This window comes from Uloborus diversus, chromosome 6 (assembly GCF_026930045.1).
Source record: "Uloborus diversus isolate 005 chromosome 6, Udiv.v.3.1, whole genome shotgun sequence".
Lineage (NCBI taxonomy): Eukaryota > Metazoa > Arthropoda > Arachnida > Araneae > Uloboridae > Uloborus > Uloborus diversus.
Window position 1 is genome coordinate 182,598 of NC_072736.1, and position 72,089 is coordinate 254,686.

The 72,089-nt window shown below is 34.5% G+C and overlaps 1 protein-coding gene across 1 annotated transcript; it reads right to left on the minus strand.

Annotated features, from left to right (window-relative positions):
- Positions 1–18,333: 18,333 nt before the first annotated feature.
- Positions 18,334–35,187, minus strand: LOC129225205 (neuronal acetylcholine receptor subunit alpha-7-like; the record flags this gene model as incomplete). Its single annotated transcript, XM_054859772.1, has 6 exons — positions 35,118–35,187; positions 34,251–34,423; positions 29,622–29,666; positions 23,342–23,445; positions 20,746–20,985; positions 18,334–18,632 (listed from the first exon to the last, which is right to left on the minus strand). Coding segments are annotated over exons 1-6 (931 nt in total), but the record flags the coding sequence as incomplete, so codon positions are not given.
- Positions 35,188–72,089: the final 36,902 nt, after the last annotated feature.

Here is a 72,089-nt window from a genome sequence, read left to right on the forward strand (position 1 = left end):
GGCGCTTTTTACACTTCCTCATGAAACAGAGAAGAATCACCAGATTTTCTTGAAAAAGGCCTTATGCGTATGAAAAAGTTCAATCAGTGGCTTTGAAATATACTTTTACTACGTGATATCCTACTTTTGTTATTTAAAATCGCTTTACTAAAAAATCATGTTTTTTTTTTTTAATATAGATATGACACGTTGTTGAAAGGAGTAAACGACTAGTGGTAATTTTTAAAACTAAACTTTTGGTGAGTAATAAAAATATGCAAAAAATGTTCATCAATGTCTGAAGATGACATTGTGCGATTTTTTTTTTCTTTTCTTTTTTAAACTAGTGGTCCTACATTTTCCTCTCTCGCAGGTATACAAGTACAAATGCGAAGTAACTGGTTTTAACTAGTTATACTTATCATGTGGAAAGTTAATGAAAACTAACTTTCAAGTTTTTAACTTATTTACTTTATTTGCTTTGAAAATGAATAAACCCCAATACAGCGTCCTGAGGTTTACAGTACGATTTCACTGCCAAAATGCTTTATTTAGTACCGTGCTAACACTGCTACACTTTCTCCATTCCAGTCCTACAAAATTTTGTTTAATTTGCAGAATCCAACAAAAGTGGTTTTAAATTAGTTTTGTTTTAAGGAACAGCGAAAAGACAGAATGTTTTATGTCTACGTAAAAGCAAAATATACTAAACTGTCCGAAAAGTTTTTTAAAAATACCTAAATAAATATTTTAAGAAGAATAATCCGTCACCTAGAGGGAAAATATCTGCGAGAAACAAGGCAAATAAACTTTGCTTTAAAAAGAAACTTTTCAGCTATTCCATTCGTTAGATTTTAATCCTATTTTCGCTCATATCACTTTAATAAATTATTTATTATTTGAAAACACGTACACACGGTACAACGGCTGCTCATAAAAGTGTAAATTTTAAATGACGTGAAGACTAAAATATAAAAACTATAACAAGAAGTAGTTGGAAGTATTTTTAGGCAATTTGCATGAAGTAGTTTTCTGTAACGATGGTGTAAGAGAAGAAAAAAGGATTTGCATATACTGTATTTAAAGAATAAAGGTTTTTTTTTAAAGGTAAATACAAATAAACTTCAAACATTTTTCAATTCAATGAATCAAATGAGTCATTTCTGTAGGTTTTTTCTTACAATGAATCGATCTTTATCGGTTGTCACTTTTTGAGAAAACTGCAAGTTCTATTAAGTCAGGAGATGAAAAAATAATTAATTGTAGCATTTCAGATAAAAAAAAATTACTGTTCCATTTGAAAGAATATTTTTAGGTGAATAAATTAAATGTTCATTTAATAGTTTGCGCCAATGTAAAATACAGCGAATTAATTCATTAGAATAAGCATTTTTTTTTTTTTTTTTTGTAATCAATATTTTGGGGTAAGTTATAGTGTTTCAACTTTTCACGTGTGGACAGTCAAAATTCATTTAAAGTATTAGAATACTGATAAAGTGATTTGGCTTAGTTTTGCATTGTGATAAACCCGTAATTAGTGTAAGTAAGTATTTTAACGTTTTTTTCTGTTTATTTGATTATTCCTCTTTAGATTTGTACTTAGCATTGAGCTAAATACCAATTACACTGAAAAATCTTCTCCGCAAGTATTACTAACTGATTCCGTAAATTTAACTTTGTTAGATTCCAAAAGTAAACATTCATTTTGTCAGTTCTAAATAAGTTACTAGCTAAGATAATTAATGAAAATTACTTGTTTATATCGTCCATTAAATATAAATGTACTTTCAAAATGAGTTTCTATTTGAGTGGCGATTTTCACAACTGCGAATAACGCACGTGAGCATTTTTTTTTCATTAATGTAAAACTTAAATAGTTATTATTTTCCTTTTATGAACAAAGCATAATTATACTCTATGAAGTATTTAAGTCAAGTTAACGAAGTGGAACTTTCAAAAGAAAATTTTAGATCAGCCTTGTTTTTAATAAACATTTTCGTCTAATTACTATTGCGAATTATAAAAAGAATTTGTATTTGTTGCTTTTTTTTTAAAAAAAAAATCTTCAAATACGAGTAAACCGTTTCAGGAAATTTCAGCGGCAGTTGAACTAAAAATAATCTATACATACAAGGATTTTGAATTAATTTACAATTGCTTTCAATATGCAGACAGAGTTAATCTATACTAATACTTTAAAGAGAGAGAGGGCAGATATTTTTGTATGTTTATATGTTCGAGGTAATCTCTGGAACCATTGCCACTATTTGAAAATTCTTTCACTACATGAAAGGTGCGTTCTTACCGAGTGACATCTATATATATAAAAATGGATGTATGTTTGAGGGTGTGTGTGTTTGTGTGTGTTTATGTTCCTTATACAAATCTGCAGTTTTAGTCGGATTTCTTCCGAATTGGGCATAGAGTTAAATTGTTGCTCAGGAATTCATATAGGCTGGTTTTTGTAATTGAAAAAAGATCCAAATAGGTTCAAGTTTATATACTTTTATTCATAAAATTGCTCTTTTCGACACGAACGAATTATCGTATAGTTATGAATTCGGTCTGAATGGAAAGCCTGTAAAAAATAACCGAAATGAAGTTCCTTCAAAGTTTAACTGCAATCGTTAAATTTGTGAACCTTGGTTCAAAGCAAATGAAAATGGTTAGCAACATATAACCACCAGGAGATATTTTAAATGCAATCAACACAAAAAATATCCTCAACAATGGCCGTTGATGTCGATTAGCGGCAAGCGTAGAGCATGTTTGGCAAGAAAGCCGAACGAAAAAGAAATGTTGCTTTTCAGTTGTTCTTAAATAGCACCCCGCGAAGAAACAGGGATGCATTGAAATCGCCGTCGGTTCTTCTTCAATTTTCTTGCGCATTTCGCTAATAAGTTTTCAAGTAATAATACCGTAACAATAACCGAAATTTTGATCTATATTTTCTACATAAACAGCACAGAAAATACCAAAATGAGATAGGTATTAAAAATGCATTCATTATCGAAGTACAATCTTCAACAGTTTTAGTATTAGAGTACTAAACTTATATTAAAACATCATCCTTGCAACGGAAATTTAATTTAATATTGTATTATCCCTAAACAAATCAATGTGTATATGTTAGTTATTCTATTCCATGATTCACCAAATTTGGTTCACCTAAGTTTAACAGAAATCGCTCCAGGTTATCAAAGATTAGGGGTAAAAATACTAATATGGCTAATGAATTGCAAAATAATCATTTTTGTGCATAGTAGCGTAGATTGATTTAATCTTTCAAGGGGGAGGGGGATAGTCATGGGGTTCATTACATGTACATAAACTACCATAGTAGGATTGCTAATATATGGTAAAATAAAAGGCTGTGCACCTTTGGACTCGCAAAACCACACGGAAATTTAATACGGAGGAATTCATATAGTTTTGGAAGAGTAAAATTTTAAAGTTTGGGAAAATTCAAAGAAATATTGATTTAAATTCAATCTTTTAAAATGCATAAAATGTCTCCATTTTTATGTAAACAAATTTCTTAATCATTTAAAATTTTATATTACTTTAACGCTTGAAGCAATAGTACACCTGATGGATCATCTTCGCTGACTAGCAATAATTTTAAACCAGTTAGCGGGTATGAGGTAACTTTTGACACGAAGAGATTGCTACTGAAAAGGGCATGATGAAATATTACGCCACATTATAAAGTTTTTTCTTTTTAGTCTTCATCGTGAAATTAGTTGAGCAAAGCTTCATTCCCAGTTACAAGACTCTCAGTTCGATAACTTTTATTGTAAACAATCGAAAAATATTGGAAGTTTGTAACTATACCACTAAGTAATACAACTGTCATTGAAAAAATACTGTAGGATAAAAATGGGTATGTATCAGTGTAATAGAAGCAACTCTGTTCACCGTGGAGGGATAAGGTGAAACAATTTGTATCTCTCTCACGTATAACCACTAATCGCAATACATCATTCTTTAAACTTAAAAGAAATTAAAATCTCCAGTGAGACGTAAGTTCTGTATCACCATCAATTAGTCAGAAGGGAGGCGATAAGGTACTTTAAATGCATGTGAAATTTACCTATTTCCCATATACATAGCTTTATGTTGCACGCTTAAGGTTGGGTTCACTCAAAAATGTATTTCATTTTGCTGCTGGAAGGGGGACTAAGAATAGTATTTAGGAGCAAGATTGGAGTTAAATTTACGAATTAGAAAATTTTGAATGATTTAACTTTTTAGTATTTAGATTACGTTTCTAAACGTGGAAATACATTTCCTTCGTTTTGAAGCTGCGGATGAAGGGAACAGAATGTGCAACAAGCTTTTGTAAAACATAAACAAAGAATTTGTCTATTAAACAGTTGTAAGAAGAAACAAGAAGGTTTTACTTTCTTTCTTTTAATTTCATGGCCTGCAAATATTTTTTTAAAAAATGACGCGGATAGTGACCAAAATCTGCAAGTCTAATTCTTTCTCTATGAGGCAGTTCAATTGTCGGGTTTTATATAGTTTGTTTCGTAAGTTCGCGTCCACCTACTTCCATTTTTAATGCTTTATGTAACTTAAAATAATAACTGTATCTATAACTATGGCAACTGTTTTATTCAGTGAAACCATTCCTACCCCTCATGACGACAGTGCCTCTGTAAATTAAAATTTTGATATTCTCAAAGGAATGCTCTAGAGCAGCAAACTTAATTAAGTGATCTTACTACCTGCATCAGTTTGATTTACCATGTACAACATTTACGGCAAGTGTGAGGTTGTAAAACTTTGAAATAAAATTTTGATCCAGACACATTTCAAATCGTTGCAAGACACCAATATTAATGTCTAACTGCCATTTTTACCTACGAAAATATAAATTTGACATAAATATAACAAAATAAAATGTGACTGACGTACGTCTTTTTATTCAACTTACACTTATCTAATTTTACTACATGGCATGCTACTAAATCGCCATGGAAAGGGCAAACAGACGCATTTTGAGAAGTTGTTTATACTAAGTGAACGTTTTCTACAGAATGTGCTTGCATGCCTGAACACTTACAAAAACTTATAAAATGAGTTTACCTAACACGTGAAACCTTGAAAGTAAAAACACCGCCAGAAAATCCGTAAAACGGAATGTTAACGGCTATTAATAACAATGACTGAATTCCTTATTTTCTATACAGTGGACTATATGTTTAGCTTTTGGGCCATTGAGGATGATTTTCATATCTGAAAATATTGTAACGGTGTCATATTTTGCATATATTTGTAACTGACAAAAGTCATTGAATTTTACTCATGACTCTTTCTAGGAAGACATTCCATGATTTTTTTTCCCAGAATAAAATGTATGTGAAGAGTACTATAGCATGCTTTAATGTCTTGAGGTATACAAAACCTTCAAAGGCAGCACAATGGTTTTCGTATTCGAAGCATCACTTAAAAGGTTGTCCCACAAGATGTGCAAGACAATCATTTGTCTTTGTATTAAGACATGGGATGTACCGCCCGTCTCATTCAACCGCAGACAACATGCCAGTGGACACGACACAACCAAAGAATATCGTTGACAGAACCCCGACAACATGCCTCATGCTTTTTCTTGGTACTTGATGCTATTTTTTCTGAAAATGCTCGACTTTCTGTGCTATTTCCAGTATTTTAAAGGTTTGAGCCTGGAGTGGTGTGAATGCAGTTTTTTACTGTCATTTAGATAGAATTCATCCATTTAATTATCTAAAAGATATGTTGCATTGAGAAGCACCCGGGCAACGCCAGGTAGTAAGCTAGAAGGCTATAAATTATGCACAAATGTATTTATACTAATTTTTTTAACCAATTGTTTGTCCTCGCAACTACTTTATGTTCGCTACTGCTTTACTGTTATACACGTAAAAACAACCACGGATTGTCTCGCATTGGTTAAGAAAAAGTAGAGTTAGTATCTCTTTAAACGAAAAAAAAAACACAATGTCAGCATAAGAACCGCTAAAACCTTTACATGTGTTTGAGGCTGCAGAGGATACGGTGTATAGCATTCTATTAGCGTTGGACGTTGTAACCCATTTACTGTCGAAAAATGCTTATACTTCTAAATTTATTCAAATGAATAATAACTGAGTTTCTTTTCAGATAAATTTGTGCTTGAATTCAAATAGAGCAGACACATTGTAATAAGCCGTATTTCTAAAAGTTGTAATTTTGCATGCATTTCGGGCTATTCTTTAATATTTTTATTCATACTAAAATCGAAATGAGAAACATCTGCTAATGAACTCACTTAAGTACATTTAGTTACAAAATTATCATCTCAAAGAGTTTTTTCACAATATTACCGTACATTCAAAGTTATGAGTTTAAACAATAACGAACAAAGAACATTCGATAGGAAAGAATTTGACAAAGAAGAGGAAAAAATAAAGAAAAAATATTTGGAGAAGTTTTCTTCATGATGACCGCATTTAAGCATTTAAACTCGATATAGCTAAACAATATATAGGTCACAAACATCCTATCTGAAATAAATTGCACCCTATCAGAAAATAATTTTATTGCGTAACTTTCATTTTCCTAACCTATGCAATGGTGTTCAACACCAATTAAAATCACTACGGAAAAGTATGATTTAGATTTAGAGTATTGTTCTTACATCACTTGCAGCAGATCAGTTGGGTCATATTCTTTGCATCCTTATGGTCCTTGCATATTTCCTTTTCCAATTTATGTGATTACAACTCTTAATGAAAAGTTCTTATGGATGTTGTATTAAGATTATATTGCTCAGTGGAAATTATGAGTTGGTCTCTTTTGATCAGGAAATGAGGTAAATCAATTTGTTTCAAACCTCATAAAAACGAAACAAAAAATATTGCTATTAAATTTTTAATTAAAAGTCCCTGCATATATTTTTTTAAAGATAGATCGCTCTTAAACCCAAATAATGTTGGGACGTGCCATTAGTACGAAATAAAAGAAATGTGTATAGTTAGTAAATAATACATGCATGTAATAATCTTTTTTTATTAATAGTCCGAACAAATACTTTCTATTAAATTTCATTAAAATATGACAGTAAAACAATTAATACTGATAATAGCATACAGAAAACACTCAAAACTTTCAATTTTTTGGCTTATGTTTTTAAATTGCATTACGTAATAATGCTTCACATGATATAAAGTTTGTCCAGCGCTTTAGCTCCATGCAGGATAATCTTCGAAATGCATTTTGCAATGAAGCTGAAGACACGAAGCAATTTAATCTTAAAAAAGCATTTTGCAATGAAGTTGAAGACACGAGGCAATTTACCCAAACATCACGTTGACATTTCTTAAACCCTATCACTTTACAAACCATTTTTGAAATTTCCTACAGTCTTTCTTTTTTTTTCACTTTAAAGAAGTTTTTCGTTATATCCATATATATTTATATACCTGTTTATAAAATGAACATATATAACTGTATTTAAAGGCTGTGTGTGTTCCTGTTACAAATCCAGTTTGGGTCGGATCTTTGCCAAATTTGGCATAGAGGTTTTTCAATGCTTAGAAATTCATATAGGAGTCATTCCTATAATAGGGGGATAATATATGGGAGTCTTTCGTCTCCTGAGGTGCGGTTTTGCCAGAAGATCCGTGAAACGGAATGTTTACGCCTATTATAAAAATGCCTGAATTTTTGGAATTAAAAAAAAATTCAGATAGGTCTAAATTTAAATTTGAGTTTGAAAATTTCTCTTTTCTACACGTTGATAGGACATTTTGCTCTATTTTTCTCCCTTTTGAATCCTGATTGCTGAACATGAGTCACGTGAAACAATTTTTATTTTTGAATTAGACCGCACAGCGTCGGTCAACGCAGCTTGTATGTAGAAAAAAAAAGTGACAAACGTATTGAAAAGGTTTTTCCTCCTTTTTTTTTTTTTTGCCAAGTCATAGCTCTACTAAGATACCCGGTACATTGAAATGGCATTAGAACGAGTGCCGATACAACGAATTATCCGTTTAACGAAACAAATATTTAGTTTAATGTTAATTTGCATTACATTAATTGAATTCCATTACAACGAAATTCTAGTTTTAACGGAAAAAAGACCAGCTGTTGAAGTTTTTTGTATCGGGATTTTACTGCATTTATTCTGCTAACAAACTGCTAAATTTTTGACTTATACGGCAAATGAACGTTTTGCCTTTTGTGGCGATATAGAGATGAATATACTCGAACTATTAGGACATTAAATAACAAGAAAAATTTTTGTATAATAGGTGCAACCTGAACAAAAACGTCTCGTAAGCACAATTTCGAAGCAAAATGAAGCAGTGAGAAGCAAAAGGATGTAAATGACAAAATTAAAAATTTAGAGATAACCAGTACAAATGGTAGGTGAACCTCTCCTCTGTCTTGGGGGGCAATATATATTACTATTAACCCTGGTACACCCTTGTGCAAATTAATTGAAACAAACTCGAAAAATCGATAAAACTAAGAAGAAATGGTATTTTATTTAAATTTATATAAAATCAGAAGTTTTGAGTGCATTATATGATGTCTAGGCCTTTTTACTAACATTTGGACACGATTCGGCGTGGAATCCACCATTTTTTTTTACAATAACTTATAGTGTTTTGGTCCTTGTTCCAAACATGAATTAGAGCAGTTTTTGGCTTCTCCATAGATGAACAGTTCGTATGCAGTCGACGATTCTTGCGTATATCCCAAAGATTTTCAATTGGCTTATAATCAGGAAAGCTCCCAGACCATTCCAATATCTCAATTTGGCTCTCAGACATGAATTTCTTGGCCACTTTGGAATAATGGAAGCGATCTAAATCCTGCTGGAAAATTCCCGTTCTATTTGAGTATTGTTTTTTCAACTCTGGTAAAGCCTTTTTTTTCCAGAATGTTAATATATTGCTCAGAACGTATAATACCCTAAACAGGCTGCAAAGATCCTACCCCATCGTAACCGAAACAACCTCAAAACTTATTCTTTTGAGGGTGTTTTATCAATTGGTTCATGTTCTTTCTTCTGGAGATCTCTGCACTTGTTTTGTTCTTTGGCTTAGGGCAGTGAAAGTGCTTTCGTCACTAAATGGTACTTTCCTTCAATATTCAGCATCCCTATCCTTATATTTTATATTTCTTATACTCCCTCAAGTTGCGCTTTTCTTCATTCGTTGGGTCAGAAGCTGTTTCTTCATCGGCCGATAGATTACAAAAAGACGCCTCCGAACAGTAGATGGGCTAATATTTATTAAATTTTCTTTCGAATCTCTATTAAATTTCGCGCTAGTCTTTCGAGGCTCTTTTTTACTATGAATTAGTAGAAAAGAGTTATTTCTGGGTGTTGCTTCCGATTTTTGGCCACATTTCCCTCTCCACTTTGGAAATATGGATCCTGTTTCTCTATTTTGTTTTATAATTCGGCTCACAGTTGCAATACTAACGCCAACCACCTTTTAAATCTCTCTAATGGCGTTTGAAAAGAGTAACACCCTCGGTACGCTTTCGCGGTGTCACATCCATCGCAGACGATAGTGAAGTCTCAACTGACGTGATCATAACTGCAGCTTTCATCTTCAGAAATTTCTGCACATGCGCTTTCAAAACTCCCCTGATTGGTGTAAATTGATGTCAGGTAAAGGATTTATTCATCCCATAAATATTTTTATAAATTTTAGTTTGGTGAAAAATACTTCGATTAATTTTAAAACAAATGGAAAAAATATTTCGTTTCAATTAATTTGCACAAGGGGTGATGCTACATAGCATGGTTTAAAAAAAAGTTTCAATGAAAGTCTACCTAGGACCTTATCTTTAAACGCGTTTTAATCAAAACTTGAAAATGTCCTCTTACATACCTTTGCTCCTCACTAGCCTCAAATATGATGACTCCTTCAGCGAACTCTAGCGGTGAATTGAAAAACAACCCGCTAGATAACAGATAAAGTGAGGGGGATACACATATAAACATACATAAATCTTGGACATACACAGAAAAAAATGTATTATGTTAAACACATTCAAATCCATATATGAAGACACCTCAATAGCTTCTGTTTGACAAGAAAAGTGTCATTCTACATGTGGTAATGATGTTAATGGAGAGACAGTGCTAGCTGATACATTAATGATTACAATGAGACAATTTTTGCTACAACTAAATACCCATTCTACACCCATAACACTATTTTGCACATCTCTGTTATTACTTTCCAACAAACAATTTTTCGTAGGAGAGCCATAACTTTCTCAATACCTTATCAAACTTTATAACAAAAGGGTTATTTCAAAGATTTTTTTCTACTTTGAGCGAGAAGTAAAGAAACAACTAACATTTCGGCTGTTTTTACTTAAAAGGCGATTTCCTTCGGGGGGGGGGGGGGGTGAGGGGGTGATCATTATTATTATGCACTGCTTTCACGTATAGATTCCCAGAATGGAGATCCATTAGTTCAGATGGTTAGAGCATCATGCTAATATTGCGAAAATCGTAGGTTCAAATCCAAGGCCAAAACTGCTGTTTTAGGACTTAGTTTTCTCAGCTAAATTCTGCTGCTGTTTCATTAAATATGTCAGTTCTGTTTAGCTATAAGTTACCGCCCCTAAGCCAGACTAAGGCAAAACTACATGCAATATGACAGACTTACGGTTATCACATCCAGAGACTGCAGTTTCGTTCTTATTATAACTCATCAGCCTGGATTAGTGAATAACCGAGCTGGAGGGAGATGTCAACAAAGTGGTAGATCAAGTAAATTTATCTCACCAGACTGATGAGTTCAAATAAGAACGAAACTGCAGTTTCTTTATTTGATTATTGCATATAGCCCGGTCGTTGTTGAAATCGGTAGATAAATATTTTTTTGGTAAACCACAGGGTACATCATTTACATGATATTTTTACAATAGGGATATGAATTTTGCGCACAAGCGCTTCGCACGGGTCAACTAGTCTTACTTATTTCTAACAAGAGATTTGCTTTTGATTTTTTTCATGCAACGTTTTACATAACAAACTGACATTTAAAAAAATCGAGCTATCCTATATTTACAGAATGCAAGCGTCCTGAAAAATGCTTTCGGCTGTCTGGAAATAGCAACATGATTAATGACGTAACCGATGCATCATTTTTGATTTACTGGTGCTAGATTTCTTTAAATGTTCGAACGTCCTAGAGAAGAAAACGACTTCCGGAGCATAATTTTTCTCACTTCAATGCAGCTCTTTCTGAAACCTGAACACTGCATGAAAACTTGACCCTTTTTTGCTTGAGATTGTTTATGAACGCATTTAATTTATCCGGTTAAAAGGTTTTTTTAAGGTAGGTGAACACCCTAATTTTCAAAAAAAATTGACTTTGAGATTTTTAAAAATTTGGAGAGCCTCAGTGTTCTTCTTTCTAAATCCGCATTTTTTTTTAATCGATGAACTATTGAGAAAACTCAAAGAAATTTACTAAATTCAAATGCACTGCTTAGAATTGATTTTTTTTCCTTTCTTAATTTTCTCACAATCATGTTTTTAAAGATTTTATTGACGCCAACAGCTCTAGCGAAAAAAGTATTAACTCTAAAGATTTAAAACTTTGCAAACATAGTAGTTGAATATATTAGGGTTGACCGGGGCACGTTTACGCGGATTTTTTTCAATTAATTTTCTAAATTTTATGCTTTAATTTTGAAAATTTTTGACATTGCGGTTTGATAAAGCAGTTTATGGAGTCAAAATTGGTATATTCAGTTGTTGCTCAGTTTGTATTTTAGCCGTTAAAAAAAAATATTTTTGAGTCCAAGTCGGTTGCGTAAACGTGCCCCGGATACGAGGCATGTTTACGCATACTTATTTTGACACCTAACGTGGTTCTGTTAGTGTTTTGAACATAATGTTTTACCATAGTTAAAATAAAGCAAATTTATTACAGACTGAATAGTGTATAAAGTAAAAGCTGAACGGGTATGAAGATAGCACTACAATGCTGTAAGGTATAAGGTACGAATTTGTCACTCAATTAAAAATTAAATGGTGATTTTCATAACTAAACAGCCTTAAAATACTAAAAAGTTTTGATACACTTGGGAACAAAAAAAAAGCATCAAGGCACGTTTAGAAGTATGACACAGTAAGAACGTGCATAAAGGGTGCTCCGACATCAACGCGTGAACTTGCTCCGTCGCCAAGTTTGGATTTATTTTTAATGTGTGAAAAAATTTTATAACATTTCAGTTCATACAAATATAGTTTTCAAAAAAGGATAAAATTCTGCTGATATTTATATATTTGTTCTTTCATAACTAAGTATTATTTATTCACAATAAGCTTTAATATGTTCAACTAAAAATTTACTCTTCTCGGTAGAAAACAGATTATTCTTTCTGCATGCTAACCGAAGCTCGACTGATACTCAAAAACTTGTGAATGTATTTGCTAGGGAACCCTATCAATCTGTTATGACTGTTGACTCTCCAGTTATAATTCGTTTTGAAAAAAGGGCCCTGCAGAAACGTGCCCTGCTCTACTCTGACAAAAATTTTTCAAACATTTGCCCATAATACCCGTTTTTAGTAAATTTGTTCCAAATTGGAGAGTCGTTGCACTCTCCGGTATCTAACGAAGAGATATACACTAACTTTTTTTAAAATTATGAAAAAGAAATGCACTGGAAGTGTTAAGGAAATGATAGTCTTTTGCTGAAAATATGCCTTTTTTATTCATAAAACCTATAGATTTTTTTTACAACAAATAAGTATTCAAAACGTGTTATTTATGTCATATATAATAATCGTATAAAGTTTTAGAAAGATGTAATGAATATTAAAAAAACAATTGAGGGTGTTCGCCTACCTTAAAGCAGATATTGTAATGCTATGTTCACACATTGAAAAAAGTTAATATACAATGTGATTTGTTGATCCTTTTCCAATTTTTTAGAGCAAAACGATTCATTTTGCATCACGAATTTCAAAAACATTTTTTTTTCAGAAAAAATCTGTCACCAATTTAATAAAATGTAACAAATCCCTTTTTAAAACTAAAGGCTATTTCTAAAGCTTGGTTGACATTGAAAAGTGCGAAATAAAATAAATATATGATTTCTTGATTACACAACACTCAAAAACTGGGGATAAACTTAATATGTTACATTTAGGTATTCTAAACAATCAATAAATTTTGTACCAAAAATTGAGAGAAGAGGGATAAAAAGTCAATATAGTAAAAGCAATTCGTACAAAGCTTTATACTGCTCATTTCGTCTCTCAAATTTGCGATCGAAACTTTTTTTGACAGCATTAGAATTAGACTAACGACCGTAAAGATGTTAGCTGCAACTGTTGAGCATGCAAAGAAGTCATACATTTATTTTATTTCATCCTTTCTGTTAATGTATAAACCAAACTTATAAAAAGTCTTTTAATTAATTTTTTTAAATGATTTATTTTATTTTTTTTTCCGTTCTGAAATTCATTTCAAATATGAAACACATTTATCGGTTTCCTATCCTTATAAATATAAGAAGAAAAGATGGGAAGAAACTGTATTAGATTTTGCTGTATTATAAATGTGCTATAGTGGACATGTAAATGTGCTTTACTCGTACTGACATTGTTTTGCATAAGAAAATTTTCAAAGCTGTTCGGAGGACGAGATGAGAATGTCTTAAATCATAACAGCCTGTCTTTTGTAATAAATAAATTACTCGACGAATTTCTTTTATTACACGATAATGATATCATCTGTACTGAACGATATCATAATTAAAAGTGACAGAGTACTGTTTCAGCTACAAAAAAAAAAAAAAAAAAAAATACTAGCATAATCGCACTCATGAGTAATTGCTGATATTATTTAATTACGTCATAGTTAAAAGTGACCTTTTTTTTAAATGACATTAAATTTGAAACAAAGGCTTTCAATGGAAATCTCCAATTTTCGTACAAGTAAAAATATTAATCTATGCTTAGCAAGCATTTTCACAATTAAAGTTGACACAACTTATTAATAAAATAATGTTATTAGGTTGTAAACAAAATGTCTGTGATTTGCTCGCATTAAGGGCCTTTACATGCACAATACCATTCATTTAAATTACTGGAGACTTTTCTTGAAACAAATTAAATAATAATAGTAAGAAGGATGTCTATTTCACACATATGAATGAAAATTGCATTTTCATTGAGATATTTCGTGGCTAAAATGACACAGGACCAAAAACGGTAATGCTGGGAGAATGAAAATATTAGATTGTGATCGAAGTTTCTTTACTTAAACAAGACAATAGCATCTTTGCCAAGGAGGAGGGTCATGGAGGTCATAACACCACTCCCCCCCCCCCCCTTCAAACCGTCGACACTATTATAGATATCCATTGTGTTCAAACGATTTATGAACAAAATATAAACGTTAACAGGAATCTTTTTTAAATCGCTAAAAAAAACTAAAACTAAACATTTGAAATGCTACTACTTTTCATTGCTTATGAAATCAATTAGTAACGTTTTTGTCCTTTTAGATGCATTATTTCTGGACGATTTGAAGCTTTTTATTGACACCAAAACAGTTTCAAACGTTTTTCTCATCCAAAACCGTAAGTTCGTGCGTGGGGGAGGAGGAGAGGGGGTCATTCCTCAGCATGACCCCCCCCCCTTAAAATAGTAGTCCGTATCTGCCTCTGATCTTTGTTCAGCAAGATACTCCGTTCTGAAAAATGTCAAAAAAATCAGTCAAACAAAAAGAGAACTTGTGTTTTTTGCATATAAATTACAATGTTTGACATGATATCTCATGGGGTAAAGAATATCGCTCCTTTTTTAGCGATGTACGTAAACAAAAATGAACGTTAAGTTTTATACCTTGTTTTACGCATAAAAATTGCTGTTAGCCTAATGCCTCAGGGGGGAATCTCGCTTTTTTTAAAGATGTACATAAACAAGAAAAGAACGTTAAGATTCATACGTTAAGCTAGTTTGATTCAGAATTTGTATGAATCAAAAATGTACCCATTGTGAAACTTAAAGTAATATTGAAGCATTTTTTTTTTCGCAGCAAACATCCTCACAGAGAAAACAAATCTTTAAAAGTAGTGAAAATATGCTGTAATTTTGTTGGAAGATCATGTATGTTTGATAACATATTTTATGTTTCTTAAACTAATTTATTTGAATATTCCTATCAGTATGCTTTTATTTCGATCCTGTTAAACAATAAGGTTACTGAATCGTACTTTAATTTATGAACTGTCCACGTGCAGTTTCTTTCGAACTATTTAAATTAGATGTAATTCAATCTTGTTTTCGCGGCGCAGAGACAAATGATAACACAAGCCAATTTTCTCTACGATTTCCAAACGAATTGAGTTTTGTTTATTTAACAACCAATTGCTGAAACGTAGATTTTGTTTTTTCAAAACGGGTTTTTCGCTTTGCTAAATTGAAATAATGATCTAAAAATTTTGTGAGATACCGTATGATTTATTTTTATAAGTAACGTCTCTTTAATATTTGTTCATGCATTAAATTCAGTATAATTTGACAAAGAAAACTTGTTATGCTAAAAAATACTGAAGAAAAGAAAAGGGTGATTTTTCAAACATAATGTATTCAGTGCATCTCACATAGTATAAAATGAAGTGTCCAAAAAGCGTCTGTTTGTTTGAACTCGCAAAACTCGAGAACTACCCGGCCGATTTTGCTGAAATTTTCACAATTTGTTCCTTTAAGTCCTGAGAAGGTTTGCAGACCAGTTCGAAAACAATTCGATGAATAGTTCTTTTTTTATTCCAATTTAGGCCCAATTTTCACATAAATTCCCGAATATGGGGATGAAAAATTACTCGCAATTAGTAATATTATATATCGTTGGAAAGGGAAGAATTTTCCGCGTTCTACGCAATTTGTTCCAACGCTCTAACTTAATTGCGGCGGGAGTTATTGACGTTTTTAGCTCGAATTTGTTTAGGCTTAGCTGAAATTTAGGCGCTACTTTCTTCATTAAATTTATCAATAAAAAGTGAAGGAATTGACCTACAGTTTTCTTTTGGACACCGTTGAAAAGAGCTACCTTTTTTACTCCAGATCTAACTCGACCTATGGTCGAAAGTTTAACCCTCTATCTCCATTAGAAAAAAAGTTACAAGCGAATTAAATGAAGTTCAAAAATCTGTTCTCTATTCAAGTTTTTAACCATTTTATTTTGCGTTTCCACGGTAACGTTTTTTGAATCCATTATTTCCATCTTTCTCATTTTCAATTCTGAAACTTATTTTATTTTGTGTTTCCATGGTTACGCTTTTTAAATCCATCTTTCTTATTTTAATTTCTTAAAAGTATTTTATTATCTGTCGTCATTGTTTGGAGGGGAAATTTTGCATGCTGATTTTTTTTTTCCTTTATTTATGCCTGATTGTTGAATATACTTCACTTGATACAATTTTTGTTTTCAAAATAGACCGGGCAAAGCCGGGCAACGCAGCTAGTTAAACATAAACTATAAAGAATAATTTAGGTGGTGCATAAGATAGGTGCACGGGCACAGCTTGGAAGCCATCGTTAAACACTACAGTGTTCTTATGTTCAGTTCTTTTTAATAGGTGGCACTGACAGATATATTATTAATGTTCAGTCCAATAGATGGAACTCTAATAGTTCTAAATAGTTCTGTTACAATATGCATTTTAAACTTTTATGAAGTTGAAAAAGAATTTTATAAACTGGTACGAATATATACCATTTGTATCCATAAAGACACTATTAACTACATGCACATCGAGAAACCATTAACAAACGAGACCACCCAGTAAACGGGCAAGTGTCCGAAAAAACTATTAAAAACTGAAAATCCCGAATGAAACTTAGATAAGAAAACGTTTACTGTAAAATTATCAAAACAGACTACTGAGCATTGCAATCGGCGAGCACAGCATGTCTTTCTTTTATGTGACGCAAATAACTTTTGGCTGTTAACTTTCGAAAAATTCGCCAATCCTCGCTCGTTCAATGGCGGCCAGTAGTTACTACTACGGAGTTGTGTAGTTATTCTGCATCTATGTTGTATAACTTGAAGGAAAACAAATACGCGTTAAAAATTGACCACGGAGAGATTGCAGATGACCATAAAGGGGAAACCTCATTTGTAGTATTTGTAATAGGTTGTTTGTTATTATTTTGTAATTGATAGGATCAGTGAGAACTCGCCTCTTATTGTAAAAAAGCAGTCGAAAACTTTGTACTATGGAATGAGTAAAACGCCAACAACGTGCATAATGTAAAAATAAAGTAATAAAATAGAGTTAAAAACTCAGCAAACAGCTGTTTCGGGGCTGTCAGATGCAAGCCCCTTCATCAGTGCATAAAAGAAGAACGAAAGGTCCACACAATGAAGACCGAAGGACAAATGAACAAAAATGGAAGGTAGCAAAGTAAATAGACATGGAAACCGGAAACACATGCGTCACAGAACAGCAAAGACACCTATAGTGCGGAAAAACGTCACAAACAGAAAAAAGTTTTTAAAAATAAGAGTTCCAAACAACAGGGAAAGGGGGAGTACTCGACAAATCATTAACTATTGAAGCAGAATTTTTCCAAATGCAATAGGATTCCCAAAAAACTAAATCATAAATTGAAGAACACCCATATAGTATTTCTTCAGTGGTCAAATGACATACATAGGACAGACCCGACGTTCTGTTAAATTCCGTATTAAGGAACATGAAAATATGTCAAGAAGCAAGATTTAAAACGTTCCTCGATTGCACAACACTGTTGGGCTTTCAGTCATATTTTCAATTTTTCTTCTGCCAAGGGGATTCATGGGTGTTCTTCGATTTATGATTTAGATTTTTGGGAATCCTATTACATTTGGGAAAATTCTGCTTCAATAGTTAATGATTTGTCGAGTACTCCCCCTTTCCCTGGTGCTTGGAACTCTTATCTTTAAAAACTTTTTTCTGTTTGTGACTTTTTCCGCACTATAGGTGTCTTTGCTGTTCTGTGACGCATGTGTTTCCGGTTTCCATTTCTATTTACTTTGCTACCTTCCATTTTTGTTCATTTTTCCTTCGGTCTACATTGTGTGGACTTTCCGTTCTTCTTTTATGCACTGATGAAGGGGCTTGCATCTGACAGCCCTGAAACAGCTACTTGCTGAGTTTTTAACTCTATTTTATTACTTTATTTGTACTTTATGCACGTTGTTGTCGTGTTACTCATCGCCTCTTATTACTTGGTGCTTTGTGGCTGCTTCTACCTATTACAAATGATACAATCGATGTTTCGGTTTCAAGGTCATCCGTCATCTCTCCGTGGTCAAACTTTACCGTAACTCTAATTACCATCATCTCTCACCTGCGTAAGTGACCGCTAGGGGGTGCTTGGTATTCCAGGCCACAAAGACGAGGAGGAGGCAGAGGATAGTGAAGAGGGCTCCTCCGAACGGTAGTTTCTTGTTGGAGTCCGGTGGCAACCAGAAAATTGCGAGGGCTAGGGCAGTGGTAAGGATGCAGGGCGCACGGGTGGCTTCGATTTCGGGCGGAGGGCGCCTCCTCAAAGGCAAGATCACCTCTACACTCAGGTAGGGCTCGGGACAGCACTCGTAGTATTCCACGTTCCGGTGTAGTCTCGCTTTTTCCTCTATTAACTCCCACCTGTCAAGGAAAAAGATGTGGTAAATAAGGAATAGATGCGTGGTGTTATCATCTTTAGCAATTACATTCGAAGTTGACCCAACAGGTGATATCTTGAAACAAATGTACACGCAAAAAATGGACACTAATAAAAATGTGAAAAAGTCAGCGAAAGTCCATAAATCAGGAAAAGATATTCTCATTTCCCGTTCTGTTTGCCAAATCCTACCATACGAATTTTTAGACACTCCAGGGCATTTTTTATGGTGGAACGTATTCATAACAGCATCTCTACCACATTAGACACAGTTAGAGGCGAAAAGATTTGAAGCCTATTCAAGGGCACCAATATAAGAGGGCAAGGGGGGGGGGTCTCAAGCTCCCTCGTAGAAATGAGAACTTCCTTGCTTTTAGTGTTTGTTTCCTTGCAAAAATATATAAAAATTTCTTTTCCAGCCGTTAATGAATAAAGTATTAAAAATGTCAAATTTTAATATCTCTAATCTGTACTGACATCGGTTTCCATGGGTAAAATATTCTGCTAAACCATGGGGAAAATTTTTGAGCCCCCCCCCTAAAATTTTGCATATGGGTGCCCTTGAACCTATATAAATATCTTGTAAGATACCAATGCCTAGTCTCCAGTCGAAAACTAGCAACAGCAAATCGTTTAGCTCTTAGTGGAACCTTTAAAAGGGAATCCCTCTTTTTCCCTTTATTTCTTGAAATGTCGTGGATCAAAAGTCTTTATGCATGCTGCGTTTTATCACTCGCACAGTAGTAGTATAAGAGATTGAACCCTGTTGAATATGTAGGATATTAGTTCACTTTTTGTCGAAAAATTGACCATTTCATTTCCACATACTACTCCACAATAAACTGGAAATATGGAAGATATTCAAAAAAAAAAAAAAAAAATCTTTTTCAACGATTAGCCTACGTAGTTAGTCAGTTTGTACCTTCGCCAATGAAAAGATATAATAAAACATTGTATCTCTACATTTTGGCGAGAAGTCTTCGGATTGCGTTATAACGCTGGAGAAGTGGCAGGTTCTTTCTTTTTTTTTTGTTGGCTATTATACCCGTGTTATTAGGGTAATTGATAGCCAGCGGTGGCTATGGCTCTAACTGCTGGACCCATGAGGCATCAGAACTCTAAGTTTTAATAGAAATTACCAATTTAAAAGCGGTAGTTAATATACATGATGCTAACTCCCCCCCCCCCCGAACCCAGATGGTAAATTGTGGCTGCATCAATACATGAGACGCATTGAAATACACTTTTATTTAACAATTTGCATTCATATGTAGGTAGGTTATCTAAATGTGTAGTTTATCAGCTAGTCTCTTGGAGAACGTCATTAAAATCAGTTCATATTTAAATGTACTCATTTCAGGTGCCGTCATCGAATAAACTGATTATCTACACCTTTAGATCGTCTATTATATGTGTGAGTGCCAGAGAGATTTAATTTTTCCTACAGGAAAACACACCAGTAGTGGCCAGTGCTTCTTAGAGTTTATGTTTAAAAAAATAAAATTTGAGGTCGCCCTATGGATTCAGAAGTGCATTAACTTGCAGGAGGTATTACCAACCATAGTATTCTTTGGTATTACCTCCTGCACGTTTGAATCCTGCACACTGGGAGAGCTGAAATCCTATTTTTTTTAAATACTGTCAACTCTCAATAACTCGAAGTTCCAAGGGACCGACTGAAACGTTCGAGTTATTGGTAGTTCGAACTATGGGAACTTTCAGCAACAGTCTCAAGAGTTTGGGACCCGTTGAAAACTTTGGGATAAAGGAATATTAGCGTTATAAGCTTCAAGTTATCGAGATTCGACTGTATAAACCTTGAAGTGGCTACTACTGAAGCACCCTGAAGCACTGGCCACTACTGGTGTGCGTACCGAAGCACTGACCACTACTGGTGGGCATACCTTAGTTGATAAACTTATATTAACAGATTCTTTAAAAATAGATAAATGAATGACAAGTTGTTACCATTAAAATTTTTGTGATCACATTACTTAAGACAATACTTTAGTTTTTAATCTGACGTTTTTTAAAAAAATTTAGAAAAATAACTTTTCGAAATCTTGGCGAGTCATATTTTTTGAGCATATTACATACCTGGGGTTAATATTAGCAAATTCCGCCATGTAAAGATGATCATCATTCTGGAAGTCAATCTCCCATCCATCGTGCGCCCACGAACCAAAGGTAACCTTGCAAGTGGTGTCGTCTTGGGGGTAGTTGATAGCGTCGGAGGCACAAGTGGTTTGCGTCAGGACAGGCGGAACCCAATACACCTTTCCACTGGGCTCTACCACTGCCAGCACGTCCTGGGCTGGGTTCACACTGCGGCTGTGGCTGCAATCACACAACGAAGGATCAGGAAACATTCACAGACTCGAACTTTACACTTGTTGCAAGCAGGACTGCGGAGTCAATGAGTTGGGCTGATTTTGGGGTAAAAGAATCGGAGTAAGGAGGTCGAAGGATTTAAAAGTTTAAGAGTCGGAGTCCGCCATTTTTCTTCCGAGTTCGCAACTCTGTCAGGACAGATCAGTCAAGAGTCAGAGTTGGACTGATTTTGGGGTAAAAGAGCCGAAGTTGGGAGTTGATGGCTTTAATATTCTAAGAATCGGAGTCGGTCATTTTCTCTCCGAGTCCGCAACTTTGTCAGGGCAGATGCAGATCAGTCAAGAGACGGAGTTGGACTGATTTTTGGTCGAAAGAATTAGAGTCGTTAGTCGACTTTCTTTCTCTCCCCGTTTCCTTTCGAAGTTGGGGAGAAATTTTTGAAACACTCTAAAATTAAACCGATGATCACTAGCTAATTATTGCGCCATGGAGAATGCGAAGAACCTTTGCAAGGTTTGGGGGGGGGGGGGGGAGGGGTTCAGAGTTTCGGTGCTTTTAGGAGAAAATGATCTATTTCTTTGAGGACTGAACGGTAATATTTATTTTGCAACTGGAAACTAATTCCTACTTCAAACAATAATGAACAGAGGTGATTTTTTCCTATTTTGTCCTTTTAATTCCCCTTTGGTTAAACAAATACGCGTACTCTAAATAAACTTTTAAATTAAACTTAAATCAGCGTTATTTTATATGAATACCATATTTTACAGAGCCTGTTGTCCAAAACGTAGGTTCTCCAAACTATGTTTCAAAAAAGTATTTTTTTTTACTCATCCTAATTAATATTTTGGACCAACAATTTCGTGTTCACAAGTCAAAGACCTGTTCAACGAAGAAATAGAATGGATTTATTTATCTTTTTGTAAAATATTTCATTTGGAAGGCCAAAATATGTCGGTGTTTCCGCTTTGGACAACTTTGGTAGTTCCATTCAGATTTCTTTTAAATGTTTTGCATCTTCGTCCACTTTAGCTCACGTTTCTTTTTCCACCAAATGTTTCCTATTTTAGTGGTAGCTCAAAAATCTTTGCAAGCTTTACCACCTAACACATTTGCCCGTGTGTCATACGGGCATCTTGTATTTCCAATGGTCGTCTGAGATTCGTTCAAGTAAAAATAAAAACACTGTTAAAAAAAATCCTGAAATTTTACGGTGAAAGTTACTGGCATCCATGTTGCCAGTAACTTTTACTGTAAAATCCTCTTTTACTGTAAAATGTTGAGGTAGAATAAACAATAGTTAAAAAACGCAAAATGTGAATAGCAGGTTCTATCTCAGAAACTTCGGATTGGCATGCGGCTTTGCTGCCCACCATACGAGATGGGACACAATGAGTGAGGGGAATACAGTGTTATGTGTATTCAGTAAATTACCGCCCATTAGCCAGGGCTAAAGCAGAAATACGTGAATGCACTGTAAGTCACGTGGTGTATCAATTGGCGCTGCAATCTTTTATTTTTCTCGGTACAATTTACTGTAATGTTTTTCTGTACTGTAAACACTCCATTTACAATAATATTTACTATAAAAGTTTTCTGAATTTTTAACAGTGTAGAGTGCACAATAGTTGAACTTATTAGGCATAAATGGCAATACTTATGCAGCAATTTGTCTTGTATAAACCATGTCGTGAATTTTTTAAAATTAGCCATAAGTTTGTTAGTAGTTCTTTATTACAAAGCAGTTACTTTGTGTGGCAGAGGTAATATATATATTCAATTTAATTGAATTTTTAGCCATTTTTATGCTTATAAGTATGACAATTGGATTTAGTTTGATGTTTATATCTAGAAATTCAAAACAAAGAAGTGATCAAACTGTCCAAACTTCCATTTTCTTAGAAATACCTATTACTTCATCTTCCATTCCCTAGTCACCCTCCTACCCATATAACTGAAATTGCAAAAAAAAAAAAAAAACTTCCACTATAGTTATATACTCACTTACTGTTTTGAAAAAAAAAAAATCGATCATTTTTTGCCAGTTTTTCTGAAACAGAAAAATTGTACCTTAAGGGGTTAAATTTTAAATTCATTAAAGAGTTTGATGAGAAAGACGATTCACAAGCACATCAAGATTATTTTTTTCACTTAATTCTTATGTTTTATTCTGTAAAAAAGGAAAAGATGATCACTAAACCGCCTTATTGTAAGTTGCAGTCTATTGCTTTGGTAGAGGCAACTATAAATTTCTTTCCAGCGGAAAAAGTTTAAAAGTTTATGAAAACTTAAAGTCACTAAATTCCTCCAGTAAATAAAGCATTTAAGATGTGCTACAGCGATTTTAAATGATGACCCTTACCTGTTATGAACTGTCAAGTCTGGTAGCCATATGAAGTTGGTTGGAATTTGCAGCAGGCCGCTGTATTCTGATGTTTCCCATTTAAGTCTTGAATCCGTCCAAGTCTTGAATAAAAAACAAATATTGTTTGCTTTTGCAGATAAATCTAAGAATGCTACAGATTTTGAGGTGAGAATGTCATAAAACATGCTAAGTTTTCCAAATAAAATTCACAGGCTTGTTTTTTAAGGTAACAAATAAATACTATTGCTTTTTTCTCAGAAGTCCTTGTACCTACAGCAGTTTTTATAGATCAGGAACGAGATATTCATCTAAAATTCTTAGCGTACAAGTATTCATTTTTGACTGCCCGTTTTCATCAAAAATTTGTTTTCTTTGAAAACACTTACATATTTTTATTGTAATGTAACAATATGGAATATGTTCGTAAATAAAGTCAAAGAGTAAAATTTATTAAAAATTAGCTTAGTAATGTGTACTTTTCTGTTGAAAATGTCATACTTCCGGTACAATTTGTTAGGAATCTCCAGCTTTAAAGATTTTTTAAATTTGTTTCTTTTTAATATGACATTTGTACTTTCATATTAAAATTTTAAAACCCATAAATAGTTTTTAATTTTTGTGGCATTATGTATCAAAATACATTTTATTTAAAAAATTGCCCGATTAAATTTTTAAAAATTAAATTTTGAGAACATTGGCGAGCAACACAAATATAAACAAGTATGTTGTGGCCATGCATCGCGAAACTCTCTTCCATATTTTTCTAATGAATTCTGACCCCTCCCCATACTTGAGGAGAAAGCAATATTCCCAGAAAAAATAAAATTACGCACACAAAAAACTTGAGAACCGTCCCAATTTCCGAATTATCGCAAAAGCAAAGCAAAGAGCGAAAATTGAAAGTTATTTTAAAAGCCTTGCTTGAATTAATTACAAATATTTTATTTGTTAACAAACATGAGATGGCCACAGTTAAAAATTTTAAATCATTGAGATAATATTTCCGTTACAATTAAAATCTCGAGAAATACGCAGTTGACAGTTTATTACGATTTCTCTTATTGTAGTTTCGCAAAAAAAAAAAAAAAACTTCTTGGAGCGATTGGCGCCAAAATTAAACCAGAGCTTGATTTCATATAGGTTCACATTTGTTCCAAATTTCACCCAGAACGTTTCATTACCTTTTGAGATAGGGCACTCACAATGGAAAAAAAGAACATTCGATTGTGCCACCCCCTTTTCAGCTTTTGACACCAAAATAAAATCAGCTCTTATACCCACTAAGGGCTACTTGTCGATAAATTTTTCTTTCATTCCGTTCATTATTTCTTGAGATACAGCAGTCACAATTGACGACAAAAAAACGTTCTATAGCTCAACCCCCGTTTGAGTTATTGACACCAAAATTGAATCAGCACCTGTTCCTGTTAATGGCAACATATGGACCAAATTTTGTTTGATTCCGCCAGTTACTTCCTGAGGAATAGCAAGCACGCGTAACTCAAAAAACGTCCCATTGCTCCACCCCCTTGGAGGAATTCGCGCCAAAAACCAATGGGCACAAGTTCACATAGGGGCACATATGTGTACCAAATTTCGTTCGATTTCATGCGGTAGTTTTTGCTGTAGAGCGGCCACAAAAAACTGGTCACACACAGACGTGACACACATACACACACACATACACACAGACAGACAGACATTTTCCAAAAATAGTCGAAATGGACTCAGCACACCTCAAAACGTTCAAATCCGTCAAAATTCGAAATTCGAAAATTTGCACGAATCCAATACTTTCTTCTATACATTAGATATAGAAGAAAGTAAAAAGGCATCCGAAATCACGGGACGCGGGACCGCCAAGGAAACCAAACGTCAACAGCCAACAAAGCAAATCCACCGCCAAAGACGAAAGATAATAAAAGCGACCATCACGGTTCGCGGGAGCGTCCCGCCCCGCCAAGGAAACCAAACGTCAGCAGCCAACAGAAGCAAATCCACCGCCAAAGAAGAAAGATAATAAAAGCGACCAAGAACAAGATTACACGACAGAACAAATTGGGGTTTTTTGGGTTTTTCACCCCTCTGTATCTCAGCCCCATGAAGACCCCCGGAGTTGATTTTTGGTACACTCAATCTCTAGTGGCCCCTGACGCCGTAAACCAAAATACAATCCCCAGGACCATCAGGGGGAGGAGGTATTAAAGTTATAAAATCGCTGTTCAAAAAAGTTTTCGCTTTCTTTGACAGGGCTACAGCCCAGACGAAAAAAGGAATCAAGCTGAAATTTCGCACACACATTCCTTGTGCCCTACTGGTGTGCCTTTTGTGCCATTTGACCCCCCTCCCCTTCCCCCCTCGTTTTTACCCCCCAAATTGTACCTTCCCGGGGTTCTATCACAGCCCCCCGGGGGGCTACGGTAATGATTTTTTGTATACATATTCTTGGGGGGCCATTGAGTACATATACAAAAATTCAACCCCCAGGGACATCATGGGCCAGAGTAATTGAAGTTTGAAAATCACTAATTTCCCCTAAATTCATGTGTACTTACTCTCAGCTTATAGGGTTTGTTAATCTCTGACTGCAATTGCAATGCTAGAACAGATCTAAGATCTAACAATTATTCAAAAGTTGTCTTTGGAAATGAAATTCAATCAAGACTAATAAAACATATCCAACAGTTGCAACTAGACGTTAAATCGCGGATATCACAAATTTGCCACAGCGACTGCGCATGCGCGCAGACTTAGAATCTGAAAACAGAAAGCCCAATGAGCTACGTTGTTTGTTTATACTTAAGCAGAGAAACAAATTAATGAATGAGATTAGAATGCTGTCCTCCCCCCCCCCCCAAAGTTTTGCCGATACGAAATTTCCTTCCCCCTGTTTTTCAGTTTTGATATATTTATGGAGGGAAGAAATTTTAAATGTCGGCGCGAAACTGGGGTTAAACCATTACAATATTTTACGTGACAAATTATATGAAACTGTACGCATATGAATACGGCACATATAACTTTTTAATTGAAAGCGAAAAATAGCACTTTTTATTGGTTTGCTTATTTTCTAAATTAATGGATTTTTCACAAACAACACATAATGAATTGAAAATATATGAAATACGTGTGTGGATATCCGTGCTTTGCAGTAATTTGTTAGCTGAAAAATTTTTGCAATTAATTTAAGCAAGACTTTTAATGAGCTTAGTCCGCGCGCAACATGCGCATTCGCTATGGCAAATTTGGGATATCCGCGATTTGACATCGAGTAAAGTTGCATAGATCTTCTGACACATTCAAATTTAAAATATTTAATGGCTTAGTTTTTTTTTTTTGCTTGGTGATAACATGCGTTATTTCGTTTTTTAAATGAACTTTTAAACAAAACTAGGTATTAAACAAGACAAAGACTTCTATCAAGAGAAAGATAAATCACCAAACAATTCAAATTATCCCATAAAACGTAAAATAATCTACGATTTAAGAAAAATGTAGTTAAACAAAAAGTGAAAAGCTAGATTAAAATAGCCCTCAAGCTGTAAAACATTTAAAGAAACCTTCATGAAAATGTTGAATAATCTGTCAAATAAAGAAACTGTAATAGAATTTATTGCGAAGTTGTAAAATACTCGAAAACAATATAATTTAAAATACAGTATTTTATTATTCAAGAAGTTTTCTTTGCAACAGAGAGGATACAAGGATTGCAATAAAATTTAAACCGCCCAATTCTCGCAAAATGAACATAGAATCTTAATAGTCAGAAAATAACTTGACGTAAAATTAGGCTAGCCATTATTGTTCCTTAAAAACACAAAACAGCGTTGTTTCAATTGAAAATTTTCTGACTTCAAGTTTTCAATTCTAAAAATACAGACAAAGTAATACTATCAATGCAATGATCAGGAACAACCCTCATTTTAAAATCTCACAACAGTATTCTATCTATCTCAGCCAAAAGTATGTTAAAGTTATCATCCCTCTTTTCTAGTTATCACAACTGCCTCTTCCATGATGCCCTCCCCCATTTCATCTCCTCAGAAATATGATCTTTTAAATTGTTTATCTCTTTTGGCGGCGAAGCTTTTCAAAGTGAAGTGGTTGCTTGGTGAGCAAAAAGCTTCCCGCCAAACAAGATAAACAATTTAAAAGATCTATCCATATTTCTGAGGAGTTGAAGGTGGGAGGAGGTTCTAATGGAAGTATCTGTGATGAAAAAGGAGAAGAGGGAGGATGATAGTTCGGCAGATACTTGGCGGGCAAACTAGATATCATAACTTTTATGGCTGAGGGTTTTTGGGTTTAGGATGCAGGTTTTCTTTTTTGTGCGGAAAAGTTAAGGTTTTCTTGGCGGGGAAATTTTTACAACAGGGTTGTTTTTGATGAGATCTTTTCACAAATTGCAAGATTCAAATGTGTAACACGCTATCGTATTTAGTGAAAATCTGCAGTAATAATAATAATAATGCACATTTTCTTCAACTCTGTAAGCGTTAAATGTACTCTCAAAAGTTGCTCTTACATACTTTTGAGCAAAATTCAGCTTTCCTATTGGTGGAGCATTTTTTGGTTTGAGTGCCTGTCGTCATACTTTTTTGGGGCACCATGGAAAAGCTAGGGGGCACAGCATCAATAGGGGCCGGGTGGAAAAGGAGCTTGATACGAGTATAATAAGATAAAACTTATTTTAAATGCAAAACTTATAATACTTCAAGGGGTCTTCAGCAAAAATGTGAACAGTAGTCGGAGTCCTTTCATTTATCATACTTTAAATAAGTTTGAGACAAAAGTCAAATACTTTCTGACCACGGATTGTATGGAAAGACAAACATCCGTTTTTCAGCCGGAAGTGGACGAATCTATTATTTTTTTTACCGATGTCAGCTTTTGCAGAAGCAGAGTCTCATTCAAATGAGCGGAATACGCGCATCAAATTTTTACTTTTCCCCCTTATTCACATAGATTCGTCTTATCTGGACGTTTGGAAATTCCATGCAATCCGTGGTTGGACAGTAGGTCTTTTCGAAGCCCGTAGGTTGCCAAGTCAGATTTACTCCCAGAAATTAACATTTTTGTTTCTGTACTCAACTTTTGGCATTAAATATACTGTAGAAGCGTACGAAGTAATGAGTTGAATCTTATTTTTAAGTTTCATTTAGCATTTTTGGTAACTTTAAATGTCTTTAGCATGAGGGAACTAGCCAAACGAATGAAACTAAAAGAATATGCAACAACCAACCAGCTGGATCCGAAGGCGAATAATTTAAACTAAAACTGATTTCTAGGAATACTTTTATGATAGATTTTCAACCCCTATAAAATGAACAGAAACGGTTTGTTGCAGCTACAGGAGGTTGAATCAGGACAAGAGCTGTTTTTCTGACCTCTAAGTTTGGACACGAGTTTTTAGTTTGAAGGACGTCAAAACTTAACGAATTACTTTGTCTGACATTTATATGACGTAAAATGCGTAAGGGATAGTTTTGTTACCACGTATTGAATCACGGATTCAATTGCAAAATTTTATCAAACTTGTATAGAGTTACTTCGAAAAATATCGTCAAATTCCTGTTTTTTTTCCCCGATTGATTACGATTCTATACATTTTGTACATATATAATTTCAAACAATGCTAACAATGAACTTGAATTATGAGAAAAGTAAAAGCGTAAATTATTTGTTTCTCTGGTTATTTATTTCATTAAATATATTTCATTAAATTTTGCAAATTATTTCTTCAATAGTTTATTTTTGGACACGAGTTTTTTTAGTTTAAAGGACGTCAAAACCTAATGAATCACTTTGTCTGACATTTATATGACGTAAAATGCGTAAGGGATAGTTTTGTTACCAATTATTGAATCACGGATTCAATTGCGAAAATTTTATCGAACTTTTATAGAGTTACTCTGAGAAAAATATCCTCAAATCTCACTCAGTTTTCGTCGTATTTGAAGAAAAATCTTCGTGAAAATTGCTCCCATTAAGCTTTCTGTCAAAATGAGTAAACTTTTCGTCTAAATAACAAACAGTTTGTCAGATTTGAACAGGAGTTTTTTACTCATCGATTAAAAAATCGTCGAAAAACGACAAAATGTGTCTAACAATTGAAGAGTCTTCGAAAATGAGCGATGCATTTGTGAGAATGCATGCTTTTCCGAAACATTTTGTGTCACATTGAAACATGTTGAATGATGTTTCATTTCAAATAACGACAACGAATAAATTACAAAATAATATATCAAATTAAACGGTAAATAAATGTGCTACTTACCATCCATATGACTGAGTCCAATGAGAGTATGCTGACTTCTTCATCCTGTTTGCAGCAAAAAGATTGAATCAAGTGACGTAATTGATAGAAAAAAATATTAAGCTAAAGAATTCTATTCCTGACACTACAACATAAAAATTGCTCCAACTATTATGTTGAAATGAAGCCCAGTGGCTTAGTGGTAGCGCTTCGCGCTTCCGTGCTACAGGCCCGGTTTCTATTCCCGGATCGGGCATGGTTGACTCAGCCGTTCATCCCTTCAGTGTGTCGATAAAATGAGTACCAATCATATTTGGGAACCAAACACTGGGGGTTCCACGTCAGGCTGACCACCTAACCGGAACATCTGCCTTGCACCCCAGAGCCCCCTGGTCAAGAAAGCTGAGTTGGGCACAATAGGCCTTGGCCATCACGGGCTGTCGTGCCACAGGGTTTTTAAGTTAAAATAAAGTTGTACTTAAATCAGTGGCGTACTTAGCATGGGGGACATCCGGAGCGGTAATTTGTGGTGTCACCCCCCCCCCCCCAATTATGAAAACATGAAATTCATGCAATTTTCAGAAACAACTACGTTTGTGTTACAACGAAATTTTAAGTGGGCTGATGTACAAAATAGAAATTTGAAAAATTTTCAAACTTGTTACGTTAAAAATGCCTTTTAGCTTCCTATTTTTTTTTAAAAACTTGCAATTCCACTTAGGGTGTCACCCCCCGGACGGGTGACACCCGAGTGGACCGCCCTCCCCCCCCCGTATTGACGCCACGGCTTTAATGTAGATGTGATAGATCCCTACCTCAGGAAACCAATTGAAAACTTCTAAGTTATTCGAGCTAATGTCAACCATAAACTATAACATAGTTCTAAATGAAAGTGTTGAACCCTTACTGTAAACGCATACCACTTTGACTCTAGTGTGTAATATACCATGCCTTGTCTTCAACTTCGAGTTGAACCGAACCATTGCTTCGGTCGCTCGTCTGGTCTGTCCTAATTCTATATTAACTACCAGTTTGTTTGGCACCTTGGCTACCCAAGAGGTGTTTTTCATCTCCAGCTCAGTCACTTTCCCATGCCCCGCTGATGAGTGCTAACAAGCACGAAACTGCAGTCCTCGCTGGAAATGACTGAGCTGGCGGTGTATTTCATGTATTTCTACTATTTAAAACTTTATGTAGTAGTATAGATGTACTTCTCATTTCTGTTAGAGTTTTTATTTAACATTTCACAATAACAACATATCTTCTAAAATAAAAATTACGACTTACTTTGGCCCAGCATAAACAGTTTGAAAAAAATCCGTCAGATAGATTTGGAAAGGAAACGAAAAGCTTAAAGTTAAACTCTAAACATGAAAAAAAGAAGAATAATTCCTGTAATTCTCAGTATCGGATAAAGAGAGCGATTACAGACTCAATTGTCAGTTCATCAGGGCTCAGTTCTCAGTTACATGGTTTTTGTTATGGAAGCTTCAGTTTTATACACGTCACTTTCTGACTGAACCTTCGAAAACGTTAGAAACCAAATAATTAATTAGTATGTCGATAAACACCCTGGTATGTCTCTGTACAAACAGGAACACAAAATCGGACAGACTTTCTTGACCAGATTATCTATTGGCTATACCAAATGTATGAAATTGTAGACCGAGATTTTTTCATTTGGCCTTGTTTCCGTCCTGCTTTACCTGATCATAGTTTGAATGTATTAGCGCTTGCGGTGCTGCAGTGAAGTGAGGGGAGCATGGACTTGTGGAACTCTACATCTGCGACATAGTGTCCTTGGACTATGTCAGGGGCTCTAGGTGCCCTGGATCAGGAGGGGGGGGGGGAGCATGACACAACAACAAACGGCACAAAAAATTGAGGCCATATCAAGACAAAACTTTCGGGTCAAAAGTAAACGCAAGGTACTGTCCAACCACGGATTGCAAGGAATTTTCAAACGTCCAGATAAGATGAATCTATGTGAATAAGGGGGAAAAGTAAAAATTTGAAGCGCGTATTCCGCTCATTTGAATGAGACTCTGCTTCTGCAGCTGATATCAGTAAAAAATAATAGATTCGTCCATTTCCGGCTGTGAAATGGATGTTTGTCTTTCCATACAATCCGTAGTCAGACAGTAGTAAGAGTTAAAATCAGTTAAAATTTCTAGCTCGGCTCTTTTTTACTTTTGATTGCCTCCAACTAGCTGCTTGCCTTGTCAAATGGTCAGAGAAGTCTGACTGCGACACGCAGGTCAGGGTTCGAATCCCGGCTCGGGTGTGGACGTACTTTCTCTCTCCTGTCCTTGTCCTTTCTTTGTGTTAATTTGTTGTTGTGCAGAGAATGGTTGCCTACTCTACAAACGGCTCCTTATGGCATGTGTGTACTGTAGAAGTCGGATTTCACACCAAATTACGGTTCAGTTGGAAAAGTTAAGCAGCGCACCCCAAATTGTGAGCCTAGCTGGCACACAACAACGACAACATTGCCTCCAACTGAAAGGTAACTTACAGATTTTTTCTGTTTAAATACAGGTTTTGGAAAAAATTAACTTTAAAGAAGAAGTAGAAATTAACTATTTGGAAATTAGTTCAAATATCGTTTGCGGTGTATTCAAATAAAATATCCAGGAATCAAAGAGCGAAATCTTCTCTCAGGACTTCATCAAAAATTGTGAATCATATATAATATTAAGATCCGATAGTATTTATGTACGTATGTCATCCTACATCGAACCAGGTATCGACAGTTTTGAACTTTTTCGGACATCATGTTTAGACAGGTTCCGTTTTTCAGTTACTTTAATTAAAATGAGATGTTAATTAAAAACTTACTTTTTCCACCTCTGTTCTTCTCGGCAAATCGCGTTTCTGCTAATGGCAAGTTGCCTATAATTTCTCTCCCTCTTTTTCCGCTTACAGCGTAAGTGACTAGTTCGACTGCAGAAAAAGCCGATCTTGAACGAAAGAGAGTTAAGTAAGGCACATTTATAGATGCGATGATTATTTAATCTTTTCCCATTAATTGAATGCAGTTTATGTCAATTAAATTTTTTGTCCGAAAAACGCCACTAAAAGTTCTTTCGCTAACAGAACTGCCTCAGGTGACAAGAACGGAGCGAAGCTCCCGAAGTACACAGCCGTAGGCGGATTAGTAGAGGCGGCTGCCGAAGCCTGCTAGTGATGGTTTTAAATTTTATCCCACATGATCTATAACGGCACTTATCTAGGTTCATTATATCTTAGTATTTTCGTCAGAGAAATAGTTCGACCCCCTAATAAGATGAACAAGATAGAATAATAGCTGAAGACAAAAAGAGGCTTATATTTCATCCAAATGATATAAATATAATAAGGGCTATATCAATTTCATTATAACTTAAAACGGAAAAGTTGAAACAAATAGAGGTCATAGTGGGTGTTTGTGAAATTGTGACATGGGGGAAGGGGAGTAAACAAGAAGCGTGACATCCAGTGGCGCACACAAGGGAGGGGACCGGACCCCTCCCATAGGTCCTGCTTTTTTCCCCGATTGATTACGATTCTATACATTTTGTTTCATAGAATAATTTCAAACAAAGTTAACAATGAACTTGAATTATGAGAAAAGTAAAAGCGTAAATCATTTTGCTCTCTGGTTATTAAATTTTGCTAATTTTTTATTCAATAGCTTATTTTTGACTTTTTCGTTCTCGGGAATCGATAAAATCAAGTCAATGAGTTTGACGGCGTATCGGGGCATGATATGAGAATGAGGCTTTCGTCACTGGTGACATCATACAAATATTTGTAAATTTTGTAATGAACGTGAGATGGGACAATGAGAGGAAAGGGGGTAAGGTGAAGTACGAGACTTTGTGACAAAGAGGGAGGCGGGTTAAATATGTTGAAAAATTGTTCATTATTCAAGGTCTGCCCCATAAAACCCATAAGGAAACTTGAACTTAAACATATTAGTACAACATTAAATTTCTTAGCATTAGTTTCTACATGTTTGCAGCAAATTGAAATATTTCGAGTTGCCTCGGATACATGAAATCTCCACCAGCTCAGTCATTTCCAGCCAAGGACTGCAGTTTCGTGCTTATTAGCACTCATCAGCCCGGCATAGAAAGTGACTGAGCTGGAGATGAAAAACCTCTTAAGGAAGCCAAGAGTGCCAAACAAACTGGTAGCTAATATAGAATTAGCAGACCAGACGAGTGACCGAAGCAATGGTTCGGTTCAACTCGAAGATTGAACGCGAGGCAAGGTATATTCAGTAAATTACCGCCCATTAGCCAGAGCTAAAGCAGAAATACGTGAAATACACCGCCATCATGGTCACTCGTCTGGTCTGTGCTGATTTTATATTAGCTACAAGTTTGTTTGGCACTCTTGGCTTCCTTAAGAGGTTTTCCATCTCCAGCTCAGTCACTTTCCTATGCCGGGCTGATGAGTGCTAATAAGCACGAAACTGCAGTCCTCGGCTGGAAATGACTGAGCTGGCGGTGTATTTCATGCATTTCTGCTTTAGCCCTGGCTAATGGACGGTAATTTACTGAATATTGCCTTGTGATAGTTGAGTAAAAATAAGTATAAAGTAATAAAATATGCACCAAGTCATTTAAAACCTGCAACAATGGAAGAGGAGGAAAATAGGCTTACGAAGTGAATGATCTGTCGAGGTATGAATCCCACCCTGACTTCGGTGGTGTTAGACTCGCCCATAGTCGGGCGGATCGTTCTGTCATAGTCTTTCAAGAGGCGATCCTTCACCGTTTTTATTTTTGTCATGTGTTCCGTAACACCATCTGCAGACATCACTTCTGATACAGCACCTGTACGAAAAGAGAAAAATGCTGTTGGAAAAAATCCTGAAATTTTACGGTAAATGGTACTGGTATCCATTTCGCCAGTAACTTTTACCGTAAAATACTATTTTGCTGTAAAATTTCAAGGTAGAATAAACGAGAATCAAAGAACGCAAAATGCGAGCATCAGGTTCGATCTTGATACCTTTGGACTGACAGGCGGCTTTGCTGCCCCCCCTCCCCCCATACGAGTTGGGACACATCAAGTGAGGGGAAGTACGGTGTTATCTGCTTCATATTGTAAGTCATGTGGTGCATCGATTGATGCTGGAATCGTTTATTGTTTTCGGTACAATACTGTATTTTTTTCTGTACTGTAAACGCTCCATTTTACAGTAATATTTATTGTAAAAGGTTCCTGAATTTTTATCAGTGTAATGCAAGCTCTCACAAATCTTGAAGAACATAGAAATATTCAAACTTGAGTGATGTATTGTCTCCTCTAATGCGTTCACAGAAAACATACTTTGCAGTACGTCAGAAGAAGTTTAAATTTGGCAAACGTAGTTGTTTAACTGTTTCTAATTGCACACTTAAAGCATTCCCCATTCATTTCTTCGTGTGGCACCTCTATCGGTGGATAGCCATTGCCACACAGCTTCTGAACCCGATTTCTCCACCAGATGGAGGCACCTGGTCTCTCTGCGAAGCGAAACTGCACTAGGAATTTTAATTTTGCCAAGCGCATTCAAAGGCAATCGAATACTCGAGGCAGCTTTTTCGTGCCGCATAATTATACAACATGAACGGTGATGATTTCCTGCACCTTGAAGTTTTGTTCACACTTGAGCACAGCTTTCTTGTAGTAACATTTTTCGAATATAATCGTCAAATTCGGACATTGCTCAAGTGCGGACATGAACCCGGAAAGGGGCATGAAATATAGACTGTCTTGACAAAACCCGGACGTCTTAACCCTAAATATTCAATACACAATTGTGATATTTTTGCCTGTATACATTTCTTAGACGACGAAGATCTAATCACAGAAAATCAATTTTACTGACTGCAGGGTTTATCAGAGATGTTTTTAATATTTCCTCAAAAACAGCATCAGTTAATCCTTCGAGGCACGTTGGCTTCGTTTGAGGCTTTCCATTTTTTTTCCAGCCAACAGACACAGTGGCTTTTACTATTAACTGCGGAGAAGAAAAAAATAAAAAAGAAAAGAACAGAGAACCAAGACTTAACAGAACAGAATCAGTAGTTTATATTCATTACGCGCATTTCCTAAGAAGATGTTGATGGCTTTTATATTTAACGAATTTTGAAATTATTTCGCAGCTTCATTTTAAAAACCTATCAAACATTTTAAAAAACGAGCTGATGAGTGCATCACATGACTTCCTTTTACTCCAATTTAATGTCATTTTCTCATTATTGGCAGTTTTAATGTGATTCAATAGTTTACTCTCTAAATATCACCAACAATGGCCAAATTGAAACCAGATTTAAAAAAAAACGCCAAATTTGTCGCCAAGTTGGCGACAAAACTTGGCGACCAAAAGACTGGCAATATCCAAATTATAACACCACTTGAGTTTACATCGAAATTAACAGTGATTTCCCCCCAAAAAGGGGCAAAACACCCTCTTTGGAGCATCCGAATGCAACCAAAAAAAGGAGGTGCACAACTAGACCCCACTAGGAGTATTAGTACCAAATTTCAACTTTCTGGGACATTCCGTTCTTGAGTTATGCGACATACATACACACATACGCACACACATACGTACATACAGACGGCAAGAGAAAACTCGTTGTAATTAACTCGGAGACCGTCAAAATTGATATTTCGGGTGTCTGTACGTTCCTAGGCATATATCCACGTGTCGTCGGGTTGAAAAATAAACCCAACATTCATTCGGGGGTGAGCAAAATGGAAATTAAGGCCGATTTTTGAGTGAAATTTTTTTCGCGAATACAATATTTTTACTTTCTTCTATATCTAATATATAGAAGAAAATATTGATTCGTGCAAATTTTCGAATTCTCTGAATTTGACGGATTCGAACGTTTTGAGGTGTGCTGAGTCCATTTCTGACCATTTTGGAAAATGTCTGTCTGTCTGTGTGTATGTGTTTGTAGGTGTATGTATGTGTGTCAGTCTGTGTGTGACCAGTTTTTTGTGGCCGCTCTACAACAAAAACTACCGCATGAAATCGAACGAAATTTAGTACACATATGTGCCCCTATGTGAACTTGTGCCCATTAGTTTTTGGCGCGAATTCCTCCAAGGGGGGTGGAGCAATGGGACGTTTTTCGAGTTACGCGTGCTTGCTATTCCTCAGGAAGTAACTGGCGGAATCAAACAAAATTTGGTCCATATGTTGGTATTAACAGGAACAGGTGCTGATTCAATTTTGGTGTCAATAACTCAAACGGGGGTTGAGCTATAGAACGTTTTTGTCGTCAATTGTGACTGCTGTATCTCAAGAAATAATGAACGGAATGAAAGAAAAATTTATCGGCAAGTAGCCCTTAGTGGGTATAAGAGCTGATTTTATTTTGGTGTCAACAGCTAAAAAGGGGGTAGCGCAATCACCCGTTCTTTTTTTCCATTTTGAGTGCCCTATCTCAAGAAGTAATGCTACGTTCTGGTTGAAATTTGGAATATATGTGAATCCATATGTAAACAGGCTTTGGTTCTATTTTGACGCCGATCGCTCCAAGAGGTGTTGATTTTTTTTTTTTTCGAATAAAAATATTTTTATTAATGCAACAATAAGAAAGATAAATCGTAATAGATTGTCGTCTGCGTATTTCTCGTGATTTTAATTGTATGGAAATGATAGGAAATATTATCTCAATGATTTAAAATTTTTAACTGTTGCCATCTTATGTTTGTTAACAAATAAAATATTTGTAATTAATTCAAGCAAGGCTTTTAAAATAACTTTCAATTTTCGCTCTTTGCTTTGCTTTTGCAATAATTCAGACATTGGGACAGTCGTCAAGTTTTTGCATGTGTCATTTTGTTTTTGTTGGGAATATTGCTTCCTCGTCAAGCATGGGGAGGGATCAGAAAAAAGAAAAATATAGAAGAAAGTTTCGTGATGGCCAAGCAACATACTAGTTGCTACAACTTTGTGATACCTGCACAACATCAATGTTGTCTCTTGTGGGGAACACATAGGATAATTTGGCAGATGATTTTTTAGCAAACTTCTCAGTATATTCACCTTCAGCTGAGATTTCAGTGATTAAACCTTTGAATTCCAAATTTAACAACGACCCTGTCGCCAATTGCTGGGATGAACAACTAGGAGAACCACTAATTTTCACTCCTACTTCATTAGTTATTTTATCAATTATTGTTTATGTCTTTTTTTAAATTTATTTAATTTATGTGTATTTATTTTTTCTGCTTTTGTTTGTCTCTTGCCTGTTTGTGTACAATCTTGCTGCCACCTGCTCTGTAATTAAAACTTCTCCCACCTTTGTTTGGACTCTTACTTTTTTTTTTTTTTTTTTTGTAAATTTTTCATTTCCTTACCAGTGCTAAAAAATGGCTTTGAACCAAGAGGTATAGCAGGAGGATTTAGTTATTCAGTACAACTTTGCTATGAGACATAAGGATTCTGTTGTGATTGTGTGTGAGGTTGTACTTAGACTATGTTCTGAGCATGGGAGGTTGGTAGTTTTAAAAGGAAATTAAAAAGCTATCAATTATTAGCTATCAATACTTACTATGTTTTCTAATATGTATCAATGAACCATATACATAATAAACTTACAGTAAATTACTAACGTACAGTAATCATGAACTATATCGATAAAAATCGAAAAATGTAATACCTTTAAGTACTAATTGGCGTAAGTCAAAGTAATTAAAATAAAACAAATAAATACAGAGTAATTATTTATAAAACTTTTTAAAAACATACTTTTAGTTTAAAAGATGAATAATATCTAACATTTGTCTTGCAAAGATAATTTAAGTTTTTTAATCTTCATGCATTCAACGTCTTTAACTCGAAAATGTTGGCTATACCCATTTTACCCCGTACAACTAAAAGTGCTATAAAATTTTTGTAAATATTAAAATTTACTTATTTTTTGAGTTTTCTGTAGAAAAATTCTTTTTCTATCAAATCCAAATAAAAAACTTCCGAAAATCTTCCAGTAATTTTTTTTAGAAAGAAGTTTATCACTCACTATAAATGCATTGTTTTGTGTTCTGAAAATTAAAACTGTTGCTAAGCCTGGTAAATGAGTTGCTAGATTTTTTTTTCTTCAACTCAAAATGTTGCCTGATATGTAAACATTTTCATCATATTTTTTTATTTTAAAGAAATGTTGTCCAGTAGAATAAAATGAAGAAAAATGCAACTATACCCATTTTACCCCGGCTACCCATTTTACCCCGGGTCCCCCTAATTAAGGAGAAAATACGTGAAAGACAGTCACAAAGTAAAAGGCTCACTAATAGTGCACTTAAGAAAAACGAGCTGATGTGTGCATCACATGACTTCTTTTTACTCCAATTTAATGTCATTTTCTCATTATTGACAGTTTTAATGTGATTCAATAGTTTACTCTCTAAATATCACCAACAGTGACAAAATTGAAACCAGATTTAAAAAAAAAATTATATAAAAAATCGCCAAATGTGTTGCCAAGTTGGCAACAAAACTTGGCGACCAAAAGACTGGCGATATATCGCCAAGTGTCCGCCAAATTATAACACCACGTGAGTTTACATCGAAATTAACAATGATTTCCCTCCAAAAAGGGGCAAAAGACCCCCTTTAAAGCGTACGAATGCAACCAAAAAGTATTGTGCACAACTAGACCCCACTAGGAGTCTAGGTACCAAATTTCAACTTTCTAGGACATTCCGTTCTTGAGTTATGCGACATACATACGCACATACGCACATACAGAGGTACATACAGACGTCACGAGAAAACTCAATGTAAATAACTCTGGGATCGCCAAAATGGATATTTCGGGTGTCTGTACGTTCCTAGGCACATATCCACGTGTGGTCGGGTTGAAAAAAAAAAACTCAACATTCATTTGGGGGTGAGAAAAATGGAAATTAAGGCCGATTTTTGGGCAATTTTTTGTAAAAAGGATGCAAAAGTAGATGTCCTTTTGAGTCCCACTAACTATATTTAACAGTTATTGAATGCATACAAATTACCATTAGCTCTCATTCGAATAAGCTTTTCCAAACACAAACTAAAAGTGCATGTTCTGCTGACGTGTCTCTCATTTCATCTATTAGCAAAACAAATCAATGATAAATATACGGGAGGAAATACAACTTTCAAATCATTAACCGTGTCATATTTATAACTATCGCTGGATTTTAATACTCTTTAAAAATTGAATGTATGTCTCATATTCATAAAACTACGAACACAGCTTGCGTGCAAATGATTAAAAAGCAGAAAATTTCTTTTAAATTGCTAATTATTGGTTGCGTTAAAAAAAAAAAAAAAACTCGCTTTATGATTCATAAAACTGAATGCATCAACAGTGAGGCTGAATTTTATGATTTGATTAATAATTAATGTTTGGTTGATACAGCCACAATCAAGGGATATAGTAAACACTAAATTATTCACGAGCATTTTTAATGTTCGTAAATTATATTAAAAAATACAATGAGATTTTTGAAGCTAATTTCATTAAGAAGTTTCGAAATTTGAGCAATAAGATGTTATTATAGCTCGAGGTGTACGTTAATGAATAATGAATAAATTTTATAGTTATTACTCCCATCTGTTTGAATTTTAATGAATCATAAGTTAGTCTTTCTACGAGTTTGTTGATCGTAAACTGTGTTTCGTTAGCTTGAAGAACAAGTAATTCTTTCTTCTCTTTGTACATAAATTTTGACTTTAATGGCACTGAAAAATATCATATTTAAGACTTAGCAAGTGCTTTATATATTGTGAGGTCAAAAGAAAAAGTAATAGATCACAGGAGAAAACTATAAATCTTTGCTAATAATAAAGCTCAAAGTCTCTCTGTTTGGATGTCTGTAGGACGTCTGTGACGAGCATAGCGCCTAGACCGTTCGGCCGATTTTCATGAAATTTATCACAAAGTTAGTTTGTAGCATGGGGGTGTGCACCTTGAAGCGATTTTTCAAAAATTCGATTTTATTCTTTTTCTATTTCAATTTTAAGAACACTTTCCGGAGCAAAATTATCATAAGATAGACAAGTCAATTACGAAATTACCATGACGTGGAATGGGAGAGCGAATGAACATAGCCAACTTGCGAGAAATTCGTCAGCCATTATTTGTAACTATACAGGCGAACCGAATGACCTTTTAATTTTCAACAACGGGCAAAGCCGTGCGGGTACCACTAGTACTAAATATATTTCAAAAGTAATTTGTTCATTACAAAGTCTTTTAAGTCTTTTCTAAGTCTTTTGAACATAATTCTAACATCGATCATAATACAGTCGAACTCGCTTATAGCGAAAAGGGACTGCGATATTTGTTCGTTATAACCAGTGCTCGTAAAAAGAAAGTTCGTGAAAAAAATCATAAAAATTCATCATAGTTTTTTTTCTTTTTAATCAATTTTCAGTCAGAAATAAGTTGGTTACTTTATACTGTCTAAATATCTCTTTCTAATATCATTGTTATTTAGGAATACACATATACACACATATATAATATTTACATTTTTCTTTGCTCTACAAACTAAAAAAAGTGCTGTCATCGCTCATTCTAAGGATTTATGATTTATCACTAGCTTTTATTGACTAACTCTGATTGGAATGTTAAAGAAAATTTAACAAAAAAGGATAAGCTGAGGTGGAAATCACTAGAAATTTTACGAAATACAAAAATATTTTTCGCTTTAAGCGGGGTTAGCTTTTTAAAAGCGAGTTATGCTCCCATAAACTTAACATTGTACCAACCAAGTATTTCTGATTTCCTCGCTAAATCCGGTTTCTCGTTAAATCAGGGCTCATTATAAGCGAGTTATGTTCCCATAGACTTAACATTGTACCAACCAAGTATTTCTGATTTCCTCGCTAAATCCGGTTTCTCGTTGAATCAGGGCTCATTATAAGCGAGTCATGTTCCCATAGACTTACCATTCTACCAACCAAGTATTTCTGATTTCCTCGCTAAATCCGGGTTCTCCTTAAATCAGGGCTCATTATAAGCGTGTTATGTTCCCATAGACTTAACATTGTACCAACCAAGTATTTCTGATTTCCTCGTTCAATCCGGGTTCTCGTTAAATCAGGGCTCATTATAAGCAAGTTTGATTGTAGTAATACTTTATTATCGACATTTTTATTCGTATGCGTAGGGGTACTCACAAGGAATGGAAGGGGGAAGGTGCATTGAAATTTAAGAGGGTGTTTCAAGGAATATTTCCCACTTCTTTTGGGGGGACTCTCATTCTGGAGGGTACTCTGGAGCATTTAAGGGGGCTGCGCAGCTGCGCATAGGTGGGAACGGACACCATTGTACCTGTTAAGAGCGAAAAGTTGCACAAACACAAAGGGAAGGCATTTCGAAAACAAATTCCCGCCTGAACATGTCATATAGGGTTGGGGAAAACCTAACCTGGCAGCATTGTGAAGACTATGCAGATCCTTAACCTTGCTTTACGACGATAGCAGGATAGGTTTGCCTGACTATATTCATTTTGCTCAAATAGCTGTATAAACAGTAGTGATGTTCCGGATATCCGTATCCGCGGATATCCGAGAGAAAATAAGGATCCGTATCCGTATCTTTTTTGGCGGATCTTAAAGGGATCTTTTTTATTCTAAAAATTCTTAAATATTTTAATTAAAGACTCTTTAATACCGGTTTAATTAGGTTTTATTCCCTGTCTAAATTGTAAGTTATAATTTCCGAAGCCAATTTACCCCCCGTCGCAGAAAGGAAGGGGTAATGAGTTTTAAAAGTGTGCATCTGTGTGTCTATTTGTTGCATCGTAGCTCCTAAACAGATAAACCGATTTCGGTAGTTATTTTTTTCGTTCAAAGGTGCCTTGATCAAAAGTGTTCTTAGCATAACCTCGTTTTTGTAGAACTTCAGCTACCGGAGATATTAATTAAAAACCGACTTAATGTTTTTTACAATTATGGTAATAAAAACTTACCCGTAGGTTAAAAATATTGGCCCTAATTGAATGAACGAAGTTTTCTGTGTTTGATATTTATTTGGAACTTCCAAGTTATATACAGAAGGAGCTATAATCTTGTTAAGTACATTTTAATGCTATTCTAAGCCTTTATACGCGTGATTGGTAGCGATTTCATAGTCGGAAGATAAAGAGAAAAAGCTCGACGATTTAAAATTTCTATCTCCTGTCGGTTTACATTTGTTAACAATATGTATTCTGACCCGCGAAATTCATCTTAATATGAGGTCGGCTCTCTGGGGAATGTTTTATTTTAATTAAATTTAATATTGTTTTTTTTTTTGGCAATGACCTGGGGCTTGTGTAATTCTTCATTTTGGTTTTTCTCGGCATCCTTCAAAAAAAATGAGACTAAATTATCTATTTACTAGTTGTAAAGGTGCTCCTGACTCTGTTATTTCGTCGGTCAGGGTAAGTTGGATGGAATGGGTCAGCGCTGCATTTACATTGAAAATAAAATACGGAAAATTATTTCTAGCCTGTCCAGAAGCAGCTTTACACTTTTGCTCCTGTATCCTACATCTACCTGTCTATCTAGAAATAATTTTTCATATTCTATCTAAGCATCAATGTAGCGCTGACCCATTCTTTCCAATTCCACCTCAATTTTAACGGAGCTTTAAAGAGTAAATATTTGAGTATTGTTTATATTTTCGCCGTAGATGACATTTTTTGAAGAAACGGTGCCATTACCCTAATGGTAATACTTTCCGTATCAAATTTTACACTTAGGTAGTTATTTTGGGTTTAAAAAAAATTGAGATCCGTATCCGTATCCGCGGGTCTTGACACTAATGATCCGTATCCGTATCCGCGGATCTTGACACTAATGATCCTGATCCGTATCCTCGGATCTTGACACTAATGGTCCGGGTCCGTATCCGTATCCGCGGATCTACTTTTTAACGATCCGGCACATCACTAATAAACAGCAAAATAGTAATGTTATTACCCCCACATCAACCACAAACAAATCCGTATGAAGAAAAAAACCAGCTTACATATTATGTTCCAAAGTTTTAAGCTATAAAACGCCGGTTTGACAGAATTGCAAAATAGTCTGAATCTTTGAATTCACGCATACCATTACCACGTTCACTAATCTACGCAACTTATTCAAAAAATCTTAAACATGCCAAAAAATACTTGGCATTCAAAGATCCCAATGGAGATTTATCGCATCAATTTATTGGAATCTGTCCCAATTACAAATAAAAAATTGAAAAGTTCTCGTTTTATTTCTTTTTAACCAGTATCAATTTCCGAAGACAAGACCATTCATCTCCCGCCCAAACTCCTCTACACACAACGTGTTCCAAACCGACTTCTAAACGAATGTTTAACTGGAAAAGAAAAATCACCAATCCAGAACAAAGAAGAACGATTCATATACGTTCGAGACGAATTTGGTATCGAACGTGACGGGGATTTAAGCTCGGTAGTTCATCTAATGCCTGTATTTATGGATTCGATTCTTTTTTTTTTCGTAACTTTTACCAAGGCGATAATCCATAATTTTCTAAGTATCTATTTCTATTGAAAGTGGTAAGAGTATAATGGCTGATTAATGGAGCCGTATTTCTTTCCGAAAAAAAATATAAGTTATTTTCTTCGAAATCATATGTGCAAAATAGATGAACACAGACAGACATGAAAAAAGACAAAGAGTATTATTCTTACGCATAGCTAGGAGCAAATGGTAAGAAACCGGAATTATTGTAAAATATTGTTCTGTGGTTCAGAATTTTATCCAAGGAAAAAATTACTAATGAAACTTGACCCTCTACTACAAAAATTCATCACTATGTTTCGTCTAGAGCAAGTAATTATTTTGGTGCAAATTGTCCGCTTCTCATTTTAATTAGTGATACTGACACAAATAATATGATACCGTAAGTTAATACACTAGAGAAAGTTAATTTTTTTTCGTGCAAATTGCCTGTTCCTCATTTAAATTGTTGGTACTGACACAAGTTAATATTATGCAGCAAGTAACCACACTAGAGCAAATTATTATTTTTGGTGCAACTTGATGCGTGCTTTTTATTTAGGTTGTTGGCACTAAGTTACCGGACTGGAGCAAGTTATTATTTTTGGTGCAACTTGATGCGTGCTTTTTATTTAGGTTGTTGGCACTAAGTTACCGGATGGAGCAAGTTATTGTTTTTGGTGCAACTTGATGCGTTCTTTTTATTTAGGTTGTTGGCACTAAGTTACCGGACTGGAGCAAGTTATTATTTTTGGTGCAAATTGCGTGCTTCTCATTATATTGTTGGTGTTGGAGCAAGTTTATTTTATGCAGAAAGTTACCACTTTAAAGCCAGTTATTATTTTTGGGGGCAAAAGTGGTTGCTTTACATTTTGGTTGTTGTTACTAACACAAATTAATATGATGCAATAAGTTGCCACGCTGGAGCAAGTTATTATGTATTTTTGGTGCGAATTGCCTGATTCTCATTTAGGTTGTTGGTGTTGGATTAAGTTGATTTTATGCCTTTACGCAGTAAGTTACCACTCTAAGGCCAGTTACTGCTTTTTTTGTTTGGTGCAAATTACTGGCTTTACATTTAGGTTGCTGGAACAGAAACGAGTAAAGATGATGCAGCAAGTTATCCCACTAAAGCCAGTTATTATTTTTGGTGCAAATTGCCTGCTTCACACTTAGTTTGTTATTACTGACACAATTTAATATGATGCGGTAAGTTAATAAACTAGAGCAAGCAAGTATTTTTGGTGTAAATTGCCTGCTCCTCATTTAGGTTGTTAGTACTAACACTAGTTAATATTATGCAGTAAGTTAAAGGACTGGAACAAGTTATTATTTTTGGTGCAAATTGCCCGATTCTCATTATGTTGTTGGTGTTGGAGCAAGTTGATTTTATGCAGTAAGTTACCACTTTAAAGCCAGTTATTATTTTTGAGGGCAAATTGCTTGCTTTACATTTAGGTTGTTGGTTCTAACACAAATTAATATGATGCAGTAAGTTGCCACACTAGAGTAAGTTATTATGTATTTTTGGTGCAAATTGCCTGATCTGCCTGAGGTTGTTGGTGTTGGAGCAAGTTGATTTAATGCCTTTACGCAGTAAGTTACCACTCTAAAGCCAGTTACTGTTTTTTTTTTGGTGCAAATTACTGGTTTTACATTTAGGTTGCTGGCACAGAAACAAGTAAATATGATGCAGTAAGTTACCCACTAAAGCCATTTAATATTTTTGGTGCAAATTGCCTGCTTCACACTTAGATTGTTATTACTGACACAATTTAATATGATGCGGTAAGTTAATAAACTAGAGCAAGTAAGTATTTTTGGTGTAAATTGCCTGCTTCTCATTTAGGTTGTTAGTACTAGCACTAGTTAATATTATGCAGTAAGTTAGCGGACTGGAACAAGTTATTATTTTTGGTGCAAATTGCCCGATTCTCATTATGTTGTTGGTGTTGGAGCAAGTTGATTTTATGCAGTAAGTTACCACTTTAAAGCCAGTTATTATTTTTGAGGGCAAATTGCTTGCTTTACATTTAGGTTGTTGGTTCTAACACAAATTAATATGATGCAGTAAGTTGCCACACTAGAGTAAGTTATTATGTATTTTTGGTGCAAATTGCCAGATCTGCCTGAGGTTGTTGGTGTTGGAGCAAGTTGATTTAATGCCTTTACGCAGTAAGTTACCACTCTAAAGCCAGTTACTGTTTTTTTTTGGTGCAAATTACTGGTTTTACATTTAGGTTGCTGGCACAGAAACAAGTAAATATGATGCAGTAAGTTACCCACTAAAGCCATTTAATATTTTTGGTGCAAATTGCCTGCTTCACACTTAGATTGTTATTACTGACACAATTTAATATGATGCGGTAAGTTAATAAACTAGAGCAAGTAAGTATTTTTGGTGTAAATTGCCTGCTCCTCATTTAGGTTGTTAGTACTAGCACTAGTTAATATTATGCTGTAAGTTAGCGGACTGGAACAAGTTATTATTTTTGGTGCAAATTGCCCGATTCTCATTATGTTGTTGGTGTTGGAGCAAGTTGATTTTATGCAGTAAGTTACCACTTTAAAGCCAGTTATTATTTTTGGGGGCAAATTGCTTGCTATACATTTAGGTTGTTGATTCTGACACAAATTAATATGATGCAGTAAGTTGCGACACTAGAGTAAGTTATTATGTATTTTTGGTGCAAATTGCCTGATCTGCCTGAGGTTGTTGGTGTTGGAGCAAGTTGATTTTGTACCTTTACGCAGTGAGTTACCACTCTAAAGCCAGTTACTGTTTTTTTTTTGGTTCAAATTACTGGCTTTACATTTAGGTTGCTGGCACAGAAACAAGTAAATATGATGCAGTAAGTTATCCCACTAAAGCCATTTAATATTTTTTGTGCACATTGCCTGCTTCACACTTAGATTGTTATTACTGACACAGGTTAATATGATGCGGTAAGTTAATAAACTAGAGCAAGTAATTATTTTTGGTGTAAATTGCCTGCTCCTTATTTAGGTTGTTGGTACTGACACCAGTTAATATTATGCAGTAAGTTAGCGGACTGGAGCAAGTTATTATTTTTGGTGCAAATTGCCCGATTCTCATTATTTTGTTAGTGTTGGAGCAAGTTGATTTTATGCAGTAAGTTACCACTTTAAAGCCAGTTACTATTTTGGGTGGGCAAATTGCTTGCTTTACATTTAGGTTGTTGGTACTGACACATATTAATATGATGCAGTAAGTTGCCACACTAGAGTAAGTTATTTTGTGTTTTTGGTGCAAATTGCCTAATCTGCCTGAATTTGTTGGTATTGGAGCAAGTTGATTTTATGCCTTTACGAAGTAAGTTACCATTTTAAAGCCAGTTACTGTTTTTTTTTTTTTTTTTTGGTGCAAATTACTGGTTTTACATTTACGTTGCTGGCACAGAAACAAGTAAATATGATGCAGTAAGTTATCAGACTAAAGCTAGTTATTATTTTTGGTGCAAATTGCCTGCTTCACACTTAGATTGTTATTACTGACACAAGTTAATATGATGCGGTAAGTTAATAAACTTGAGCAAGTAAGTATTTTTGGTGTAAATTGCTTGCTCCTCATTTAGGTTGTTAGTACTAACACTAGTTAATATTATGCAGTAAGTTGCCACACTAGAGCTAGTTATTTTTGATGCAAATTGCCTGATTCTCATTTAGGTTGTTGATTTTGGAGCAAGTTGATTTTATGCACTAAGTTATCACTCTAAAGCCAGTTATTATTATTATTTTTTTTTCTTTGGTGCAAATTACTGGTTTACATTTAGGTTGTTGGCACTGAAACAAGTAAATATGATGCAGTAAGTTATCCCACTAAAGCCAGTTATTATTTTTATTGCAAAGTGCCTGCTTCACACTTAGATTTTTAGTACTAACACAAGTTAATATTACGCAGTAAGTTACCACTATAACGCCAGTTATTATTTTGGCACAAATTACCTGCTTTACATTTAAGTTGTTGGTACTGACACAAGTTAATATTTTAGCCACAGAAATGCACACCTATTTTGAAAATATATATAAAGAAAAAAAAAATACGAAAATCCCCTTTATATATGAATTGGTTTGTTGAAAAGGCGTAAGTCAAATTACGATCAATTTTGACCTACGCCTTTTTAACAAAAGTGATTCATGAATCAAAAACATTATTCTTTTTTATTCTGGGCACATAAATATATTTTTTCTGCAGTAAATAATAAATTGGAAAGTAGAGGGTTAAATCTGGAAAGTTAATTTATAGGGGTGAAACGACATAATATCTTTTTGCGTGACGTCAAACATGACTGTTTCTTTGTTCGATGCAAGTGTATATTGTTATCAGAATATCTGCTATGTTTTTAGTTAAAAGAATGTAGCACAATGTGAAATAGATGAAACAGCGCACAATTTTCAAAAAGAGAAAATTGGAAATTTGTTTGGAAATTACGGGATACAAAGAAAGAACAATGTATCCTCATATATATATAATAGCGAATGATTTAGTAATGCTCCTGACGTCATCAACAATGAAAATTGCGCCATGGCATGACAATTCGATAATATGTTTTGGTAATGTTTAACATGCAGGGAAAGGCTTTATTGTGACAAGGCTGAACTGGATCCGGAAACTTAACTATTTTACTGGTAACACTGTTATTTCAGGGAAATGAAGAAACGAAAAACTGGTCAACAATAAATTGAGTCTGCGCACCGATTTAAATATATTTTTAAAAATAGCAAATTTTGTCAAAATATTGAAAAAAAAAATGGTCAATATTAATAAGCATGCTCTTTCAGAAAAAAAAAAAAAAAATTAAAATTTCCGAAATTACCCCATTGTTGAACATGCGTCACTCGACGCATCTTGTATTTTCGAGGTAGACAGTGAAATGCGGCTAGTAATGGATAAGAATATTATGCAAGTTCCGCACAGTCCTAAAAGTGTGAAGAAGATGTAAATTGAAAGACTTCTGCATTTTTGAATTCGATTAAAAATTTATAATACAGTCAAACTGGCTTATATCGAGCCCTGATTTAGCGGGAACTCGTATTTAGCGAGGAAATCAGAAATACCTGGTTGGTACAATAATAAGTCTATAGGAGCAAAACTCGGTTTTAACGAACAAACCCCACTTAATTAATATTTTTGTGATTCAAAAAATTTCTATTGACTTCCAGCGCAGCTTACACTTTTTTTGGTAAATTTTCCTTAACATTCCAAGGTCAACCAAAGTTAGTGACAAATCATAAATCCTGAGAACAAGAGATGACAGTATTTTTTTTTTAATTTGTGGAGTGAGGGAATATTTAAAAATCATATATGTGTTGTGTGTATATGTGTATTCCTCTGAAACAATGACACAAAAGACATTCAAACCGTTCAGAGTAAAGTAACCAACTTCTTTGATACTGCACTGTGATTAAAAAGAAAAAGAAAAAAAAATGAATTTTGACATCTTGAATTCAAATTATGTTTTTCGCAATCACGTGTTTTTTTACGTGTGTGCAGGCATGTGTGTGTGTTGTGTGTATGTGTGGGTATGTGTGTGTATATATGTGTATGTGTGTGCGTGTCTATGTGCAGGAGTGTGTGTGTATATTTGTGTATGTGTGTGTGTGGGTATGTGAGTGTGTGTGTGTGTAGGCGTGCGTGTGTGTATGTATGCGTGTAGGATATGGACGTAACCTGGAGATGGTTTTCTCTAGAGGAGCAGCATCGTGAGGGTGGTGCTGCAGAGGGAGGAGGGGGGAAAATAAAATCAAAACACGCCAAAAACAGTCAAGTGAGAACAATAAGCAATCGTGATTGCTCAAAAAGGCAACTATGATGAATTTTTATAATTTTTCCCGCGATCTCGTTTTTTATGAGAACTCAGTTATAGCGAATAAATATCGCGGTTCCTTCGCTCTCGATATAAACAAGTTCTACTGTATTCGTATGTATTATTTCCGTTCACACGACTTGAAGAAATTATCGATCGCTGTTCTATTTTTCACACCGAAAAAAAAACCGTTTGCATTCCCTTCTCAATGCTTTTCGTGTCCGTTCATAAGAATAAAGTAAAGTTTCTGAAAAGACGAAATAAATTTCACCGCTCTGTGCGTGAAATATATCTTCCTCTAAGAAAAGTAAATTTCTGCGTCGTATTTCTTCACGCAGGAAAGGTTTTTAAAGTATGAAAGAGTTAGAGGTGAAATATTCGCCTTTTGTTGCCTCTTCGCAATTCAAAATGGCGTAGTGTGTAGAGGAATTTTCGTATATGATGGTGGCTTCAAACATTATGTCCTTATTTCTTAAACTAATTACTCTCATTCAGATATCCGTGCTGAATGGGGCTGGAATAATTCTAAAAGCTTCTACAAATGAGCTTGAAAACAGATGCAAACATTTGTCTTGGATTTGAAAGTGTGTTTCAGACTGCTCTACTATTGATTGAAAGTTGGTTGTTTCGTTGTGCTGGTTGTTTCGTTGAAAGTTTCCATTCAATAAGATTTTAAATAATTTTAATGTAAATAAAAATTTACTTTTGAATATTGCACAAAGGCATACATTAATTTAAACAAGCTGATGTGTGCATCACATGACTTCCTTTTACTCCAGTTTAACGTCATTTCCCCATTATTGGCAATTTTTATGTGATTCAGTTGTTTACTCTCTAAATATCACCAACAGTGGCGAAACTGAAACCAAATTATAAAAAAAATCGCCAAATTTGTCGCCAAGTTGGCGACAAAACTTGGCGACCAAAAGACTGGCGATACATCGCCAAGTATCCGACAAATTATAGCACAACTTGAGTTTACATCGAAATTAACAATGATTTCCCCCAAAAAGGGACAAAAGACCCCCTTAGGAACATCTGAATGCAACCAAAAGAGAAGGTGAAAAACTAGACCCCACTAGGAATCTACGTACCAAATTTCAACTTTCAAGGACATAACGTTTTTGAGTTATGCGAGATACATACGCACATACACACATACATACGCACACACGGACGTCACGAGAAAATTCGTTGTAATTTACTCAGGAATCGTCAAAATGGATATTTCGGGTGTCTGTACGTTCCTAGGCATATAGCCACGTGTGGTCGGGTCGAAAAAAAAAAACTCAACATTCATTCGGGGGTGAGAAAAATGGAAATTAAGGCCGATTTTTGAGTGAAAATATTTTCGCGAATACAATACTTCCTTTTTTTGTAAAAGGAAGTAAAAACAGAACTTCACATTGTAAAATCGCTTATATTTTTGTTAGTGTTTTTTATCAGGGAAAATAAAGTCAAAAACAAATTATGTAATAAAACAGGGTGTCCGAATTCATTAAAACCGAATTTTACTTACTAATTAACAGAGAGTTTAAAAGCATAAGAAAGCTTTAAATTTAGATACCAATATAAGCATAGGTTTTTCAAAAAAAAAATCTGTGCACTTCTTTGTAAGTTTCCGTAGTAGCCTTGAGCACCCTTAGTAGCCTTTTCTGCACCCTTTACGTATTGAGAAAAAAAATTGTGCCACTTTTAATAATCTTTTATAAACTCTTTGAAACATTCTTCTCGTTATTTAGTAAGTTTCTGCCCTATAGCCAGGGCTAAGGCAGAAATACATCGCCAGCTCAGTCAATTCCAGCCAAGGACTGCAGTTTCGTGCTTATTAGCGCTCATCAGCGCCGGCATAGGAGTGACTGAGCTGGAGATGGAAAACATCTTAAGGAAGCCAAGAGTGCCAAACAAACTGGTAGCTAATACAGAATTAGCACTGACCAGACGAGTGACCGAAACATTGGTTCAGTTCAACTCGAATTTTGCAGGCAAAGGCAAGTATATTCAGTAAGTTACCGCCCTATAGCAGGGCTAAGGCAGAAATACATGAAATACATCGCCAGCTCAGTCAATTCCAGCCGAGGACTGCAGTTTCGTGCTTATTAGCACTCATCAGCCCGGAATAGGAGTGACTGAGCTGGAGGTGGAAAACCACTAAGGAAGTGAAGAATGCCAAACAAACTGGTAGATAATACAAAGAATTCGTACTGACCATACTGAATATACCTGCCTTGCCTTCAATATTCGAGTTGAACCGAACCATTCTTTCGGTCGCTCGTCTGATAAGTACTAATTCTGTATTAGCTACCAGCTTGTTTGGCACTCTAGGCTTTCTTAAGAGGTTTTCCACCTCCAGCTCATTCACTTCCTATGCCGGGCTGATGAGTGCTAATAAGCACGAAACTGCAGTCCTTGGCTGGAATTGACTGAGCTTGCGGTGTATTTCATGCATTCTTCTCGTTGTTATTACAGGTTTATGTTCTTCATTGCTTGCCTGTGACGCGATTTTTTCCTTTGCCTGCTCATAAAACGTGCAGGTGCATCCGACGCAAGAAAAGAAAATGCCCTCAATCTCTAAGAATTTTGTGGCCAAGTTTGGAAAATATTAGCCTTGTAGCGCTTAATGTTTTTTTAATCGACTGTTAAAATTCAGTACATTCGATGCAAACATCTTGTGTTATAAAAGACTAGCTGTATGCACACGACTCTGCTCATTGAGCAAATGTACATAGAGCAAATGTACCTTTCCTACTACGAAATACAGTAGAGTCTCGAAAATCCGGGTCTCAAAAGTCCGAGGTTCCGTTTAGACCGATGTGCTTTGTTGATATTTTTAAGGCATACATTTTATAGACAAAAAACGTTTTAATCTGAAAATGTAATTATTTTGCGATGTAGAACTTCCCTAAAAAATACGATAAGGTAATAAAAATAAATTGAAAGGTTTATGTCAATAACACTTGCCAAGTGACATGAAATATTATTCGACTGTTAGAGATGGATTAAGAAATGCCTTGGAGAAAGTAGGAAGTAGGTTGATACAAAAAATAAGTTGAAATTAAAACATTATTTCGTCCCAAAGGACGAACAAACAGCTCTTTTGGAATATCAGATTGCAATTTAAAACGAAAGTGCGAAACCTGACGCTGTACGAAGCGCATATATGAAATTTTATCCTTCTGAGACTAACGTTTTTGTATTATGTGAGGTACATACGTACGCTAACACTAAGCAACAAATATCACGACAAAACTCATCAAAACTTATTCGAGGACGATCAAACAGCAGTTTTTGGTTGGCTGCAAGTTTAAACGCAAGTACGTGCATACATCAAGAAAAAAAGTTTGAATTTTGACCTCTTGAATTCAAATTATGTTTTTCGCAATCACGAGTGTGTGTGTGTGTGTATGTAGGTATGTGTGTGTGGGGGACATGTGTGTTTGTGTGTAGAGGGGTATTTTTATGTGTGTAGGCATGTGTGTTTGTGTCTGTGTGCAGGTATGTGTGTGGGTAGTTGTGTGTATGAGTGTTTGTGTGTGATGGAAATGTGTATGTGTATGTGTAGGTATATGTGTTTGTGTCTGTGTGCAGGCATGAGTGTGATGAGTGTGTGGGTAGTTGTGTGTGTATGTGTAGGTGTCTGTATGTATGTGTAGGTGTCTGTATGTATGCGTGTGTGTGTATGTGTTTGAGTGTGTGTATGTGTTTGTGTATGTATGTTTAGGTGTATGTGTTTGTGTAGTTGTGTATGTATGCGCGTGTGTGTAGGATATGGATGCAACCTGGAGACGGCTTTCGCTAGAGGAGCAGCATCGTGAGGAGCCGGTCGACGGTGATGCTGCAGAGGGTGCTGGGGGGAAAATAAAATGATAGGAACGCCAAAAACAGTCAAGTAAGAACAATAAACAATCGTGATTGCTCAAAAAAAACTAATCAAAACTCGTTTAGTGTTAGTTAAAACATAAATTTATGTTGATATTTCAGTGACAAATTTTTAGAGGAGGCAATATTTCCTTTTCAGAGCGTAAGGCAGTAAACAGCACTTGTCCTTATGTAGTCTAAAGAATTTTTCGGATAATCCGAGTTTTCAGTAATTCGATATGGGGCGAGCCCTAATTACCTCGGGTTTTCGACACTCTACTGTAAAATGATTCTGTTTGCTAACTAAAATGTTCACGCATAATTTTACCTAAGTTCCAAGCATATTCCATACGTTAATAACAAAAGCCTGATATAATGATGACGCCTGTCCGTCAAAAATGTCTCTTACAAGGAATAAAGGCAAAAAATTAAAATACGCTTAAAGTCATTCAAAACCACAGTAACGAAACTTTTAAAGTTAAATAAAAAGAAAATAACTAGCTGCTATCCAATCCAAGAAAAACTGTCAATAAAAAGCAAAGAAATAAAAAATATCACTAAGCTTAAATTTATGGTCTAAAAATACTAATAAATAAAACAAAAAAGAAATGAAAAAATGAATAAAAATAAACACTAATTTCATAACTGCAAAAAAGCAGGTGTAATATTCAATTCGAGCAAATGAAATTCATTGGCCACATAGCGAAGGATATCGTGGCTTGCTATGTACCAATCGCACAGAGAATCGATGTTGGCAAACGTTAGACATTGGGCAATATAGGACCAATGGGTAACCTTGATTGATAAATCAGAATCAAGTAAAAATGTCCCGAAACAAAGAGTACAATAAGAATAAAATGAAAATCCGTACTTTCTTGAATTTAAGAGCCATTGTCTGTAAGAATCAGGCAGTTTACGGCAATTGTGATTGTTGACATTTTTAATTTTTCTTATTTTCACATATGTTGTTCCTTATCATGAATGTAATGTTTGTGCAAAATCTGAGCTTTGTCTACCTTACCGTTTTAGGGAAATTAAATTTTTAAATTTAGGAGGCGTGGCACATTTTTGCCTGTTTTTCAAATTTGCAGATTTTAAAGTTCTTGTTGCTTTAAGCGTCCCTATAATAACATGGATTTTTAAATTCTATACTATTATATGGTCTTCTTAGATACTATTACAGCTGTCAAACCGGTGTCACTACGAGGGTGACGGACACAAACTCCGTTTAAAAATGACCGAAAATGAATTTTTTTACTACATTCAATGCCAATTTTCTTAAAGCGCCTTCATGATGACACCAACGTTTTTACATAAATTCCGAGCTACACTTGCATACATCAAAAATATGTAATAAAATTGGTGTCACTATAAGGGCGCCAGAAGTTAATTTCACAAAAATGCAAATGTTTAAAACCTAACTACTACTCTCGCCCTCATAGCAGAGATCTGAAACTAATTAAGTTTGATAACCAACATATTCGTCTAACATATGAACAAAAAAATTCGGTGTCACTCCTATTACTTTCGAAAATATAATCATTCGAAATTAGTATGTTATGGATTTATTTAAAAAAGGACTTTTCTAATTCGAATGGCTTTTTGCACAGTTTGTTTTAAACTTTAATATTAAGTTACAGTAGTGACACCTAAAATAATATGTTTTTAATGCTTTTTATAAAAAAAGCTTTATGAAAAGCATTAGAAACACTGTAAATCGATATAGGTACAGATGAACGTATTGTGTAATGTGCATTATAGGCTAAAATAGTCGTACTAATATTCATATTTTTTCAACCATACTAATTTTTATCTGTTATTTATATTAAAAATGCAGCTATTTACAACATAATGTCTTAAATAGGTATGAACATAATATATTATATTACTGAAGGAAAAAGAAACGAGCTGATGTGTGCATCACATGACTTCCTTTTACACTAATTTAATGTTGTTTCCACATTATTGGCAATTTTAATGTGATTCAATAGTTAACTCTCCAAATATCACCAACAGTGGTCAAATTGAAACCAGATTTTAAAAAAAATCCCTAAATTTGTCGCAAAGTTGGCGACAAAACTTCGCGACCAAAATACTGGCGATATATTGCCAAGGCGATTATAACACCACTTGAGTTTGCATCGAAATTAACAATGATTTGCCCCCCTCCCCACAAAAAAAGGTGCAAAAGACCCCTTTAGAAACACCCGAATGCAGCCGAAAGGGGAGCTGCACAACTAGACCCCACTAGGAGTCTACGTACCAAATTTCATTTTTCTAGGATATACCGTTCTTGAGTTATGCGACATACATACACACATACGTACATGCGCACATACATACGTATATACAGACGTCACGAGAAAACTCGTTGTAATTAACTTGGGAATAGTCAAAATGGGTAATTCGGGTGTCTATACGTTCTTAGGTATATATGCACGTGTAGTAGGGTCGGGAAAAAAAAACTGTACATTCATTCGGGGGTGAGCAAAATGGAAATTAAGATCGATTTTTGAGTAAAAATTTTTTCGCGAATACAATACTTCCTTTTTTGTAAAAAAAAGTAAAAGAGTATTGGTTCACACTAGATAGCACCTGCTGCCAAAGCATGCTTTCCGATTTATCTCAATGACTTTTAGGATAATGTACAATAAACTTTTAAAAGAACTTAAAAGAGAAAATGAATTTGAGAATGACCGTTCCGGCCGATCGTGATTTCCTACTTTCTTGAAAAGAAATTCACAAGTCACATCAAGAATTGCTGAAAATCAGACGATAAACTGAGCATCCGTCACAAAAGAAAATTTAACCGATTGGTTCAAAGACGTTTAAAATTACTTAGAAAAGGTTTGCTACTATTTCAAACCGGTGTCACTACGAGGGCGACGGACACAAACTCCGTTTAAAAATGACCGAAAATGAATTTTTTTACTACATTCAATGCCAATTTTCTCAAAGCGCCTTCATGATGACACCAGCGTTTTTACATAAATTCCGAGCTACACTTGCATACATCAAAAATATGTAATAAAATTGGTGTCACTATAAGGGCGCCAGAAGATAATTTCACAAAAATGCAAATGTTTAAAACCTAACTACTACTCTCGCCCTCGTAGCAGAGATCTGAAACTAACTAAGTTTGATAACCAACATATTCGTCTAACATATGAACAAAAAAATTCGGTGTCACTCCTATTACTTTCGAAAATATAATCATTCGAAATTAGTATGTTATGGATTTATTTAAAAAAGGACTTTTCTAATTCGAATGGCTTTTTGCACAGTTTGTTTTAAACTTTAATATTAAGTTACAGTAGTGACACCTAAAATAATATGTTTTTAATGCTTTTTATAAAAAAAGCTTTATGAAAAGCATTAGAAACACTGTAAATCGATATAGGTACAGATGAACGTATTGTGTAATGTGCATTATAATCTAAAATAGTCGTACTAATATTCATATTTTTTCAACCATACTAATTTTTATCTGTTATTTATATTAAAAATGCAGCTATTTACAACATAATGTCTTAAATAGTTATGAACATAATATATTATATAACGAGCATTCAGAATCTGAAACACAATTTGAGGATGACGTAGATTAAAACAAAGAAAACTTAAAAAATCAAATCACCCAGTTTCAGAAAGACGGTCATCTATTATCGGGTAGTTTGTAGCACTAAAGCTTGGGAAAACATGGTATCCTGGAGAAGTGGTAGAAGTTGACCATTTGCAAGTAAAGGTCAAATGCATGGCAAGAAGGATTAGAACAAATAAATTTATTTGACTGGAAAAAAGGCGAGTATTGGTATGATAATCTAAACATATTATGCACAATAGATCCACCTGTACCTATATCAAAACGAGCATTTTCTATTCAGGATAAAGATGTTCTTACTACCCAAAACTGCTTATGTTAAATGTTATTTCTTTGTAATAAATTAAAAATAAATATGGTCAAAATTACTACCTGGATGAGATAAGATTAAATTAACAAAATACATAAATAAACAAATAAAATAAATTTTTAAAAAGTAGTAATAAATGATAAAAATACACCACAACATACTAACTTCGAATGATTATATTTCCAAAAGTAGTAGGAGTGACACTAATTTCATTAGTGCAAATGTTAGAAAAACATGTTGGTTATCAAGCTTAATTAAAAAGCATAAAAAGCATTAGAAACATATTATTTTAGGTGTCACTACTGTAACTTTATATTAAAGTTTAAAACAAAACCGTGCAAAAAGCCATTCGAATTAGAAAAGTCCTTTTTTAAATAACTCCATAACATACTAATTTCGAATGAATATATTTTCGAAAGTAATAGGAGTGACACCGATTTTTTTAGTTTATATGTTAGACGAACATGTTGGTTATCAAACTTAATTAGTTTCAGATCTCTGCTATGAGGGCGAGAGTAGTAGTTAGGTTTTAAACATTTGCATTTTTGTGAAATTTATCACATAAAAGTTCCAATATCTTCTGACGCCCTTATAGTGACACCAATTTTATTACATATTTTTGATGTATGCAAGTGTAGCTAGGAATTTATGTAAAAACGTTGGTGTCATCATGAAGGCGCTTTGAGAAAATTGACCTTGAATACAGTAAAAATTTCATTTTCGGTCATTTTTAAACGGACTTTGTGGGCGTCGCCCTCGTATTGACACGGATTTAACAGCTGTAATAGTATCTAACATGACCACATAATAGTATGGAATTTAAAAATCCATGTCATAAAAAGGGCGCTTGAAGCAACAAGAGCTTTAAAATCTGTAAATTTGAAAAACACGCAAAAATGTGCCACGCCCCCTAAATTTAAAAATTTAATTTCCCAAAAACGGTAAGTCATACAAAGCTCATATTTTGGATTTACATTACATTCATGATCAGGAACAACATATGCAAAAATAAAGAAAATTAAAAATGTCAACAATCACAACCTGCCTGATCCTTACAGACAATGGCTCTTAATCTAAATATGTTGGACAGTTAAAACCAGTGGTTGGAAAAACTACATTTTTTTTTACAGTGAACTACAACTACAACTACTTTGTTACAAATGTAGTTAACTACAACTACAACTACTTTTTTCAAAATGTAGCAACTACAAACTACTTTTGATATGTAGTCGCTACTTCGCTACTTTCCAAAAAATAAGTAAATAAAAAGCATACACAATAGGTTGTCCCTCAAAAAATGTAAGTCAATTTTTCAAGTCGCATACACTCTTGTATTTTTTCTCTTGTGTCAAAACAATCGTGAGAAAAAGTTTCATATCATTTGCACAACGGCAACACGTGCCGACTTGCACCTGAAAGTGTAAAACTACTTGTATGCTAAGCCAAATCGAAAAAAAAAACTGTTTTTAGAAGCTCGAAGTTTCTGTTAATAAAACGTTGCCCCTGTACCAAACACCCCACATGTACCACGAGGTCATTTATCGAATTAAAAAACATTTAGATAAGCCACCTAAAATTATGCTTGACCTAAAGATAATAATTTTATTTAAAAAATTGTTTTTTTTTTCAGTTATCTTTTAAAAAATTACATATAAAATTAAATATAATATCAAGTTCAAAAATTACTGGCGATCACATTTGCAGATCTACAAGTACAAACGAATAATTAAAGATATATATTTTTTAAATGAAAAATTTAACTCAACCTGAAAAAAAAAAAAAAAACAGATCTTTGAGTACTATGTGGGAGACTTAAAAATTGCAGGAAAACAAAAATTTCTATTTAACGCTTATTAACTACTTTTCTACTTTACTGTTTATTTTTCAGCTTGTTCATTTCGTAAAATCTTACATTTCTGAAAATATATATCAAAAACTTAATTTTTTGAAGAAAATTATAAATGTTAGGCACGTGTGGGATACCTAAATGGTTTTTAATTTGAATAAATGTTTTTGTGGTGCATATGTGGGGTATAGGAGCAACGTTTTATCAACAGAAATTTTGAGTTTCTAAAAAAACATTTTATTTCAATTCGACCTAGCATTACACAAGTGCTGGTTCACACTTTCAGACATAATCGGCACTTGCTGCCGTTGTTCAAATTATATGATTTTTTTTTTTTTTGGATGTAAAAGGATAAAATATAAGAGAGTGTGCGACTTGAAAAATAAACTTTCGATTTTTTTTGGGGGGGGGGGGGGATCCTGATACACACACACACACACACACACACACACACACACACCGTAAGAGGATTGAACAAAAAAAATTGATAAATTAGCTCATCAGAAGACATTAAGAAAAATATCCGTTATCATACTCTCACACACTGTAATGCTCGTATTTATTGTAAGTCCTCCAGAACAGTTCAATTTCATCCTTTTCTATAACATTTTAAGTAGCTTCTTTTTATTTGGTGAATACTGTCAAAAATTTAAGCCTCGCTAAAATATTTTTGTTTTTTAATCTTCGGTCAGTTTATATAAAATTCACCAAATTTTCAACTCCCGAAATCACCGATATCTTTATTTTCGCGAAAATAAGTGCTTTTTGCAATATGAATATTGGTGAAATATGAAAATTACAATGGCAAAAAAAAACTAATGGCGTCAAACAGATAGAACGTGTGGCGTCAAAATGAAATGCCTGAGGTCAGCTCGTATTTTTATGAGTCTTATTTCTCATTGCATCCGCTGATGTACTTGTGTAAAATTTGAGCCAATCAATGTCGTTTGAACCTTTTTTTTTTGTTTTCAGTTTATTTAAAAGTAGTTTCCAGAAGTCGCTACAAACTACTATTTTTTTGTAGTTAACTACTCACTACACTACTTTTTTAAAAAAGTAGTGCGCTACGCTACAAACTACTCAAAAATGTAGCTACTACAGTAGCGTCGCTACTTGTAGCGCGCTACTTCCAACCACTGGTTAAAACGAATAAAAATCACCTACCCCCCCCCCCCCCCCAACACACAAAGAAAAAATATTTTCATAAAAAGAATCGCCCCAGTTGACTATCGAACAGCCTGAAATCGTGCATATATTCCTGCGAAAAAGGATCATGGCTTTTAACAAAAAACGTATTTTATGAATGAAAAACACCATTTTTTCAATGCCTCTTATTTCGGTGAAGGACATTCCACAAAAATGACAACTTTTACGAAAATATTTTTTAACCCTTTAAATGACTGACCTATCTCAAACTTTTAAAAGATACACACTTAAGTTCATTAAATAAAAAAAAAGTTGCATCTTTAGTAAAAATTTACTTGATAATAAGTCAAGTATGAAAGTCAAAGTGCCCTTTATGTAACTTCTTTATCTTAATCTTTACTAATAATAAAGCTGAAAGTCTGTATGTCTGGATCTCTGGATGTCTGTTACGCGCATAGCGACCGTTCGGCCGATTTTCATGAAATTTGACACAAAATTAGTTCGTAGCACAGGGGGGAGCACCTCGAAGCGATTTTTTGGAAATTCAAATATGTTCTTTTTTCCATTCCAATTTTTACCCGATGTTATCAAGCGAATTACCATAACATGGGCAAGGAAATTACCATCGCATATTGGCGAGAAATTCATCATCCATTATTTGTAAATATAAAAACGAACCAAATGACCTTTTAAATTCCTACTACGGGCAAAGCCGTGCAGGTAACGCTAGTTACCAAATAAAAATACACCATCACCGAAACATTCCTTTATAATTACATTTCCCTTAAAGCTAGACAGAAAATAAACAACTCCCAACGAAAAATCAAGACGACATAGCATTAATTTTATGTCTACTCTAATGGTCATTCATTCAATTAGTTCGATTAATTTAATTAAGAAACCTGTTTAGAAACTTGTATTTCCACGGTAACTGGTGTGAAACTAAGTGCAAAGTTCTAAATAGTTGAAATAGAAGAACGTCGAAAATGTGCGACTATTAGAAATATCCTTTTTTTTTTTTCCTTCCAGAAAAGAAGGAAATTTAATCAATCACTACCAAAAGAAAGCAGGTAGGAAACTTTTCAGTCGCCAAACTATAATGAAGAACTCTTTTGAAAAGTTTCACTTTCAGGTTTTATGACGTTAAAAGAAGATGAATTTCTAAAAGAGTTATTAAACGGTTTTTCTACCTTTATAGCTTACCTGTTTTTTTTTCTTACAATATGAATATTTAGTATTTTTCTTGGAAAACTGTTTATTATTGTTACTGAAAAACGTTCGCTAACATTTTTTTTAAAGAAAACTATTTGTCTTAGAGGTCTACTATCCTTGTAGAAATTTTTGATACGCAGAGGGTTTCAAAAAGAATGCCGGGGCTTCAAACGTGTATATTTCTGTAAGTAAAACAGGTAGAAAAACGATATTTTGATGCATTCTTAAATCATTCTAAAGATGTTTAATGTGCATTCGTCCTAACTCTTGAACAACATGATGCCTGTATTTAAACTACTGTAGCATGTAAACAGTCAGAAACAACTGCTGTAGCAATTCATTTGTTCACTTCGTCAAGATTAGCTGGTAAGGAAAGTATAACCACAGGATCCTTTACATATCTTCACAGGAAAAATACACATGGTGTTAAGTCTGGTGTCTCAGAGGGAGGGCCAATTACGAAGTGCTAAATTCTCTCGCACCTGATCATCATTCTAACGAAATGAATATCAAATGACAAGTGGGACACATGCAATATCATGCAGAGTCATCTAGTGGTAGCCCATTGAAAACCACTCTTTGATTGAAACGCCCAAAAAGAGAGCTATATGCCTAATATTCCCCAATAGGCAATCTTTTGAAACCCCACCATTCTTTTTCTCTCAATTTTTAGCCTTTTTTACTTTTTCTGTCTTAAGATTAAACAAAAATAAAAAAAAGTGACGGAAATAAATATCTAAAACTCATTAAAAAACGAGCTGATGTGTGCCTCACATGACTTCCTTTTAATCCAATTTAATGTCATTTTCCCATCATTGGCAATTTTAATGTGATTCAATAGTTTACTCTCTAAATATCACCGTCAGTGGCCAAATTAAAACCTGATTTAAAAAAAAAGTCAAATTTGTCGCCAAGTTGGCGACAAAACTTGGCGACCAACAGACTGGCGATATATCGCCAAGTGTCCGCTAAATTGTAACACCACTTGAGTTTACATGAAAATTAACAATGATTTCCCCCCACAAAGGGGTAAAAGACCCCCTTAGAAACACCCAAATGCAACCAAAAAGAGAGGTGCACAACTAGACCCCACTAGGAGTCTACGTACCAAATTTCAACTTTCTAGGACATACCTTTCTTGAGTTATGTGACATGTATACGCACATACGTAGATACAGACGTCACGAGAAACTCGTTGTAACTAACTCGCGAATCGTCAAAATGGATATTTCGCGTGTCTATATACGTTCTTAGGCACTTTTCCACGTGTGGTCGAGTCGAAAAAAAAAACTAAACATTCATTCGGGGCTGAGCAAAATGGAAATTAAGGTCGATTTTTGAGTGAAAATTTTTTCGCGAACACAATACTTCCTTTTTTGTAAAAGGAAGTAAAAAATGCTGAAACAAAATGCAATTCAACAATTAAAAAAAATTTTCTTCAAAAAATTAAACAAAAAAAGCTTACTTATAATACGGTTAATCTAACACGATTGAAGCCACAAAGTGCTAAGTACGGGAAGGTATATTCGTTATAAAACTACATCCATGTATGATACTGCTTTTACGAGTTTATTTTTCACGTCTGCAGAGAATATAAAGGATTTTTCTCCCGCGCAAAGCAGAAATACAAGGTATCCTGAAGTATTCTACAGGTTAAGAGGCTGGGGATAAAACATTTACGTATTGTTTCCACCGTGCTCACTTAATACTTATCCACACAATTTATTTCAGTTTTCTTTAAATGAACAAATTTCTATTTCTATACCGATTGCTAATTTCTGAAGACAGGAACGGGTATTTTTTCTGTTTTTAATAACTTATCATAGAATATTTAGAACACATGAGAGTTATTTTGCTTAAATTGAACAGTTTTAAATATTTTTTTTCTTGGTTTTGTACTTCTGTTTTTTAAAATTTTTCATTCCAATGCAAAAATCGTGGAAAGTACCCTTATCTCTTTGGAAGGTAATCATAGTTACAACCAGGACCCGATTCCGACTCTTTGATGTCAGGAGCAAATGTTATTGCTCTCGCCCCCTCCCCCTGGACAACCATAAAAAAAGGAAGTTGCATATCGCAAAATTATATCATGGAAATACTATGCAAATACTTGGGCCTCGGCTGATTTTAAGGTAATATAGGGGAGACAATGGCTTGTAGGCTCACCGACATTATATTTAAATCGTACTCAGTGTAATTGTGCAAGAATTTTGTTAAAAATATTAGCCAAAGTCAAGACATTTTTTTCTGAAAGAGTCAAAACTGTACCTTTATATATTTAACAAAATACTTTTTATTTAGCATTTATATTCAATTTATTATATTTATACTTTTCCTTCTTTTCAATTTAGAAAAGAAACTGTTAAATTTACCTCTTAAGGGTCGATTTTAAACAAAAAAAATATAAAAGAAAATTATTTTAATCTTGTGAAACAAATTTTTACTTATGTTTTTTGCTTGAAGCTTGGCAGACGAGGATTTTATGAGAATTTTGCCCCTGATGTAAATAATTAATTTTAAAATTAAAGCTCTTTACTCAGCAGTTATGTTTAAAAGAAACGCATATTAGGTCATTTGACATGGAATAATGTTTTAAAATATAAAAAAATATATATATACAATGAATCTATTCTTTATATTTGCATCAAAATAACATATTTAATACGAGGCGTGTTTTTAAAGTAAGTTCCGTTTTGAAATAAAAAAAAAGAAAGGGTACAGATAGATTAAAGAAATTTATTGCACAAAAATCTACAACACTTACGCTATTTTTCGACATTGCTCTCGTGATTTTTCGAGCATTTGTCATAGCGTGGTACAGGTTTTTGTATACCTATTCGTACAAAGTTGCCGCCCGTGTAGTCAACCATGTGATAACATCTTCTCTGAGCTCATTATTGCAGTTGTGCAACTGACCACCTAGAAAAGACTTTAGGTGCCGAAACAAATGAAAGATGCTGCGAGTGAGGTGGGGGCAGACTCAGAAGATGACCAAAAACGTCCCAGCCAAAGCCCTGTAAGAGCTCTCACGGTTGACTACACGAACGGCAACTTTACGAATAGGTATACAAAAACCTGTACCGCGCTATGACAAATGCTCGGAAAATCACGGGAGCAATGTCGAAAAATTGCGTAAGGGTGGTAGATTTTCGTGCAATAAATTTCTTTGCTCTATCTGTACTCGTTCTTTTTTTATTTCAAAACGGAACTTACTTTAAAAACACGCCTCGTATCTTAACAACAAAAACGCAAAACACAAAGTAAATGTTATAACAATCTGGCATGATTTTCTTAGCTGACAAATAACAGTTCTCCATATTTGCATTAACTTTTGGATAAAGAAAAAAAATGTTGATTCATAAAAAGTACATTTCAATGCCAGACAAGATGTAAAATGTCAGACAATGTTACGGATTAAAAATAATTGTATCATACATCAAAATGAAGAACAGTTTCTAAAACGGTTTTCGGTATTTTCATCGAAGATCCGTGCTGGTATTTTCTTTGGGTAAATGCCAAAAACTATTGGAATACATTTTTATTGAAATTTTTGCTATGATGTTTCATATAATATTTAATAACATTTCTTGATTTCACCGCAAAAAAAAAAAAAAAATCCTTACATATAATAAAAACTGAAATTATCGTAAAAAAGGGCAAAATTAATCGGAAGTGTTTGCAAGTGTTTCTACGCGATTATTATTTATGTTAAGCCTTACGCATAGTAAAAAACATATTTATATTTAAAGACCTAATTTTTATTAAGATAGAAACAATTTTTAGGTTTCTAATTCGGTAATTCATTTATAGATATAACGGAGACGATGTTCGTTTTTTTTTATTTTTTTTTTTTTATGCGCGATGCCCAGGAGACCCCGTAGCAAACACAGCCTTGAAACTGAAATAAACAAAGAAGAATGTGGGGAATGAAATAGCGGGAAAAAATTTAAATGTAAAATATTTTCTTTTTCCAGCTTCAAATATCTAGAAGTATTTCATTTATGTTCTTAAACGTATAGTTATTTTTGAAAAAAAATAAAAAATAGCTCAAATGGTTAAGGTGTATTTCATAATACAAGTCATTTTCAAAATCAGAAACCCATATTGATTTTTTTTACGATTTATAAAAAACTTTCTTATATAAAAAAAAATGTTAGTTTTTGTAATAACCATTTTAAGTAGTGATTGGGATATACTGATGTCCAATGCAGTTTTTATTTAGTTAAAATTAGTGATGATTATTTAAGTGTTAGAATCATTTGTTAAGTATGGGGAAAAGTGAAATAGTTCAATTCGTTTACATATTCTTTCATTAAATGAGTTATGTATCCCTCCATTAATTAAGCTATTCATAGCCCTTCATTTAGTAATTTACTTATTTATTCATTCATTCAGTTATTATCTTATTTATTCACTATTTTATTTACTATTTTTTTCCATCTATTAATTAATCCATTCATTAATTTGTTTTAGTGTTTCTTTATTTATTCCTATATTTATTAAGTGTTTTATTTATATATATGCTTTTCATGGAAAATATTTTTAGTAATCAAATAAAAAATATCTCATTCGAAAAATATATAATTCTATCTTCGCCATTTAAAAGAGTAAAAATTTTCCTTTTCTTTTTTGAAGGCAAAAACTTCCTACCAAAGATCAAAAATAAAGTTTCAATGAAAGTTTTTACTATAAAATACCTTGTTCTTTCTTTATGTGCAGTAATTTTCAACACAAATTTCGAGTTTGTTCATTTTGAAAAAGGTAAATTGCCTTAATTTTTTCACTTTGCACATGCATATTCCCCTACATATATTTTGCATTTAAAAGCAAACAACAATAAATAACAAGAACAAAAAAGGAAAAGAATAATAAATAATATGTAACATTTTAAATTCTTCTTTAAAACATCAGTTTGACTTCCATGAAATTTAGTTTTTAATTCCGAAGCTTTCATAGTAGTTGTAGTTTCAAAGATTTTCAAAAGAAAAGAGCGGTTCAAATCACAATTCTGAAAAACGATGTAAATAAAATGTACAGTGATTTTCCGAAGTACGGAACGTAACAAATTTCTTTCAAGTATCTTGGATAGCAGCTGAAGCGACGGAAAAGTTTCCTTCAGCCGCCAAAAAAGAAACTCCGCAAACTTCAGTTTCTAAGACGCAAACACATGATCTGTTTTTCAGGTAATAGAATTGTTAAACAAAATAGAAAATAAGTGCTGACAATATGAAAAAGAAAATTCATTTATGTTTTCAATATTTTTTTTTTCTCATCAAACCTTTAATTATTTTTATCATCTCATAAATACAATTTTTTTTTTCAAGATTACAAGAAAAAGTTGCTTATATACGGGGTATTCCGTTTTAACCTGCAATACTTTTATATTCGCAACCGTTAGTCCCTAGATGTATACTTCCAACTGCAAAAATGTTCAAAATCAGATGCTGAGTTAAGATATTAAAAGTCTGAAGCAAAAATAAAAATTTGACAAAAAATACGAAATTAAACTTTTCATATGGGCCCTAGGTGCCCTAACTTTTATTTAGGGAAATATTCTCTACTGAAAAATAGTCTAAGAGCCCATGATAGCCAGACATACGTCATAGTATAAAGGCCCAAAATTTTCCTGCGTAAGCGCACTGGAGCAGGTATGAAGGGTTCGCTATTAGTTAAGCTGACTCGCGCTGGCTTTGGCGGGCAAGAGGTAGCAAAGGCGCGAAAAAATGGTGAACAAAAACATCATAGTATAACGCGTGATTTTTTAATATTTTATTAGGGGTACTATTACGAGTTAAACCTTACAAAGCCAGACACTTAGCACGCTGGCTTTGCGCTGCCAGACACTTCAAAGCAGGGAAAAAATGGTGCACAAAAACATCATAGTATAAAGCGTGATTTTTTTATATATTGTAAGGGGTGCTACTAGGAGTTACGCCTTAAAATGCCAGACACTTCGCACGCTGGCCTTGCGCAGCCAGACACTTCAAAGTTGCGAAAAATCGTGTCCAAGAACATCATAGTATAAAGCGTGATTTTTTTATATTTTGTAAGGGGTGCTACTAGGAGTTACGCCTTACAATGCCAGACACTTCGCACGCTGGCCTTGCGCAGCCAGACACTTCAAAGTTGGGAAAAATCGTGTCCAAAAACATCATAGTATAAAGCGTGATTTTTTTTATATTTTGTAAGGGGTGCTACTAGGAGTTATGCCTTACAATGCCAGACACTTCGCACGCTGGCCTTGCGCAGCCAGACACTTCAAAGTTGGGAAAAATCGTGTCCAAAAACATCATAATATAAAGCGTGATTTTTTTATATTTTGTAAGGGATGCTACTGGGAGTTACGCCTTACAATGCCAGACACTTCGCACGCTGGCCTTGCGCAGCCAGACACTTAAAATAAATGGTGTCTAAAAACATCATAATATAAAGCGTGATTTTTTTATATTTTGTAAGGGGTGCTACTGGGAGTTACGCCTTACAATGCCAGAAACTTCGCACGCTGGCTTTTGCAGCCAGACGCTTCAAAGTGGGGAAAAATAGCGTCCAAAACATAATAGTATTATAAAGCGTGATTTTTTTATATTTTGTAAGGGATGCTACTGGGAGTTACGTCTTACAATTCCAGACACTTCGAACGCTGGCCTTGAGCAGCCCGACACTTCAAAGTAAATCGTGTCCAAAAACATCATAGTATAAAGCGTGATTTTTTTTAATATTTTGTATGGGGTGCTACTAGGAGTTACGCCTTACAATGTCAGACACTTCGCTCGCTGGCCTTGCGCAGCCAGACACTTCAAAGTTGGGAAAAAAGTGAACAACTTTATGTATTTCTATGAAATGTGATAATAACACCTTTTATTTCTTGGCACTAATACATTACATATTTAATCCTGTTCTAACTTGCGGGAAGAGTGCAATTACCGAGTATCTTTTTTAGTTGTATAGGTACGGCTTCTGCCGTACTGGGTCGTTCCTCAATTTGTCGCACTTTTATTTAGACTTACATAGACTCTTTATCACATTTACGAGGAACGACTCAGACATGAAAAATCGTATTACTGGTCAACCTTTTCGTCAGTGGCGGATACAAGGGGGGGGGGGGTCATGGGGGTCATGACCCCCCCCCAAACTTATGACAGTTTTTGAATGTTTGCTTGAAAAAATAAAAAAAGTAATCGAAATAAAAAATTTCGAATTCAATTTTTTTGGGCAGAACAATGAAAGGAAGTGGATACAAGAAGCGGGGGGGGGGGGGGTCATGACGGTCGCGACCCTTTCCCTTAATCTGCGACAATACTTTGCAATCATTACAAGGCTCATTGAATTTGAGTAGTGAAAATGACTGCTTGAAAAAAAAAACAGAACGAAACCATAAATAAAATTTTTGAATTCCTTTTTTTGTGGCATCATATGTCTTTTTTCTATTGATATATAGCTGCACTTGAGACAGTTTTTCTACGTCGCTGTTCATCAGGCGCCGAAAAATGAAAAGTAACAAAGAAGTGTCTGCCACCCGATCGCTATGATAGTTATTGTAAAACTGCAGGCAATTAATTGATAAAACATTTGAGTGTGTAAATATTTTTATGTAAAGTATCTGTAAATTATTATTCCTTTCTGTTGTGATCTTAAGACAGTTTCGTTTTTGTTCCTGCTGAGTTATTTGTAAATGTGCTGTAAATAGTTAATTCAAAAAGTTTAAATCAGTGTTTTGGATTTTGTGTCGTGCAAGAAACGTAAAATTTTAGTTTCGTGTTTGCGCGAAACTTCCCGTAAGTTAGCCCCTTTTATTAGACGGAAACTGTGCAGAAAAAAGCCGCGTTTTGTATGAAAAGGACTTCCTATGACAAAACCAATGAAGCTGACAAAATATTGTTGTCTTTTTTTGCAAAGTTAAAAAAAAAAAACTTCTGTATCAGACTCTGAGACTGCGACGTCTTCGTCCACCTCCGATTTTTCTGCAACTGAAAAGAATCAATCGGTGTCAACCGAATTATTTAGAAAATGTTTAATTATTTTAAGTGTCTGGCTGCGCAAGGCCATCTTGCGAAGTGTCTGACATTGTAAGGCGTAACTCCTAGTAGCACCCCTTACAATATATAAAAAAATCGCGCTTTATACTATGATGTTTTTATGCACCATTTTTTCCCTGCTTTGAAGTGTCTGGCTGCGCAAAGCCAGCGTGCTAAGTGTCTGGCTTTGTAAGGTTTAACTCGTAATAGTACCCCTAATAAAATATTAAAAAATCACGCGTTATACTATGATGTTTTTGTTCACCATTTTTTCGCGCCTTTGCTACCTCTTGCCCGCCAAAGCCAGCGCGAGTCAGCTTAACTAATAGCGAACCCTTCATACCTGCTCCAGTGCGCTTACGCAGAAATATTTTGGGCCTTTATACTATGACGCATGTCTGGCACCCATGGGCTCTTACTCTAAAATATTAGTAACAAAAAAACTTGACATTTATCCGACCAAAACTCAAGGAGATATTCGAGTTTGAAGTTTTAAGGGACCATACAGAAGATGAGATTGCAACTTATTGCCCTTTTAGAAGAATGACAGGTCGTCAACGTAAGAAAAACACGGTATTTATATTTTTATTGTTATTGAAAAATTCATGCAAATGTTATGCCGTGATACGAAAAAACACACTATGAAACATCGAACAATATGAAAAACACACTCTTTGCACACATATAATTTTAAACACTTGTTAACTGCTGTATTTTTCCCCAAAAGGTGTTATTGACGGCGAATGAAAAGTGGTGTAAGTCACAAAACGCTGCGTTCCATAGCTCGGTAAATATTGGTCGTACTAATTTCAAACTTTTTGTATTGGAATTATTTTTCAATGGATATTATTTCCCTAAATATAAGTTAGGGGACCTGGGGCCCGGATAAAAAGTTAAATTTTGTATTTTTTTGACTTATTTTTATTTTTCCTTCAAACTTTCAATATCTTAACTCCGCATCTGATTTTGAACATTTTTGCAATTGGAAGTATTTATCTAAGACAAGAGGTTGCGAAAATAAAGATCTTGCAGGTTAAAACGGAACACCCTGTGTATGTATATATCAGTGACAATTGCACATGCAATTGTGCAAATGTATTATGTGTGTCACAGAAACTTACATAGTGGGAATGTGAGGTTAAAAAGGAATTCCTGCTTCTTATTTTAAAAGCGAAAAACTTTAGAAGAAACCCGAAAAAGTAACTTTTCTTCTTATTCTGATTCGAACTGGAATATATTCGATGTTCTCGCTCTAAAATCCGTTTCATGAAAATATATATAATTTTTATAAGTAGTTTTCGTCGTCATCATGTCTAAGGGCTAAACACGGTGAATGGAAAAGCATTCCTTGCAAAAGCAAAATGGGTGTTTAGTGACTATGTGTCACTTGATAGTCACTTGACACAATTTTTCTTCTTGAGGTAGACCATGCAAAGCAGCTAGTTTTAGTAATAATTGTTCACATATCGAATCACAGTTACGTTTCACACTCTTGGGTCCTTCGTAACTACCATTGTTTGTGATTTAACCGGTTGGATGGGGCCCTGAGTACAATCTGATTTTTTGATCCAGACCAGAAGCCTAGCAACCCCTGCCCCGGCACCTCCAGAGGAATTGAATTACCAGATGGACTTTCTGACCGCGAGCATATTTAACGTGCCCTAGTCACTATTAACGAACACGGATGGTCTTCGATCGTCTGGGATCGAACCCGGGACCCTTCAATTACGAATTCGACGTCTTACCGATCAGGCCACCACGACCTCAATCACAGTTACAGTTAGCTCATTTTTTTTCATTATTAGCAGTACTGATCTGCAGTGTATAATATTTTATCACAAACGTTGTTTATTTAGATTTTTAAGAAAAATAAATTTAATTTGTGATCCTTTTTTTCAATCTCTTTCGAGGTTCAAAATTATGAAGATTTGTTCATCTTGGATGAAATAATTCAAAAATAATGCATTCGAAATAAAATATAATTCCAATTTCTGCGTTGGGCAACTTTCAGAAATAAGCAGATAACGTATGTTCTATACGAACCACCGAATTATTTCTGATTTATGCTCATTGACAGTTAGTTTTCAGCATTTTCAAACAAAAAAGGTTAAATCCTCGATTATTTATCGAGCTGAGCCTACTCTTTTTGTGTGGCATTCTAATTCGCTGGTTGCAGCCGATTTGTTCA